The following is a 60,948-nucleotide window of genomic DNA, read 5'->3' on the forward strand; positions in this document are numbered from 1 at the left end:
TATGTAAAGACTTTTAGTTTAGTTTACTTTTTGGTGATGTCTGGAGGGAAATCTCAGGTTCAGTTTATACTTGAAAAAGAAGTCATACCCTGGCCGGATAGTTCAGTTGGTTAGAGCATCGTCCTGATGCACCAGGGTTGCTGGTTTGATCCCCAGCCAGGGCACAGACAAGAATCAACCAGTGAATGCATAACTAAGAGGAGCAATAGATGCTTCTCTCTCTCTCTCCCTCCTCCCACCTCCCTCCCTCCCTCCCTTTCTCTAAAATTAATTTAAAAAACAAGAAGTTATATTTTTGGAGGTATGTGGGATAGCAGGAGAGGGGTCTTTTTTTGTCTTGGAGGCGTCAGAACTGGGAGTCAGTTACAGTTTAGAAATCAATCATCTGCTTTTGGGTTGGGTGCGTCCTTCATGTTGAGGAGTTTTGTCACTTTCTCATGGGAAATCTTGGGTGAGTCACTTGATATCTCCGAGCCCAGTTTCTTGGTTTGTCAATGGGAAACAGAACAGTATTAGACTGCAAGGCTGTGAGGGCCAAATGGAATGATGCACAGGCAGTGCTGAGCACACGGTAAACGCTCAGCACATGGCAGCTCTCACCGTTTGGCAGCTCTTACTGTGGCATGACTTACATATAAGAAGCTGCCCATATTTAAAGCACCACTGTGATGCATTAATGGTAACTATGATAATTATTAGCTTGGGATCTTCCACTTTCTCTGTGTCCCTGGGGTCTGAGCCTCAGCTGTCCCTGCCAAGTGGGAGATCGGTGTTCGTCCTGACTTGCAGGATCGAATCAGACAGGACAGTGAATCAGAAAAAGCTCTGACTCAGTGGTATCAGGGCCCACACTGCCTCCTCCTAATCCCTCCTACCTTCCCTCCCTCCACCCCTTCCCAGGACTTTCCTGTGGGACTTCGGGATTCACATGGGCCCCAGTTCACAGTACCAGCCCCCCTCCTTGTTCCTGATTGTGACCACTTGACCCCCGACGTGGCTGCTGGCTTCTAGGTTGGAAACCTGTGGTCTGGAGAAGCCGCTGTCATTCCCAGGGTCAGTCTCTCCCGTCTCCCACTCTGTGTTCCACCCCCACCCAGTCACGGGCTCCAATCTGGAATCCCAGCAGCGGGTCCCTGAGTGTGCAGGACAGCCAAACTGTGGGAGTGGGCGGTCCTCCAGGAGGGCCCTGAGCGATGTGAATGGGGCAGAAGAGCGCCACGTGGCAGGGGACAGAGTGTCTCTTGGTCTTTACCTGTTAGCACGCCCCTTCTCTACTTTTGTTCCCACCGAAACACAGTTTGCCATTGAGTTTAAGTCTCAGGGGAACCTGGAGTTTTGAGAAACAGTACCTGAGGGCCTAGAGGCCCCGTGGGTTACATGCGGTTTTTTTCTTTTTCATTTTCCATCCAAGGAGGCAAACCCAGAGGCCAATGGCTGAGGCCCCTCCAAAGCCTGCTTACCTGCTGGCCAGTGTCCTGCAGGGCCTTGGCCGCCACCAAGCCTGACATGCCAGCCCCCACTACCACCAGGCGTTTGGCCAGTGGGGAGGTGTGGAGGCCCTCCTGGGCTGTGACAGGGAGGGACTCATATTCGGGGTCCTGGAAGCACTTGCCCAGGTCTCATGGTAGCTAAAGCAGCTGGGGATAACCAACAGGAACTCCAAGATCAGGATTCCTGGAGCAGTGAAAGGAGGGGGGCTGCTTTTCTGGGGCCCAGCTCGGTACCCCACCTTACCCAGGGTGGGCTTGGCTGTATTACCCAGCGGGGATGGTAAGATCAGGCAGCGTCTATCGAATGTGTGGTTGTAAACACGTGTATTTGTGATTGTGTCTCTGTGGGGAGGATTGTGTTGTGTGGGGTGTGAATGTGTGTGTGAACCGTGCTGATGTTAGTTGCGTGATAGTGATAGTGAGGGACTGCAAGTTCGTGTGTATGCGCGTGATTGGAAACTCATGAGTGTGTGCAGGCTCATATTAGACTATAGATATGCCAGCTTCTGCTGGTGAGTGTGTGTATGTAGGTGAGCTTGTCTGTGATATGTTGCTGTGATTGTGAGTTTGTGAGTGCTGCCCTGTATGACCGTGCATTGCCTGGGATCGTATGTGAGGGCTGTGCTTGTGGGGCAGAGAGAGTACCCGAGTAAACGTGTGCGTGAATCTGTATGGGGAAGTGAGGTGGGTTTCGTGTGTGCTGTTAGCCTGGGTTTGGAAGAAGGGGGGTGCTATGTGTGCATTTCCTTGTGTTGGGGAAAGAATATATGGTTTCTCGTGTTCCTGTGTTTGATTCTGTGTGTGCATTTGGGTGTGAGGCTGGGTAGGGGAGCCTGACGGTGTCTGTGTTCTTTGGGAATATATGCATTTGTGAGAGGATGTGTGTGTGTGTAAGTGAGAGTGTGTGAAGCAAAGTTCTCTGCAGGGGAAGGGAGTGGGGTAATTGCAACATTACTAGTGCCCCGGGGGACCTTGGCAATCCCATGCTCTTCTCCAGCCTCTCGGCATTTTTTCAAGGCCCTCCAGGAAGTGCGTGAGTCCTGAGTGACTTGGTTTTCTTCGCCACCATTAACGGCTCTGAGCACAGAGAAATTCACTGGGGACTCTGAGGCAAGAGGCCCTGTGGCTTCCTCAGTGTTGCCAGTTCTAAAAGGGAGAAGCCAGGAGCTGGGACACCTTGTTGCCCCCTTGCAATGGCTACAGTTTTTTTTTTTTTTTTTTTTGGCAGGTGAGAACCCCTTAGTCTAGTCTTTGTACAGGTAGAACAACTGAGGTTTGCAAAAGAAAAGGGACCCTCAGGCGCTCCCCTGGCGAAGAGGCAGGGCATGCAGCTGCTTCCCGGAGCAGGCCTTTCCCAGTGCCAAGAGAGCCTTCTGCAGGGTGACTCCTCAGAAAAGAGGAGGGAGGCAACCACGCCCATGGAGGGAGCCTCAAGCCTCAACCCCCTCCCCATCCCCCTGGCCCACTTCAACCTCCCTAATCCGTTCTCCACCCCTGACAAAGTTTCCCATCTTCCTGAATTACCATCATTCCTGTCTTAGACCCCACATCTTTCCTCTTGAATGGACCCAGGCCCCAGACTCACTCTCCAGCCCTACATCCATTCTCTTTACTCACTTCCAACACCTGGACCTGTGTGTAGCCCCTGATCTGGCCCCTGTCACATCTCTGCCCCGCCCTCCTTCCCCTTGCATGGCTCTATGCCTAGACTCCCCTTCAGGTCCATCTCCACGTCCCCAGCCCATTTCCACCCTTCACTCTAGCTCTTCTCCGTATCTCACTGTTCAAGACCTCCTTCCTCAGACCTAGAGAAGGGACCCCACTCACCCTCATCTTGGCCATGGACCTGCAGCTCACGCTGTGCCCTGGGCGACTCCCTCTCTTTATGAGGAGCCAATTCCACTGCAGCAGCCGCTGGCCTCATCCCACCAGCCTGCCCCAGGGCCCTACTGGCTGGCCTAGCAGGTAGAGAAACTGTGCCCTCAAGGCCTGTGCTGTTGGGTGACATGACCACAGTGACTCAGTCCCATGCCCAGCCTCATCTTCTGCACCTCACCTTCCTCCTGGCCTCACTCCCCTCCTAGAAAAATGAATTCTTCCAGCCAGACCCCAGCACCTGAGTTCAGAGGAAGGACCTCATTTTTTTTTTATCAGAAGAGAGGTGTGGGAGGGATCATAGAGGACCAAGTTCTTGCATTATTTGAAAATGCCTTCATTTTTAGCAGCATTTTTTGTTGTTAAGTTTCATCTTAAATTTTTATGGCTATTGATTTAAAAAAAGATTGCATTTATTTTTAGAGAGGGGGAAGGGAAGTAGAAAGAGAGAGAGAATTAAACCAGTGACTGGGAATTAAACCAGCGACTTTTTGGTTCACAGACCAGTGCTCAACCCACTGAGCCACACCAGCTAGAGCCTGTTGGTACTGCTTTGACCAAGTATAGAATTCCACAGTCAGACACCATTTTCACTAGGATCCTGGAAGGCATGTCTTCAATTTTTTTCTTTGGAATCCAATGTTCCTGATAAAGTCTGATGTTAATTCTGTTTCTTGTTCCTTTGCAAGTAATCTTTCATCTTCCCCATCACTTAGAGCATATGAAGATTTTCATTAGTTCATAGGAATTCTGAAATTACGTGAAGACATGTATGGATGTCGATTTTCTTCCAGTCATCTGGTTGGCAGACAGGAGCCCTTTGAGTCTAAAGACTTCAGCCTTCACTGGCTCAGGGAATTATCTTTCTATTTTATCAGTTATTTCTATTTTTTAAGAAATATTTTATTTGTTTATTTTTAGAGAAAAGGGAAAGGAAGAAGAAAGAGAGGGAAAAAACATTGATGTGAGAGAGAAACATCAATTAGTCTCAACCCGACTGAACCTAAAACCCAGGCATGTGCCCTGACCCCGAATCAAACTGGTGACCTTTTGCTCTGTGGGATGACACCCAAGCAACTGAGCCACACCAGTCAGGGCCGTTGTTTCTGTTCTTCTCCTAAAATTCCTAGTGGGTTGAACTGGAATCTTTATCTTTTCATCATTTATTTTTTCTTATAGTTTCCATTTCTTTATAATTTTGTCTATACTTTGAAAATGATCATTATATAAATTGTATCTTCCTGTGTGTATCTGCCACTTGCTTTTCTTTCCCTCAACCATATAATTATGAGCCTCCCGTGTGAACACATGAGCTTCTAATTCATTCACGTTAAATGTTCAATAAATATATAATGATTTATTTGCCTCTTTCTTTTTAATGGACATTCAGTTTATTTTCAGATCTGCTCCATCACAAACAATACTTCTATAGTATTCTTGCATGTTCTCCTCGTGTACAGGTGTGAGTTTTTCCAGGGAGTTTTTCTGATAATGGAATTGCTGGATTATAGGGCATTTGTCTTTCAGCTTCACTGGATAATGCTCAATTGTTCTCCGGGACAGTTGTGCCAATTTGTATTCCTACTGGCAGAGTATTGTACTTCTGATTTCTTCGCAGCCGAGTCAATACTTGGTATTGTCAGTTTCTTGATTTTTGCTAAATTGGCAGGGGTGAAATAATACTTCTTCATTGTTTATTTTGCATTTCCCTGACTATGAGTGAGGCTGGACACCTCTGTATATTTGACTGTTTGGGTTTCTTGTTTGTATCTTGCCTGTTTCTGTTCTCTATTTATTTTTCTATTGGATTTTGTCTTTTTCTAGTTGATGTGTAGAAGTTCTTTTTCAAAAAAGATTTTATTTATTTATTTTCAGAGAGAGGAAAGGGAGGGAGAAAGAGAGGGAGAGAAACATCAGTGTGTGGTTGCATCTCACACGCCCCCCACTGGGGACCTGGCCTGCAACCCAGGCATGTGCCCCCACCAGGAACCAAACCCATGACCTTTGGGTTTGTAGGCCAGCGCTCAATCCACTGAGCCACCCCACGCTGTGCATGATTTGTCAATTTCTTTATACTATATACTACAGATATTAATTTTTCATTATAAACATTGCAAACACTTCCCCTGGTCTAAAAGTTTGATTTTAACTTTATTTATGGTGTTCATTTTTACACATAACCACTTATTTAATGTTTCTATGATCATAAAAATAGTATCCCATATTATTATATTCATTCAATAAATGCTTGTCAAGCATCTATTAAGCCCCAGGCATTGTGCTAGGGCTTGGAGAATCAGCAGAAAACAGCACAGATAAAAATCCCTGTTCTCAGGAAGCCTCAAGGATACAGATAATAAGCCAAATAAGTAAGTAAAATATATGGCATGTTAGAAGATGACAATTGCTCCAGAGCTAAAGAAAACAATAGTGAAGGAAGGATAGGGAGTTCCAGCGATGGAGTGGTTGATTTAGAGTAGGGTGAGTTGGAAAGGCCTCCCTGAGAAGGTGACATTTGCAGGAGTGATATGAATGAAGTGAGGGAGGGAGACATGGGCCAATGCAGGGGAAGGAGCTCACTGGTCAGAGGGAGCAGTAAATGCAGCCTCTTCACTTCTCTGAGGAATGGGAGGAGCATGACTAGAGCAAAGTGAGTAAGGAGAGTAGTAGGAGTGGAGGTCAGAGAGGTGAGGAGGCGCCACATCATGCAGGGCTTTGCAGGTGATTGTATTGGCTTCAGTTCTTGCTCTGAGGGAGAGGGGGAACCATTGAAGGGGGTTGGCAGAGGACTGACACGATCTGAGTCATGCTGTGAAAGGACCACTCTGGCTGCCGCATAGAGAAAAGGGTGTCGAGGGGAAGGGTGGCAGCTGGGAGCCTGGTCAGGAGGCCTCTGCAGAGATCCAGGTGGTGATGGAGAGCCAGTGCTGTCTGGACCAGGGTGGCACTGGTAGAGGTTGTTGTGAGCAGTGGCTTCTGGTTGTGTTTCAAAGGCAGAGCTGATAGGGTTTGCTAAAGGTTTGTATGTGGAATGAGAGAAAACTAAAATTCCAAGAAAACTCCAGGGTTTCTGACCTGAGTGACTGAAGGATGAAGTTAATTGATGTAGGAAAGAGTTCAAGGTTTTGGGGAGAAGATGAGGAGCTAGGTTTTGTACAAGTTAAGTTGGAGACGTTGGTCAGGCAAAACAGAAGTCTGGAAGTGCAGTAGTTCTGGGTCAGTCAACTCAGAGATTCCACAGCATCACCAAAGCCGTTGGTTTCATCCAGCCTCGAAGCTGCCAACCTCAGAATGCTGGTGATCACACGGGACCTTTTGTGGTCTCCTGATGAATGAAGCAGTTCTGAGTACCATGTGCCAGCTTGACAACATCAAGCAAAAACGGGGCATTTTCCCCCTCACGTGTCTTTGTTTTGTAGGTGAGTAAAAACTTTTCCCAGAGGCCCCCAGCAACCTCCCCACAGTCTGACTGTTCAGGATCAGGTCACATGCCTGTTGAAACCAATTGGTGGCAAGAAGAAGAGTACTACCACCCGCATCAGACCAACCAGGATTCACACCTGGGGGCGAGGGAGACGGTCACTTCCTTGAGCACACGCCTGCCGAGATGACCAGAATCAGGGCCCTGTCCTTGAGGAAGAAGTGAGTGTGGAGGTTGTCCCACGGTGACGGTGCACTGGGGAAAAGGATGTATGCAGACTTTTCAGGAACTGCTGGACACTGGCTCTGAACTGACACTCATTCCTGGAGACTCGAAATGTCACTTGTCCACCAGTCACCATAGGAGCTGGTGGAGGTTAGGGGATCAGTGGAGTTTTAGCTCAGGTCTGGTTCACAGTTGGTGCACCTGGGTCTTTGAGCCCCCCCTGTGGTTGTGTCCCTGGCTCTGAAATGCACAACTGAAATAGACATAGTCAGGAGCCGGAAATCCCCACATTGACCGCTGACCTGTGATGTGGTAGGAAAGGCCAAGTAGAAGCCATTAGAACTTTAAATATAAAAATAGTAAACCAAAACCAATCCCATATTCCTGGAGGGATTGCAGATTAGTGCCACCATCAAGGACTTGGAGGATGCAGGGGTGATGATTCCACCTCATCCGCATTCAACGCACCTGTGCAGAAAACAGGTGCATCTTGGAGAATGACTGGATGATCACAGACTTAGCTAGGTGATGATTCCCACTGCAGCTGTGTTTCCAAATGTGGTTTCAATGCTTGAGCAAATGGACACATTTTCTGGCACCTGGTATCAATCTTGCAAATGCCCCCTTTTTTCAATATCTCTTAGTAAAGACCCCAGAGATAGTTTGCACTGAGCTGTCAAGGCCAGTAATACCCTTTTTATTATTCTACGTCAGGGATATATCCACAGTCCAGCCCTATGACATGATTTAGTCCTCAGGGACCTTGATTTCCTTTCGCTTCCACAAGATACCACACTGGTCCTTTACACTGATGACATCATGCTGCTTGGACTTGACAAACAGGAAGAAGCCACTGTGCCAGGCATAACGGTAAGATGCTTGCATGTCAGAGGATGGAAAATAACCCAACAAAGGTCCAGGGATCTCTCACTTCAGCAAAATGTCTAGGGGTCCAGGGGTGTGGGGCATGTTAAGATAGCCCCTCTACCACCAAGAAAAGACACACAATGCCCAGTGGGCCTCCTTGGATTTTGGAGGCAACATAGTCCTCCTTTGGGTGTGCCACTCTGGTTCGTTCCCTGAGTGACCTTCTGACGAGCCTCTTGTCTTGAGTGAAGCCCAGGACAAGAGAAGGTTCACCAGCAGGACCAAGCTGCTGTGCAAGCTGCCCTGCCATTTGGCCCATATGATCCCACGGGTGTGGTGACATTGGAAGTGTCAGCAGCAGATAGAGCTGTTGTTCGGAGCCCTGGACAGGCCCCTATTGGTGAATCACAGCATGCCCCTTACGGTTTGGGAGCAAAGCCCTGCTGTCCGAGGGGGGTAAGCACTCTCCTTTGGAGAAATATATATATATATATATATATATATATATATATATATATATATATATATATTTGGCTTTCTTTCTATCAGGCCTTAGTAGAGACCGAACACTTAACCAGGAATCACCAAATTAGCATGTGACCCGAACTCATTCACTTGATGTCGTCTGATTTGCCAAGTTGTAAATCTGGCTGGCACAGTAGCCCTACATCAGCAAATGGAAGTGGTGCGTATGGAACTGGGCTCTAGGAGCCCAGCGGGTACAAGGAGTTTGTAAGAGGAAGTGGTCCTAATGCCCCTCTCCTACTCTATTACCCTCCGTAGCCTGCACCCGTGGCCTCATGCTGACCTTGAAGGCCCCTTCTGACTCCGAGAGCAGTGAAGTGACCAAAACCAGTATCAGTGATTCCCTCAGGACTTGGTCCATGACAAGTGCTCAGTAAGTCTCTGTCATCATCCTTATCATCTGTAAAATGGGGGCTGTAACACCTGCCTCACAGGAGTGCTGGGAGGACCTGGAGAGAAAATATACATGGAAGTGCTTTGTAAGCCATAAAGTTCTGTGAGACTGTCTCAAAGGGGCACCGAGATGAACTTGATCATTAGCAGCAGCATCACCTCTTGCTATTCCCTTCTGCTCACTCCCCAGACACAAACACAGAAAACTTTCTGGGGCACCTGTCTCAGCAAATGAGAGCCAGTTCCCACAGGGCCCCTCCCAGAGGCCTTCTCAGCCTGGGGCCAATTAGAGAGTCCCAGGTTGTTAGAACTGCAGGCAGCCCTAGCTTTCCCCTTCTCGTGAGCCCACCCTCTTCTCCTTGAGGCCTTCAGGCCCAACCTGGCTCAGAATTTAGCATCAGGAGTCCAGTCATTCCTGCATGCCACCCCCTGGGCTAACCCCAACCCCACTGGTGATCATGGCCAGCTCTCAGGACAGCACGGTTCACTCAGGGATCAGGGCAGCCATCAGTTTAGAGTTAAGCACTGAACTACGTGGTATTATGGACAAAGCTCCAGCTCAAAAAGCAAGTGCCAGGGTTCTGGTACTGGGCTCCCATTGTCTAGCTGCATGTTCTTGGCCAAATCCCTCAGCACTTCTTGGTCACATTTTATTTTCTGAGAAATGGAGGGTGGAACCATGCTTGGTAGTCTTTAAGTAAATCTGTCACTGAAAACAATCAGGGTGGCCAGCATTGTATTCTGTCTATGATCCTAGACTGCTTCTGAACTTGGGCAAGCCGCTGTTCCTCCCTGGACCTGAGTTTTCTCATTCAACCAGTGGAGGGGTGGGTCCCTGCCTGGACAGGGCAGTCAGCTTCACCGACTGCTGCTAATAGTGGAGTGGATACCTCCTGCATTGGGTTGTCCCAAACTGTCTCAAGTCTTAAGACTCGGGATGGAAGCAGAGGTGTGCTGGTAAATGTTTAACAACCACTCCTGGGGCGGTGGGGAGGGCAGGTTCTGATTCATGTTTGCCGATTTCTGTGGTGTAAGTACATCCGCCATGGCCAATTTCATACTAACAGCATGATGTCACTGAACTCAGAGGTAGGGAGAGATGCACAGGGTAGAGTATTTTCACTGTACAAATCCAGAAGATGCACACGACTTCCAGAACACGGATAACAGGCAGCTACACTTTAGCAGTAGCATCATTAGGATGTGAAGAGCTTTGAGCATTTGTATTTAACCTTTTTTTTAAGTTTCATAAGCTGATTCCCCCCCCCCCCACATTATTGAGATATGACTGATAAAACATTGCATAAGTTTAAGGTGTACCATGTGATGATCTGATCCCTTAGATATTGTAAAACATCTTCACCCTTCCCACTTACAGTCTGTTTGCTGGAGGTGAAGATAATATTAAGAACTGGCTCTGAAGCCAGATTGCCCTGGTTCAAACCCCAGGTTCACCACATCGGCCGTATAATTGGGAACAAGTCACTCACTCTGTGCCTTAGTTTTCCATCTGTAGAATGGAGGTAATAGTACATACCTCAATGAATTGTTAGGATAAGATCAAGTTAGTGTAACAATGCCTGGCACATAGAAATTGCTCATTACATATTAGCTATTATTATTAATAAAGGAAGTTATAAACTCACCCATATAGCTATACTTCACCACAAATATTCCAACTCAGTTGGTGGGGATTGAGTTAGCAGAAAAGGGAGAAGATTTCCCTGAGATATTAGATTTCAAACTTTACGTCAGAACCCTCTAGGATGAAGAGGATTAAAAATCACCAGTCAGCAGAGAAATAGAGAAAGCATCTAGCCCTGGCTGGTGTGGCTCAGTGGACTGAATGCTGGCCTGAGAACCAAAAGGTCTCTCTGGCTTGATTCCCAGTCAGGGCACAAGCATGGGTTGCAGGCCAGGTCCCCTGTTGGGGGCGTGTGAGAGGCAACTGATCAAGGTATCTCTCACACACTGATGTTTATCTCCCTGTCTTTCTCTCCCCCTTCCCCCCTCTCAAAAAATTAATTTATTTATTTACTAATAAATAAATTATTTTAAAAAAAGAAAGCATCTAACTGAGGTCTGGGAGTGGGAGATGGTGGGATAGGCCCGGGAAGGCTTCCTGGTGGGATGACACCTGAGCCAAGTCCTAGCGTGGGAATAAGGGCTGAACACGGGACAGGGTGTATGAGGACAGTGGAGATGTGGGCACTGCTTCTCTTCCAGGCTGAAGGCCTATCAAGGGCCTGAATGTACGACAAGGGTAGAGAGAGGCGGGAAACTGGGCACGCTTGTATGGAGATCATGTCTGTATGGGAAGAGGGGAGATGGGGGAGAGAGTCAGATGCTAAGGCTGGGGGAGTCTGCAGCGGCCGGTCATTTAGAAAGGGCTCTGTGCATCTGTCTAGAGTGATGGGGCACTGGGGACTCTTACAGGGTGTTAGACAGGGGCGGACAGGCCCAGCGTTTATTTTGAACACCCACTTGCTGTAGTCCATGTGGAGAAAGCACTGAAGAAGAAGAGTTCAGAGGCAGGAAGACCAGGCAGGAGCTGGAGCAGGAAGGAAGGAGAGAAATGAGGGGCTTCTGATCCAGGGCAGAGGAAGGGCTGGCTCTGAGGGATGTGTAGGCGGTAGGCTGGTCAGGTGAGGGGTGTCGGCTGGGATGGTGAAGACTGAGAATGGCTTGAAGTCTCCTTCGAGTCAGTATTCCCACCAAAGGTAACCGCTGTAAGAACATACCATGATGTTTTTTTCCATTATACTGTTGGCTGAAACTTGGGTATTTTCTCATTTTTGGCTATTTTGACTAGTGTTTTGAAAACTTGTGCATGTCTTTTCTTGGACATATGTATGTGTAGAGAAGCATGTGGGGCTATAGTTAGGAATGGAATTCTGGGGTAACATGGTATGGCTATATGTCCATCTGTAGGAGATACCACTAAACAGTTTCCAGAGGGACTGGACCAATTTACCTTCCATTAGCAGTATGAGGAAGCTCTGTTACTCTTGCCGACACTAGGGGTTCTCTGTATTAGCCCTTCTGGTGGGTGTGACCTGGTGGATGTGTCCTGGTGTGGCCCTGAGCTCTTAGTTTTTGATGTTTGGAGGATTAATGATGTTGGGCATTGTTTCACTTGATTAAGGGTGAAATTTTTAAAAAGTAGTTTCCCATTATTCTATTGAGTACGTTCTTTTTGTCAATTTATAGTTCTTCATTTATTCTGGATAGAAGCCTTTTAAATTCTTCATGTTAATGTAATGTGGTTTATTATTTTTTCTCTATGGTTGATGCTTATTGTGTTCTGTAAGAAATTTCTGCCTGCTCCAAGGTGATACATTTTTGCATTCGATTCTAAAAATTTTATTTTTTACTTTAACCATTTCAATCTATAATACATCTGAAATATATTTTTGTGTGTCATGTGAGCTAGGTTTCAAAAAATATTTTTTTCTGTGCAGATATCCACATGATCCAGCAGAATTTATTGAAAAGACCATCCTTTCCCCACTGCATTACAGGTGAACTTTGTCATAAATCAGATGATCGTATATTCATGAGTCTCTTCTGGGGTCTATTCTGGGCTTGATTCAGTTCAGTTAATCTATTTGTTTATTCTGGTGCCAATTTCATACTCAAATGTTAGGGTTTTATGGTAAGACTTAATTTTTGGCAAGTCCTACATGTAAGTTTTATAACCAGGCTGTCAATTTCTGTAGGAAAACCCTGCTGGGGCGTTGACTGGGATTCCACTGAACCTACAGAGGTCAGTTTTAAATCTTTGTGGTGTTGGACTGTCCAACCCATGATCATGGCGTGTCCTCCATTTACTTAGGCCTCCCTTAATTTCTCTAAACAATGTTTTTCTACATATATTTCATTAGCGTTATTACTATGTATTTGCTTTTTTAAAATGTCCTTATAAATTGTTTTCTAGTTGCTCACATAAAGAAATGCATTGAATTTTTGTGCATTTCTTATTTTGGTTTGTCTTTGATTTCTTTCAAATTTTCTACCTACACACTCAGGTAGTCCGCAGGCAATCCCAGTTTTATTTCCTTATTTCCAGGCCATTGGCCCTTTATTTATCTCTCTTGACTTACTTCACTAGCCAGGATCACCAGTAAAATGGTTATTAGAAATGGTAATACTAAACATTTGTGTTTCATTGCCAATGTTAGGGAGCAAGATATTAATATTTCACTGTTCAGTACAACATTTGCTGTAAGTTGCCTCTTCTTTTATTGGAGATAATATTTATCACAGTAAGAAGGTTCACTTCTATTCCTAGTTTAATAAGGGGTTCATTTCTAATTTTAATTGATTCTTGATTTTTATCAAATGCTTTTGCTGTATCTATTGAGTTAATAAATCATTTTCTCCCTTAATTCTATTAATAAGATGAATTACATTGTTAGCTTGTCAAATGCTAAACCAACATTGAATTCTTAAAATAAGCACAATTTGATTGTGATGTATTATCATTTTTATGTCACTGAATTTAATTTACTAATATATTGTTTAGGAGTTTTCCCACAATGCTTATGAGAGATTGGCTTATAAGTTTTTCTTCTTGTAATGTGTTTATTATTTTTTGGTATTGAGTTTATTCTGATCTCATAAAATGAATCAGAAAAATTTAACTTTTTGTGTGCTTTGGAAGAGTTTGTTATGATTTATATTATTCTCTTAAATGTTGAAAGAATTCACTAGTAAATCTTGGAATTTTCTTTCTTGGAAAATTTTAAATTATAGATTCAATTTTGGGGGGAAAGATAGTGGGCTTTTGACTTTTTCTTATGTCAGTTTTGGTAATTTGTGTTTTTAAAGACATTTGTTCATTTCATTTAACTGTCAAGTTTATTGATATAAAGTTTTTTGTAATTTTAAAAATTCTCTTTTTAAAAGACTGTAGGATCTATAGTAATGCTCACCTTTTCATTCCTGATATTGGTAATTTGTGTTTTATTTCTCTTTATCTGTCTTGCTAAGGGTTTATGTATTAATTACCTCAAAGGATGAATTTTTGGTTTTGTTCATTTTTCTCCATTATAAATTTACCATTTCATTATTTTATGTTCTTATATTTATTATTTTATTCTTTCAACTTCTATTTGGATTTCATTTGTAGTTTTTTCCCTAGTTTCTTGAGATGGGAGGTTAGCTAATTAATTTTTAGCCTTTCTTCTCACATGCATTTTCATCATGAAAGATGGAAATAAATTCCCCCCAAGCACTGATAATGTTTTATTTTCATCATTATTTAGTTCAATATATACTAATTTCCATTTTTATTTTACTTTGTTTAATACATTATTTAGCAGTGTATGCTAATTTCAAAGTAGTTGGGTATTTCCCCATTGTACTTATTTCAAGATTGGTTTCTAGCCAATTTTACAGTAACCAGAGAATATAGTCTAAAGTATTTCCACTCTGGATGTTTTTGAGCTTGCATTTATGCTGCAGCATCTGATGAATTTTGACAAATGTCTTATGAAGCTACATCTTATTTTTTTTAGTTTGTGTGGCATATGCCTTTCATTCTTCCTGGTGAGTCTACTGTCCTCATATTAAGTCATGTTTCCTTTCCCTCAGATTTACTGAGATATAATTGACGCAACATTTTTTCAGTCTAAGGTATATAACATGTTGATTTGATATGTTTATATATTGCAAAATGATTAAGCAATATATATGGGTTTTTAAGGCAGTCTGAAAATATGTATTTTATTAAAATATTTAGTCCATTTGCATTTAATGTAATATCTACATGCTAAAGTTCATATTTACCAGCTTTCCATTTATTTTCGATTTTACCTACCTGTTTTTATTTAAAGTAACTTCTTCCTGCTCACATCATCGTGTCCCTCTGGCGCCCTCTATTGACAAAGTCTCACATTGTTAACTGGCAAAGGAGGAATGGGTGTGCTGACGGCGAGGCTTTGCAGCACGTCCAAACAAGGGGTCTCTAAGGCAGACAGGAACTCCACCTCTAAAGGTTTGGGAGTTGATGTGATGTGAACTGGTGGTTGTTAGATATGTGAGTGACTAGTTTGTTCTCTGTAGGGTGTGAAGTAAGACTGGGGAGATTGCATATGAGCAGTTTATGGTTATGTATTGTTTTAAGGAATTGTATTAGATGCTTCATATACTGTGCCTCTATAATTCATAAAATCCTGGAGAGATTAGTATTACTATTAGTATTAGTCACATTTTACAGATGAGGAGACGGAAGCTCAGAGAGGGTAAGTCACTTGCTCAACACAGCAGATGAGTAGTGGGGCCAGAATTTGCATCCTAGCTTGGTTGCCTCCGGGGCAACACTTTTGCTAGACCATCCTATGTTCGATGACATTTACACGAGTGTGATTCTCTTATAGACCCTGCCTTGTGGATGCCTCCAGTGCAGAACTAAAGTTGGGTTTCTGAATTTATCCTGCTTGGATCTTCCAGTGACCTCATGTCCAACAGGGTCCTCTTCATTGCCTTCCTTCTCCTCTACTTGAGCTCAGTCCTGGGCAATGGGCTCATTGTCATCCTGATCTGCCTGGACATACATCTTCACACTCCCATGTACTTCTTCCTCTGTATTCTCTCCCCGCTAGACATGGGCTACATCAGCACCATTGTACCCCAGATGGTAGTTCATCTTCTTCTCAGTCTCAGACCATTTCTTTTGCTGGCTGTTGGCTGCAGATGTTTGTGTTTGATGCTCTGGGCCTGACCGAGTGCATTTTCTTAGTCATCATGGCTTATGACCGATACAGAGCCATCTGCTACCCACTGCGTTATGTGTTCATCCTCAACTGGGGCCTGTGTGCACAGCTGGCAGCTGGGACCTGTACTTGTGGTTTCTTCCTCTCTCTGATCCATACTTTTTTCACCATGTGGCTGCCTTACCGTGGGCCCAATGTGGTCAACCACTACTTCTGTGAAAGCTCTTCAGTACGAAGTTTGGTTTGCATGGATACTCACCTCATTGAGATTGCGGTTCTGGTTACAGTGTGTTCAAGGCTGCTGTCCCACTCTCCCTCATTGTGGCCTCCTATTCCACATCGCCCAGTCCATTTTCAAGATTAAGTCTGTAAGGGGCCGCTGCTAGGCTTTCTCCACCTGTGCTTCCCACCTGACTGTGGTCTCACTCTTCTATGCTCCAGCCACTTACATCTACATGAGGCCCAACTCCAGCTATTCCCCAGAGCAAGACAAACAGATCTCATTCTTTTACAATGTCTTCACGGCCCTGCTCAACCCTGTGGTCTATAGTCTGAGGAACAAGGTTATCAGAGGGGCTTTTCTCAAAATGATGAGGTGGAGTAGGGTGGCCTGGTAAACTGGGAATCAGGAGGGGCTTGAGGTAGAATGTCCAGCAATGAGGAAAGGGACATTTATAATGTATGTGGCCAACACTGTGCATCTGAATCAACATAGTACTTGATCAGCAGGACAAATGTGGTACACGGAACTGACATGACTGTCTTAATCAAATTGCTACATTGTGGTACAGTGACAACTCCATAATTGCAGTTGCTTACAAAAGCTGATTTACTGTTCATGTTTCATGTCAGTTGTAGGTGAATTATAGCCTTTGCCTTTGAATTTTTGGATCCATCCTGAAGGAGGAAGCCCTATCTGTAATTTACCACTCTTAGGACAGAGAGAAAGGACCAAAGGCTGAAACACATCTCTTTGCTCACATCTTATTGGCCAAAGCAACTTAAATGGTCAAGCATTTTCTTCCCACAGAAAAGTAATGTAAATCATTTGGTAATGGATATGGATGTATAACCCTCTACAGTGAAAGCAGCCAATAATGGGGATAGTAATATAATCCACCACAATGGCACTGGGACCAATAGAATACATGTACATCCAATGTGTATGCATCTGAATGACATGGTACATGGACACAGTAGAGGGCCAAGATAATGTAAATGAAAATGACATGTAAGCAATAAATACAGACCACACTGAAAATAAAGCCAATGGTATAAGGAAGCTTGGTAGCCCATAGGCCTGACTTGATACATGAAACCTATGTTATTCACAGGGCTAATATGGTATACTGTGTATTACACTGTGGAAGGACAAAGAATTTAACACTGAGTGACTAGGGTTCTAGTCTCAAGCTCATTAACTTGTTTGGTGACTTTGGACTGTTTAATTCCTTTATCTGGATCTTTCTTTATTTACCTGTAAAATGAACACCATAAATTTAATGTTTCTGAAACGCTATGACCCAGTAGGTGGAGTGCATGAAACTCCAATGCAGTAAACTGTGAGTCTTCTGTGAGCCATAAGCTGAAGAAAGAAACCATAGAATAAAGATTTGCTACATGTGCGCTGCCCAGAGATAGCCCTGACTCATTCTTTCAAGGGATCTTGAGGCTCTCTGAGAACCCTGGCACAGAGCCTCAGAGGCAGCAGGGACATCCTGCTGTCTTCCGGGATGTATGGCCCAGAGGTCTTGGGGATGAATCAGTTCAGTTCCAGTTGCATCCATTCTGACCCAGCCAGTATCAGATACTGTAGAAACCAACTGAGACATGTGGAGAGACATACAGTCATGAAGTTAAAATCCACAAACCAGGAAGATGCCACAGGGATCTGTGGGGACCAAGGACCTCATAGGAGTGATGTTCCCTCAGTGGATGCCAGGCCAGAGGACCAGGTTACACCTCACCCCACTTCTATTCGCCACTGTGTCCCTCAGCACTTTGTAAGATCTCCAGAGGTTGAAGGAGACAGAAGCTCTGAGAACATTAATATTATTTTTTCCACCAGTGCAATGATAGGTCAAAGGAGAAATTAAGTTGAATTATTGAAAAATAAAGTTGCAGAACTCTGAGGAATTAAACAGTGTTCTGTAATAGAGGAAAATGGAAGAAGAAAACCTACTTACCAAACATTGACAAGTGGAACGTTATGAGGCATTAAAATTTAGCTGATACTGGAAGATTAGGAGTTACCCGTACAAATAGCCAGGAGAAGGGCATTTCAGGCAAGGGAACACCAGACACAAAGTTTCCAAGCCAAGAAAGGACTTTGCATTGTCCGGAGATGGAAGAATGGTCATGTGACCACCATAAAGTGAGCAGAAGAGGTAGAGATAGCATTGAGAGGTAGGCAAGGTAAAGTCCTAAACAGCCCTATATGAGATAAGAGTTTATGCTAAGTGAGGTGGGAATGTTTGGGTTCTTATTAAGGGAATGATGCAGTTTCAGGAATAATAGACTCCACTGTGAGTGGGAGTGGGACTTGAGGTGACTAGAAAGGAGGGGGGAGACAAAGTTATTGGGGATGAGAATGTCAGGGACTCACAGGCCAGGAATGAGAATAAAAAAAAATCACCCTTTTAAGAATGAAATCTTGGACTTATGACCAAGATGGAGGTCTAGGTAGATATGCTTTGTTTCATTGCACAACCGAAAGAAGGACAACAAATTTAAAAACAAAAACCACCAGAACTTCCAAAAAATCAAGCTATTTAGAAGTCCAACAACCAAGCAGTTAAAGAAGACACATTCATCCAGACTGGTAGGAAGGGCAGAGAGGGGCAGCCAGGATGGAGAGGATGCATGGCAAGGCAATGGATAGTGTGGGCAAGGCAGTGGCTGGTCGACCAGGTGGTCCCACATTTGTGTGCAGATAAACAGGGAGGAACAACTCCATGTTTATCTTCAGTGAGACAGACCACACAAACCAGGTTTCCAGCATGGGAAACTAAAGCCTCAAAACCTCTGGCTGTAAAAACCTGTGGGGGTTGCAGCAGCAGGAAAAACTCCCAGTTTCACAGGAGTGTTTATTGGAAAGGCCATGGGGTCCTAGAATGTACATAAATACACCCACCCAGGAATCAGCACCCAAGGACCCAATCTGCTTGTGGGTAGCAGGGGAAGTGACTGAAAGTGGGGCCACAGCCTAGGAAGTGGTATTGTTCCCTCTCTGATCCCTCCCCCACATACAGCACCACAACACAGCGATGTGGGTTTCCCCACCCTGGAAAATAACTAAGGCTTCACCCCTTACAATGTAACAGTGTGCCAAGACAAAGAAATATGACCCAAATGAAAGAACAGATCAAAACTCCAAAAAAAAAAAAAAAGAACTAAGTGATGAGGCGATAGCCAACCTATCAGATGCAGAGTCCAAAACACTGGTAATCAGGATGCTCACAGAAATGACTGAGTATGGATGCAAAATAGAGGAAGAATGAAGGCTAAGAAAAGTGAAATAAAGAAAAATATACAGGGAACCAACAGTGAAGGGAAGGAAACTGGAACTCAAATCAATGACTTGGAGCAGAGGAAAGAAATAAACATTCAACCAGAACAGAATGAAGAAACAAGAATTCAAAAAAATAAGGAAAGGCTTAGGAGCCTACTGAATGAATAGGACCTTCCTGGTTGGTGTGGCTCATTTGGTTGGAGAGTCATCCCATAGACCAAAGGGTCACTGGTTAAATTCATGGTCAGGACACATGCCCAGGTTGTGGGTTTGACCCGTGTCAGGGAGCATACAAGAGGGTTGTTGTGAGGATTAAATGAAATAATGAGTGGAAAGTGATTGACACAGTGCCTTGTTCATCAAGTTTTCTTTATTACTATTATTATTTATTAATTTGGTCATCTTCCCATACAACATGAATACTGTGTCATTCACCTAGCACATATTAGGCACTTAATGCTAGCTGAATAAATGTCTGCATGCACTGGAAAGAATAACTATTTTCTGAACCTGATAATCATCACTGAGGGGGGAAAAAAAAAGACAATTAGGCATTGCCCCTAACTTCAGGGAACTCAGAGAGCAGCAGGCAGGTGAGACATGCACAACAGTTACTACTGTATGAGGCCAGTGTAGTCTGAAAAGGTTGCACCTAGGTTGTATTTGAGTTTGGTTGTTAAATGGGGTAGTTCATGGATCTGAACCTACAGAAATGGTGTAGAACCAAGCCAGGCAAAAAGTAAACAGTTGAAGGCTTTATCATTGGAGTTAGTAGTGCATCAATTCCAACGCTTTTTTTTTTTGCTGAAAATGCACAAGTTTACTTAAGTCCAAAGCTCATTTTTACCCATTTCTTGATTTTTCTGAAATCAGGACTCACTTTTCAACCTTTCAGTTTGATGAAGTATTCCATTTTTTTCTTTCTCCTAAACATTGTTATTAATATGATTAGGCATCTTTGATAATGTCTCAGATCGAAGAAATATAACTTTTTAAAAATTTATTTTATTGTTGTTGTCTGCATTTATGTTGTTTGCATTTTCCCTTCACCACTCCACCTCTGAAGAAATACAACTAATTCCCCATTTTCCTACTTACCATCTGTGGTTCTATACATTTACACGTGAGCTCTAATAACCCATGATCTGTCCTAATTTATCACTTTTCTGAGGGCCAGACTTGATTATATCTACTGTGGGGATGGTGCCAGGAGACAGATCACTCAGCTACTGCATAAATCTAGAACACTGCCCAGCATCCACTTTTCACTGTGCTTCTGTTGTTGTTTCCCAGTGGTTGGCATGTGCCCTCTTCTTTTTTGTGGAAGAGTTGTATTTTTGGGGCATAACAGACAGTGAAGGGCAGTCTGAGTTTTCACTCCATAGAAACATTTGTGAGTGTGGGGATTTAAAGAGCTTTCAGATCAGAGTTCAGTGGCTGCTGTTTGTGCCCCTCAGTTGTACAAATATTCCACTTAGCAAAGGCTCAGACCTGCCTGTTTGGGGAGGTGAGGTGGCAGTTAACAACTTGGCAGTTAGAAAATATGCAGATTCTTGAGAAGCTTGAAAATTAGTAAGGACTTCAGGGCTCTGACTCCAGGAGTGAAAACACGCATCAGGGCCTCGATCTGTGCCCCAGTTGAACTAGGTTTCCACCAGTGTTACATCCTGATCATGCAGGGATGCACCTTGTCCTTATATCTGGCTCCTCTGTGACAGTGAGAGAGTGTAGCCATGAGGTTAGTGAGCCATGTGCTCTTGTCTTGAAAACCACAGTGGCCTGGTGTCTGGCTCAGAGTAGGCACCTAGTCCATAACAACAGATTCGTCAGGCTAACATTTACCATGCCAGCCATGCTACAAGGCACACTCACAATTATATTTTGAGTTTTATTTTTTTGTGTATACACTACTTGCATTGTTCCTTTGGTTGTTACTCTGGAGCAAAGGTGGCCCTATTCCACGGCATGAATGAGCAAATCTTATATTTTTACAAGGTTGTAAAAAAGGAAGAAGAAAAATAGGAGACTGAGCCCATAGATGGCCTTCAAAGCCTAAAATATTTGCTATATGGTTCTTTATATAAAAGTGTGCCAACTCCTGCTCTAGAAAATAAAGTCTGCATTGCTGAACTTACAAAACTCTTACCTCAATGAGTACTCTAGCAATTGCCAAACAATGCAGGAAATTTTACAGTGGTTTAAGTCCATTTTCTCCTCCTATTCTTTGCACAATTTTAGTGTCCATTCCCACCACACACACAACTATGGAGTCAGAATCTGCATTGTAACAAAAGTCCCTATTTGATTCCTCTGCATTTTCAACAGAGAAGCAGTGATTTAGCAAACGCTGCTAGAACAACATGACACACCTGTGGCAGTGGACCCTTAGTATAAACTTCAGTACTTTTATCAAAAGCATAGCAGTAAATAAAGCTTTTAGATAAATCAAGAGTAGATAACTCAACTTCCTTGGCACAGGTGTGGCTCCAGGGTTCCAGCTAAGACTGACATCCATCTGCCTGTCCTGTGGCCTCATTGGCCAGTTGACATTTTTTTTTATTCTTGTTTATTCTATTACAGTTGTCCCAATTTTTCCCCTTTGACCTCCTCTTCCCAGCCCATTCCCTGGTCCCACAGTCAATCCCCATACCATCGTCCATGTCCATGGGTCATTCATACATGTTCTTTAACTATCCCTTCCCTTTCTTTCCACCATTCCCTCCTCCCCTCTTTCCTCTGGCAGCTATCAGTTTGTTCCATGTTTCCATGTCTCTGGTTCTGTTTTGCAGGTTAGTTTATTTTGTTCATTAGATTACTCTTATAAGTGAGATCACATGGTATTTGTCTTTCACTGACTGGCCTATTTCACATGGCAGAATAGTCTTCAGTTCCATCCATGCTGTTGTGAAGGGTAGGAATTCCTCCTTTCTTTCTACTGCATAGTATTCCATTCTGTAAATATTCTAATTTTTTAATCCTTTCATCTATGGATGGGAACAGGCTGTTTAGCATTCTATAAAATAGCACTATAACCTCACAGGATGTTTTCTCCCATATGGCACAATAACTAAGACTTCAGTAGGCAATTCCTCTATTCTGTCAAGCTCAGATGTCTGGGTGTTCAGGCACAATGGGAGGCTACTGAGTTCTGTGAGTGAGACAACAGTCATGCTTTTTTTCTCTAAGATAAAGTATGTCTAACAGAGATGATGCTGCATGGAATATTATGGTAATGGATAAGATACTCTGTAAAATCATTAATTTGGGGGTGAGTCTACCTAAAGGTTTGTCAGTTTTGTTTACCTTTCAGAGAACCAGTTGTTCATCCCATTGACCTCTTCTATTGTTTTTCTAGTCTCTATTTTATTTGTTTCTGCAGTGATTTTTGTTATATCCTTTCTTCTACTAACTTTGGGCTTTGTTTGTTCTTCTTTTTCTAGTTCCTTGAGGTGTAAAGTTAGGTTGTTTATTTGAGATTATTTTTTTGTTTCTTGAGGTAAGTACTTATTGCTGTGAACTACTCTTAGAGTTGTTTTGCTACATCCAGTACATTTTGGTGTGTTGTATTTCCATTTTTATTTGTCTTGAAGTAGTTTTTGTTAATCTTCATCAGAGGATATACTTAGAGAGGAAGACAGACAGATGGACAGACAGACAGATAGACATTGGTGTGAGAGAAACACATTGATTGGCTGCCTCCCACACATGCCCTGAATGGGGATTGAAGCCACAACCCAGGCACATACCTTGACTGGGAATCAAACTCTCAACATTTTGGTGGATGGGACAATGGCTCCAACCAACTGAGCCACTCAGCCAGGGCTCAGTGTAGCTTTTTCTTTTTTTAACTTCACTTTTGATTTTTTCATTGACTCATTGGATGCTTAATAACACGTTATTTAATCTCCACATATTTGTGAATTTTCTGGGTTTTTTTTTTCATGTAATTGATTTCTAGTATCATACCATTGTGGTTAAAAAAGATGTTGGATGTGATTTCAAACTTCTTAAAATTTGCTAAAACTGTTTTTGTGGCCTAACATATAATCTGTCCTGGAGAATGTTTCAAATGCACTTGAGAAGAATGTGTACTCAGTTACTTTTTGATAGAATGTTCTGTATATATCTAGTAGTCCAACTGGTTCAATGTGTCATGTAAGGCTGACATTTCCTTATTGATTTTCTGTCTGGATGATCTATCCATTGATGTAAGCAGTGTATTAAAGTTCCCTACTATCATTGTTTTACTGTCTATTTTCCCTTTAGGTCTATTAATATTTGCTTCATATATTTAGGTTCTCCTGTGTTGGGTGCATAAATATTTACAAATGTTATAGCCTCTTGTTGAATTGACACTTTTATCATTATGTAATGTCCTTCTTTGTCTCTTATTACAGCCTTTGTTTTAAAGTCTACTTTGTCTGATATAAGTATTTCTACCACAGCTTTTGGTTTCCATTTGTATGGAATATCTTTTTCCTCCATTCACTTTCTGTCTGTGTATGTCCTTATATCTGAAGTGAGTCTCTTGTAGGCAGTGTCTACGTGAGTCTTGTTTTTATTTTTTAATCTATTCAACATTCTATGTCTTTTGACTGAAGAATTTAGTTCATTTACATTTAAATAAATTATTTATAGATATGTACTTATTGACATTTCATTCATTATTTTCCTCTGGTCATTTCTTCTTCTCTTTCTCTTTTCCTTTGTGGTTGGATGACTCTCCCTTAACAGCATGCTTAGATTCTTTTCTCATTATCTTTTGTGTTTCTACTATAGGTTTTTGCTTGGTGGTTACTAATACCTCAGCTTCTTCATCTGCTTCAAAAGAAAAATGACATTTACCTCTAGAGTTGTTATAAAAGTTAAAATAGTAAGTACATATCAAGCACTTAGTGATGCCATATAGAAAGAGAAAAATATAGTTATTATTACTTATGCACAATGAATATTGTGTAATACATTCTACAGATATGGAAATTAAATCCCAGAGAAATGAGGTGACTTTTCCAAAGACATAGAAGGTCAATTGTGTATTTCAGCCTTGAACATAGTTCTCTTTCAGTCCTTTCCTAATGTTTCCAGTAGTCAAATTAATACACAAGTTGTTTTTTCCTAGATATCTCCCTGGGCTCCTCATTCAGCCCAGTAACTTCAATGACAGTGTGGGTGATGTAGACAGAGGCCAGAGGCACTGCAGATAGGCCTCACCCCTGGTTTATTGAGTGTCCTCACTCATTCTGATTAACTTGAGGAAAACTTTCTTTACACCCTTATTCTGGAGATTGTAGATGATATAAGGTTGAGAAAGGTAGGGCAACCCTCTTGTTATCCTCTGGGGAGTCTTCAGAGTCAGGTCTCATGTACATAATCATGCATAGAATACAGAACATGGAGATGTGTGAGGAACAGGTGGAGAGGGCCTTGATTCATCCCTGGAGTGAATCTTTAGAATAGCCATGAAGATGCAAACCTGTGAGACCAGGATGAGGAATAATGGGATCAGGAACAAGATGAAGCTCAACATAAAGTCCACTCAGGGATGGACATGGTCATTAAGGGGTGTATCTGCACAGGCCAACTTCAAGACAGTAGGAATTTCACAAAAGAAGTGGTTGATCTCATTGGGACCACAGTGCAGCAGATTTATGGCAAAGACTGTGTAGACAAGGGCACAGGTGAGACCACAAAGGGTAGATCTGGCTGCCAGAAAAACACACAGAAGGTGGCTCATCTTGGCCCCATACTGGAGTGGATAGCACGTGGCAACATATCTGTCAAAGGCCATAAATGCAAAAATCCAGGTCTTTGTGATGCCCAAGTTCATAAAAAGATAATCTGGACTAGTACCCAACATAGAAGGTGGTTTTATTTTTCCTCACTAGATGAACCAACATCTGGGGCACTATGGTGGTGAGCATATTAAGAAGTACGTGGGCTAAGGAAAAAGTACATGAGTGGGGGGATGTGTGTGCATCTACTCTGATCAAGATAATAATATGCCCATTGTCAGGACTGTAAACAAGCAGATGAAGAGGAAGAAAAGGATCTAGTTGGTCCTGGGATTTCTAGAGAAGCCCAGGAGAATAAACTCAATTACTCCATTGAGCTGCAATTTCTCCAGTCTTGCTACGCATGGCCTTCCTTCTGAAGAAAGAAGAGGAAAAATTCCTGAGTTCTTTGAATTCTCAATGCAAAAACACCATGTGAAATCCACAGGAACAAGGACTGACAGCATCTCAGAGCTAAACAATCAAACCAAGATACTTACCTCCAAGCTCAGGAAACATTCTATCCAAATTGGCCTAACATTGCTCCAGGAACTTAGGGACTCTATAAGTATTTGTTGGTTTTTTTAACTAACTAGACCTGATATAATTCCAAGGATCCTGTGAAAGCAATTGTACACAATAGAAGGCTTATTTTGAAGAACACACACACATACCCATAAACTAAAGCAAGGAGGCTAGGGAAATAAAAAATCTTGTATAACAACCCAAAAACTTCTAGAGCTTTCTCTCTGTAGCTCCCAAAGTTATTCTTTCAAATATCAAGATTAATAAGTGTTACAAAGTTTAGTGTTAAAGTGAAAAAAAAAACACCCTAGCCTCTCCTCTTGGTCTTCTTTCTCTCTGATGCTGCACCTTGGAAAACCCACACACCATAAATTTTCAGGAAGAAAGGGGAGTTTCAAATAAACTTTTTGTAGAAGAGAAATCTTCCTTTTAGAATTTTTATCCCCTCACCCACTTTTCCACCCCTACCTTCAGTGGTTACAATTATAAAAAGCAAATTGACAGTGAAGATGACCAGAGGCTCAAGAATGGAAACCTAGAGCAAACTACTGTGTCACTGGTATTCCTCAAGAAAATGAAGTGTATTTACCTGGAAATTTGGTGCCTGTGTGTCTGGAAGCTTTTCTTAAACACTAGTAAGGACTCTTTCACAGCTCACAGGAGAGTTGAATGATGCGTGGAAATTAATCTTCACTTTGATCTGGACTCAGCCCTTGAAACTACCTTGTCAGGCCTGAACAACAGAATGTAACTGACCAATTCTCTCATCTTAATTCTTTTGCTGCTCCCTAAATTATTGCAACAGAATGCTAACAGATGGATATGCACCTTTACAGACCTAAAAGAAGGAAGTGGTCATTTATAAAATGACACCCTACAAAATGTATTAATATATGTGATCTCATCAGATCATCATCATAGACTTTAAGGCCAGTATCCCTATTTTCACTTCATAATATCAGCTATCTGAAGCCAGACAGAGAGTAGGTGATAGAGTCAAGACTCAAATCCCAAGTCCCATGCTCTTCCACCACATTAAGCTGAAATGCGTCTCTTACACCATCAGATTTCAGGGAGACTTTAACAAGTCACCATACACAAACTAGGTCTCTTTAGGTGACATTGTGAGAGAAAACTAACTTGGGTATTAACACTTTCAGAGGGCAGAAAATGCATATCGTGTGGCATTGAAAATTGTCAGGGTTTTTTTTTTTCATAAAGAATCTCAAGATCTTGAATCAGAATCTTAATATCTGAGATATTGCACTGATAATGAAAAGACAGATAGCTATCTATTTGTATTAAAATCACACCACATAAAGGCATGGACAGGGCTCAGGCTCAAATCGATGAGAAAATGATATTATTTCATCATTACTCATGTTGTAAGCAGTATGCAATATATGGCAGTTAGCAGAATCTGAATTTGGGTACAATTTAGGCTATACATACTAGCGCATACTGATAAATTTGAACTATATCTCCATCCTAGATTTCTTTTTTAAAAAATTTATTTATTTACTTTTAGAGATAGGGGAAAGGAGGGAGAAAGAGAGGGAAAAAACCATGGATGTGTGAGAGAGATGTCAATCAGTTGCCCCTCACCCACCTCCAACTGGGGACCCGGCCTGCAACCCAGGCATGTGCCCTGACTGGGAATTGAACTAGTGACCTCTCAGCTCATAGGCTGACACTCAGTCCACTGAGGCATACCAGCCAGAGCTCCATCCTGATTTCTTAATTCATCTATCTAATTTCCTACCTGACACCTATCTTCATTTGAACATCTAACAGGAATATTAAAATTAATGATTTCTAAAAGCAAATTTCCAATCCCTCTATACCTGCTCCTCTCACAGTTTTCCTCAGCTCAATTAATCGCAGGTCCATCTTTTGATGTGGCTAAGGTTGAAAAGAAAACCTCAAAGTCTTTCTAATTTTCCTCTCTCCCACATCCAGCACACAAATATTGCTGGTTTCCTCTAGAAGGTATATCCCCCAAAAGATCCCTTCTCATCTACACCATTACTACTCTTGTTCAAATCATTATCTTCTCTTACCAGGAATATTACAATATCCCTAACTAGTTTCATGGCTTCCATTCCCTTCCTCCATAGTCTATTCTTAGCACACTAATTAGAATTATTCTATTACAATTTAAACAGTATGCAAATCTTCTTATCAAAACATGCCAGTGGTCCTTCCAGTGCTCAAAAGAAAAGTCAAAGTACTGATGAGGGCTCAAAGGTCCCCCCTCACCTCCCTGGCCTTGTATTCTCCTACTTCTCACCTCTCACTGCTCACTCCAGCTATACAGTCTTCTGCTGCTCTGTGTTCAAGGCATGTCTGCCTCAGAGATTTTCACTTACCGTTCCCACTTCTAGAAAATCTCTTTCCCCAGATATCTTGGTGGTTCACACCCTTACCTCCTTCAAGTATCTGCTTAAATGTCATTTCTCAGGGAAGAGTTGAGTTTTTCCTGACTACCTTGTTTAAAACCAAAATATCTTCATACTACATATCCCTATCATATGCTTTATCTTTCTGCAAGGTAGCTAGCATCTTCTAATATACTACATAATTTTTCCAATTATCCCTCTAATAATGCAGGAATTTTAATCTTTTTTGTTCATTGTATATCACTAGATTCTAGAACAATGTCTGGCATATAGTAGGCATTATAAATGTTAGACGAATGAATGAACGGAATCGGAGCTGGGCCTCTGAGGAGTAAGCCATTGGTTTTAGTTAAGGTGGAACTATCCGTGGTGCTGAACTTTGCTTCCTATGGAGTTAACTATTCTGCTGACTAATTCTGGAGCTTTCCCCTGGATTTACAAAGTTCTCCACAGATTTCGACACTGAGAGTGATCCAGACCACTTACAATACATTAACTACAGGGTCCAACAGAAGTAACACCTGCTTGAGTGTGGGTGGTAGGGTAATAATATGGGTGTAATAATTTATAGTTTTAACTTGAACATTTCACCTAAAATGTCATATGGTGTGCTTGAATGTGATATTGTTGTTACAGAATTTTATGCTTATGATTTTGTAATAAAAGATTTTGTAGTAAAAAGGGGGCCTGTATAATTACCCTGCAATGGTGCCAGAAAATCAATACCTACAATTAACTGCATCTCACAACTGAGAAATCAGATATTTATCAAAGTTAAGCAATGAGCCCAGAGGCTGCCCAGAACACCATTTTTAATTCTTAAACCTGTGATTTAAAAGGAAAAATGACAAAATAGGGCTTGTCTATATGAGAAAATATATTATCAGTAAAAGACCCGTGAAACCATGTTATTTAAGGAACAGTGGGAGAGATTTAAAAAGTATAGCTTGAAGACTTATTAAGAACTTGAGAGATCTCATTAAATATTTCAACAGTTGTCATGCCAAAAGCGGTGAAAATGTGTATGGTGTGTTTGTAAAAGAAAAAATAAATAATTGGTGGAGCAAACTTTAAGCTCAATTTTCAAAAAAAAAAATTACCTGTAGTGATCAATACTATTTTCAATAATGAAAAGGGGGAGTGTTGTTGGGTGGGAGTAAAATAGTGGCTCTCCATTTTTAGAAGTATTTAAGCCAAAGCTACAAGGTTCTATCATTAAGGAACACTGTTACTGCTTTGGTTAATAAGTTAGAATGGACAACTGTAAAAGTCTTTTACTACAAACATCTAAGGTTCTAAAGCTCAATGACACCAAGATTCAGAGAATCTGTAACTTTAAGCATGACCTCTCACCATGTGCCCAACCTTATAACAGAATCTAGAGTCAAAACAAAGTCATGTGGTAATGATGAGAATCAAGAAAGACTAAAAGTGGGAATACAGTATTACTCAACTATAACATGAAATTTTAAGATAATTTAAAGTTTCTACTATCTTATTTTTGCAAATATGGAGCTCCCTTGGGGGCTGTGCTTGGTGCCTGGGAGAAGTTACCCTCTTGCCTCCTGAGCAGGCCCCACATAGACTCCAGCCAGGAAGGAGAAGGGAGAGCCCTAGAAAAGTGGCAGGCTAGAAGTTGAAGGGGACAGCACTGTTACAAGCCATGCTTTAAACTTTCTTATGCTTTCCAGTTTAAAATTCCTTATTCTTGCCTCCTTTGAGGCAATGTTCTAAAACTCACATCAGAGTAATTACAGACTATTTAAAATGTTGTTAAGTAGCAATTATATTTAAAGCACAACATCCCTGAAGAGTGTCACTGAAGAACAAAAGCTTCTTTCCTGATCTTTCTTGTTCTAATCTCTCTTCCATCCAATTCACTCTAGACACTGCCAGAGTGATTGTTCAAAAGGCAGAGCTGACCATGGTGTTTCTCTGCTTAAAAGGCCTTTGAAAATTCCCATTGTCTTTGAGCTAATGCTTAAACACCTTAGCACAGTGCTCAATGCCCTTTTTAATCTGATCCATACCTACTTGGCATTCTAGGTTTATTTCCTTACTTTCTCTTAACCCTCAGGCTTTTATATGACTTGCTAGTTAGGAATGGTTTTTGCATTTTATTATGGTTGAAAAAAATCATTCATTTCTGTCTGTGGTTGCTTTTGCCCTACAGTAAGAGTTGAGAAGTTGTGACACACTGTCTGTGTTCCACAAAACCTAAAACATTGACTATCTGGCCCTTTACAGGAAAGGTTTGCTGACCCCAGCTCAAGACACCTAATTCATCTTTCTCCAAGTAGTCCAGGGCCTTTCACCAGGCAGTTCTCCATGAGGTAGTATCTACCAAGTAGGCAGGAGAGGCTCTGGGATCAAGGAAGATTAGGTTTGAGTCCAGCTCTGCCACTTACCAATAACGCAATGCTGAGAAAGTCATTAACCTAATTTTATCTCCATTTCATCATCTGTAAAACTGAGGGAATAGCATACACCTTAAAGGTTTTATAAAGGTTAAATGGTATTTTAGGTATATGTAACATTATAGCAATAAACATCAGTTGTTATTATTACTACTATTATTAAATTACTCCCCAGTTGAAATGCCCTTCTCTGTATTTTTCCCTTGGTAAGGTACTAATCATGGAAGTCTTCTGTGATTCCCACCAGATTTCTGCCTTTGGGCTCAGATAACACATTGCATGTGCCTCTATTATTCCCCATATCTGTAGTGTACTGGTACACTAGTTTGTGGAATTCCTTAAAGATGAAGAAATGTCTTACTTTTCTAGCTCTGATTCTTAGCACAGGGTATGGAGTATGGGTTAATAAATACTGGATTAATGACTTTATGAAGTTATGCCAGTAGTATAAGGGTGAAGAATGAGTGTGTTGCAAACTTTGGACCTCAGTGGAAAAAAGAAGGTCTGTTTCCAGCAGCCAATGATTTAACTGGGCATGCCTGTGTAAGGACAACTCCATAATAATACCAAAAGGACATGGTTTGGAGAACTTCCAGACTGGTAAAACCGTGAAGATCCAGGGAGAGTGGCACATTGAGAGAGCATGGAAGCTCTGCACCGTTTCTGTATACCTTGCCCTATACATCTCTTCCTGAGTTATATTCTTTTATAATAAACTGATGACCTAGTAAGAAAAAAATAGTGAGGGTATTGCAAGAATGGGTTCCCAGTTCGATGGCTTCTATATCACTTTCTCTTTCAAAACAGCTATCATTTTAAGAAGTCTTCTTCCCTGAGGACTTCTCTCCAGTTTATCTGCTCCCAATACAATGAAAATCCTCTCCTTAGAAAAAAATGTTTAACTGGAATGAACAAAGTTAAAGTGAAAGCAGGAGAAATGAAGTCAGAAACACATGAACTGTCTTTGTATTATCTTCCTCAGCTGTGTTTCCTGAAACAGAAACAAAATTGGGGGGGGGGGTGCATTTACTATGGACCAGTTACTTTACATTCAAGATAATGGTTAAGAACATGGGCACTAGAATCAGACCTGGGTTCTAATCCTGACTCCATTACTAATTAGCAGAGTAACCTTGGGAAAGTTACCTAAACTTTGTGTGTCCACATCTTCTTCTAGAAACCAGTAATAGTAACAGTACTTACCTCAATGAATTGTCCTAATGATCAATTGAAGTGTAAAGCTCCTGAACACTGTGCCTGAACAATAGTTAGTGCTCAAAGAAGAGTAGTTATACCATTTATCCTCACAAGTCTTTTGAAAATAATTCTAAATTTTTAGAAAAAAGGAACTTGAGACATGAGAGACTAACTCGCTTGATGTTGCACAGTGTTAAAGGACACAACTCAGGTTTGGCCTTTTCCAAGGACTTCTCTTCACTGGGTTCTGCTGCTTCTGCACCATCCACAGATGACATTGCCAAAGCTATGTCTGACAGCAACCTGATGGGAGTAGTCTTCCCAGGCTCCTGGTCTTGTGTTTCATGCCCATTTTTCTTTTCATGCCCTGATCCAAGGTCTAGAACACACCCCTTCTTCACACACATGTCCCATGCTGCCTTGGGAAGATCCAGCATCCATATATTTGTGTATAGGAGGCTCCTAATTCAGCCACTCGCTGGAAGCCTCCACACCTCAGCAGCTCCTTGGGGGATACCTGTTTGGTGTATTAATGAGACCCATGGGTATCAGAGGTGAAGGAGTCCATAAGGATACAGCCAAATAGAGCCCAAGTGTCACCTCAGGACATTTCTAGTCCTGAGGGATCCCATTACTCAGGAAAATGTTCAGCAATTAGAGAACAATCAGGATAGACAAAAGGGCTGTATGTGCCTCCAAATGAAATGTAAAACTTTGGGGAACTAGAACTACATTGGGTGGTGGGCAGTAGTCCTTTAACTCAAGCCTCCCTTTTGGAGACCCTAAGTGAGTGCAGTAAGGAGGTCAAAACCAGGAGCCAAGTTTTAGTTCTTTGCTGGTCTTACTTGAACTTTACTTAGGTCCTTCATAGGAAAAAAATGTCGGAATTAGAAAGCTCTTAGGTATTGATTCCCAAATTTACACTTTAGAGGTGCATAAACTGAGCCCTAGTGTCTTGAAATAACTGTTAAAAGACACAGGCAAAACTAAGACCAAGTCAGATATCCCAATCCCATCATGTAATGCCTCACCTTGGCAGTGAATGGTGTGTCCTGCTGAAGGCTGAGCTGCTGGCAAACCTGCCTTTGGCCTCTTCTCATTTCTATGCCAGCCCCACCCACTTTCAGCTCTCCTTTCTGGAGTCCAGGAGAATGAATCTCTTCCCATCTTTGGGACAGGCTGACAGTGACCAGACGGGAGAGAAGAGGGAATTTCAGGGGAGAATGGGAAGGGTTTACAGGAACAAATTTAAAGGACACATGGACAAAAGCTAGGGGGAGGGTGGTAATGGGATGGAAGTGGGGAGGGTTGGGTGGGTGGGTTGGAATGGGAGTAAAAGGGGGAAAACTGTACTTGAACAATGATTAAAATAAAACTTAAAAAAAAAAGAAAAGAATCTCTTCCCATCTTTGCTCTTACTGACTAGAGCACAAAGTAAGTATTTGAGCAAAGTATTGAATAGGAGTGGGGTCAGCAAAAGATGGGAGATGAAGCTGGAGAAATTATCAGGACCAGATCACTGAGGGTCTTGTAGGCCATCCTGAAGGGTTTATAGTATATCCTGAGGGCATCAAAGATTTATTGAAATTTATTATTCATGATTTAGTGGCATTTTGGAGCTGACTTATGAGAGCCAATTATGCTTATCTCTTTCCATCTCTGTGTTCAGTGATATCACATCAGAACTGGAAACCAATCATGGTGGGAGTATTTACACCAAAGACATTGGCAAAGTACAATGAATTGGGGCCTTTTATTTTCCCCAAAGCTGATTGTTAAATATTTAACAACATACCATTGGATGGTCATTTCAGTGTTTTTGAAAGATTGGTAGCCAGTTTGGCTCATAAGACTGGAAGGAAGAAAGCCCGTTGGAGTCTTTAAAAATCCAAGAAAGAGATCACTAGGTATTGGTTAGGTATAAAGGGGATGGGAAGAAGGGGACAGGTTGAAGATAATTAATGGGGCTTCGTGGTAACTAATTGGATGTGGAGCATTAGTTGCTTTGGTCTGTTGGATGAATGGTAGTGCCATTTAATGAAATGGAACACTTATGAAGGAAAAAGATTTGAAGTGAATGGTGATAAGTTTCCTTTTGGACATGTTAAGTTTGAGCCTCTGAGATAGTAAGTTGAAATATCTTTCAAACAGATGAATACAAATGTATGTTCATTCATTTTAACATTATAAAGAACTAATATTTACTATACCAAATCCCAATATTCAAATGAAATTGAAATAAACTTTGCTTAATGGCATAGGACTTTAGAATTTCCATGTATATCTCCTCACCCCCATTACACATATTCCTTTTCTTTGATGTTGCACATCAATCTAGAAATCCCCACTCTATCTCCAAGGCTTCAGTTACTCTTTAGTGAGTAATTTTTGTTTATATCCAGATGTGCAAGATCTTTGATCTGACTTGCGTCATCAGTGACTCCGAGCAGCCACTGATGCTTGAAGACTTGAATGTAACAGAACAAATTCGGGTTCAGGTGAGTGACCTGGAGAGTACAGTGGCCATGGCCTTCACACCCACCATTCCTCTCTGTAGCATGGCTACACTTATTGGCCTGTACATCAAAGTCAAGCTTCTTTGATCTCTTCCCCAGTGCTTCAAGATGGACGTGCACATTATACCAGGGACCCTTGCCTCAGAGTATGCAGTGAACCAGCAACTTGCAGACAAGGAGCAGGTGGCAGCTGCTCTGGAGAACACCAACTTGCTGGAGATTGTGAACCAGTGCCTGTCAGTGCACTCCTGAGCCTAGCTTTTCTTTTCTTTTTAAAGACTTTGTCTATTTACTCTTAGAGACAGGAGAAAGGAGGGAGAAGAAGAGGGAGAGAAACATGAGTGTGTGAGAGAAATATAGATTGGTTGCCTCTTGAGCACCCCCAAGATGGACCTGGCCCACAACCCAGGCATGTGCCCTGACTAGGAATTGAACAGGCGACCCCTCGGTTTGCAGGCTAGTGCTCAACCCACTGAGCCGCAGCAGCCAGGGCACTGAGCCTAGCTTTTCATTCCTAGCCTCACCCAGGGCTCATGGCATTGTTTCCTTGAACCACTGACAATGAGAAACTAACACTTTGCATTTTGTAATAAACCTTTAATTTATATTTTTAAAAAAGCAAATCATACTACATCAGAAAGCTCTCCCACCAATTAAAGGCATTTGGTGTTATATCTCTGCCCACACAACAAATCATTCTTAGGTCTTGATATTAATTTTTGTAATAGGCTAAGGAAAATCTCAAATATCAAATTGAAGCAGTCTTTAGACAATTTTATTTTTATTTCAGTCATCTCCCAAATCATATTTTTCATAGGTTTTCTTTTCTGTGCCACTGCTTTTGGCCCTGAGTCCTATCTATATTATTTTAAGTATTAGTGAAATGAGATTTCCATGCAATGAAACACACATATCTGATGCATATAATATAATTGTACATGTGCCTAATACATGAAGCAAAAACTGACAGAATTAAAGTGGAAACTGGACAATTCCAATCATAGTGGCAACTATAACACTCTTCTCATAATATTTGATAGGATAATTAGACAAAGATGATTAAAAGAAAGATCTGAACAACAATGTCAATCTTCTTGATTTAACTGATATTTATTAATCATTATAGGCAATAACAGCATCATTTCAAGTGTATATGGAATGCTCACCAGTATAGGCTGTATACTGAGCCAAAAAACTTCAAAAGACTGAAATCTCAGAGCATGTCATTTGAATACAATACAATTAAATTCAGAATCAACAAAAAAAAGAAATCTGGAAAAGCGCCAAGTATCAGAAGTTAAACAACACATTTTTAATTAACACATATATTAAAGAGGAAATCATAAAGGAAATAAAAATATTTTTAACTGATAACATATTAAACCATTTGAATGTAGCTAAGACAGTGCTTAGGAGGAAATTTATAGCTTTAAGTAGTTATATTTGGAGAAAAGAAAGGTCATTTTAAAGTATTTTCACCTAAGTAAACTAAAAAATCAACTAGATGGAAATGGACAAACAATAAAGAAAAATCAATGAAACCAAAGCTAATCTTGGAAAGGTTTGGTAAAACTGGCAAATCTCCAGCTGGTTGATGAAGAAAAATGAGAGAAAACACAGATTATCAATATCAGGAGGAAATAGGAGATATCATATAAGTCTTACAGATTTTAAAAGAATAATGAAGGTATATTATGACCAAATTTATGCCAATAAATTCAACAGATAAGATGAGCATATTCCTTGAAAAATACAATATACCAAAATAGACATGAGAATAAATAATCTGAATAATCCTATGTGTATTGCAGAAATTTAATCCATAACATACTTTTTCACAAAATAAAAAGTTAACAAATTGGATTCCATCAGAATTTCAATATTTTACTCATCAAAAACACAATTAAAAATGAAAAGACAAGTCTGACATAAAATGTTCAAAAATATAAAAATGTAGCAAAAGACTTTTATCCAGAATAATAAAGAATTTCTACAAATGATTTCCACATACCTTCCATATTATCTTTTTTTAAGATTTTTATTATTTATTTATTTATTATTAGAGAGGGGAAGGGAGGGAGAAAGAGAGAGAGAGAAACATCAATGTGTGGTTGCCTCTCACATGGCCCCCACTGGGGACCTGGCCCGCAACCCAGGCATGTGCCCTGACTGGGAATCGAACCTGCGATGCTTTGGTTTGCAGCCTGAGCTGAATCCACTGAGCTACGCCAGCCAGGGTCATATTATCTTAAATAAGTCCTTCATTGTTCTGAACTTCAGTTTCCTAATAAGACTAATAATTCAATCTCTTTCATAAGGCTGTTGTGAGAATTAAGTGAGTTTTGAGGTAATTATACAAAGCTTTTAGCACAGGGCATGGAATATAATAGCAGCTCCATGAATGTTAGCTAATATTGTTATAGCCATCATAATTGTTACTGAAAGGGATTTGGAAAACCCAGGAAGGATGGCCACTGAGTTCTGGGACCATGATCCCAGCTACCAGCATGCCATGAGGCTCCCTGTGCGTGGGGTGCAAGTGGTGCATGCCCGAGACTCCTAGAACACAGCACGGGTTGCTTGCAAGTGTCCTTAAAAAAGCCTTTCTAGATAGTCAGAATTTATTAAATTTTCTCAACTAGGAAAACCTGATGTGAAGGTTTCTAGGAGCTCAGCCCTGGAAATCTCTAGCCCTCTCTAATCTCTGATGTCTGCATTTTCTTCTCTAATCCAACTAAAACTGTCATCTCTTGTTTGCATCATAAACTTGGTCTGTTAACTGGTTCTTTCTAATCTCTGTGTGCTTCATAATGACCTTTTAAAATGTAGAATGAATCATTTTTTAATGTTCTACTTGCTTTGTGGAAGAAATTAGGCACTGAGACAGTGAAAATATTCTCCTCCTAAGAATCAATCCACTGTGGATTGCTTATTTGTTTCCTGCCCTCCAACCCCCCCATTCATATGTTGAAACCTAAATCCCCAATGTGATGGTATTTGGAGTTGAGACCCAAGAGGTGATGAGATCTGCTTAAACTGTCTGCCTTCTGGCAAAAGTAAATCTACTTAAAGGAATCCAGACTTATCTGGAACCTCAAATTATCTCTCCAAGTTTTGTATACACAGTGTCTGGAATTAAAAAAAATTACTAGGCAAACAAAAATAAAAATTTACTGAAAATTAAGAGAAAAAAGAGGCAATAAAATGGACCTATAGAAAATCTAGATATTGGAGCTATCAGACATGGACTTTAAAATAACTGTGATAAATAATAAGATGGAGACTTGGAAACTAAAAAAGAATAAAATTCACATTTTAGAGCCAAATATATAATAATTAAAATTAATAATTTATTTCTGGATTTCACAGCAGATTAAACACAACTGAATGAAAACTTAGTAAGCTGGAAATCAGGTCAAAAGGAAGTATACAAACTGAAGCACAGTGCAATAAAATTATAGAAAATGTAGGTGTGCAAGAGACATAGAGGTCACATGAAAGGCTGTAGAACAGTATTAATACATGATATCAATATGTCAAATGGTACATAGGGATAAACCATGTACAAAGATATTAAGAATGACTAACTGAGAGAAGTGATATTTGAGGTATACTTGAGCCACTTCATATTTTTATTTCTCCCCTCAAATCCATTCATGCATGCCATTGCCCTTCTTAAAATACATTTTTAGAAAATATTAGTTTCTTCCATTAATTAATATTGAAGGAAGACAGGGTTCTGTGTTCCAACAAGTTTTGGTAAATATTGTGTTAAACAGAATTAGCATAGGTATTTTCCTTGTTTCTACTTGTTCATTTATCTATTTGCTTATTACTCTTGGACTTCTCAGAGTCTTTAACATACTACTGTTCACTGAGAAGCATGAAGAGATTGGTGTTTCTGGACAAGGAATGTTTTCATCACAGAATGTTTCAAAAAACTGGAATTTGTAACACTTGTTGGAAAATAATTGTTTAGAGGGGGAAACCCTATTCTCTTTAACACAGTGTGCCACCCCCTACCTGTCACATCCCGCTCCCCTGCCTGGGTCTATGTCCCAGTCATCCGGCTCATTCTAAGGAATCTCGAGGGCCCTTGGCTTTCAACATCCATTTCCTCTGTCCGAAATCCTTCCACACCTCACCTCCGCTCTCTGCCATTTTTTCCAATTATCAAACTTATACTCATTATTCCAACACCCAGCAGAAATATGGACTCATCTGTGAAGCCAGGCCAACCACACCATCACTCCTTCAGTGTGCTTCCAGCAGCATGCTTAGTATCCTAGGCATCCTTGTCTTAGTTCTCATCTCTCACCCACTACACTGAGACATGGGTTATCCATGCCTGCATCCACGGGACCTAGCATTCAGCCTGCCATACAGAAAGCATCAATGAACATTTGCATTGGTGATTGCTAATACCATGTATGCCATTATAAGATGGTAATGAACCTTTCTCAAGATTCAGACACAGAACATACCCCAAAACCCATTCCCTGTGTCTCAATAAAATATCTTAATGGCTCTTCTTTTGTTAACTACTAAGTTGACAAAAATGTCCCCTCTTTTGTTAACTACAAAGATTCTAGAAAAAAAGCATACTGGAACACTGATGTGCCTAGAAGACATTTCATGGTATTAATCTGTCGGCCAAATCATGGGCTGTCTCCCAAGGACCAGTGTAGTGTTGAGATTGGAGCTGAGCGGAGGAGGTGTGTACCAGTGCTACTGAGTATGTGAATGAGTATAGGTGCATTGAGTGTGCATCATGAGTCTTGTTTCTCTGTACCCCAGCTATCCTTCCAGGGCCTCATTTTGGGGCTCTGCCCCAGCCTGTCACCTTGAGGAATGCCCCCTTCACATCTTTATTTCGGAGGCTATAGATGATGGGGTTGAGGAAAGCAGAGATGACATTGTAGAACAGGGCCAACTTTTTGTCTTCCTCTGGGGAGGCCTCAGAGCCAGGCCTCATGTACATGAGCAAGACTGGCACACAAAACATGGTGACCACAGTGATATGGGAGGCACATGTGGAGAAGGCTTTCAGCCGCCCCTGGGCTGAACGGATCCTCAAGATGGCAACTAAGATATTGACATAAATGACAAGGATAAGGAAAAGTGGAACCAGGACCGAAATAAAGCCAAGAATGAAGTCTACTCGGTCATTGACTGAGGTGTCTGCACAAGCCAGTTTTAAGATTGCTGGGACTTCACAGAAGAAGTGGTTGATCTTGTTGGGGCCACAGTAGGGCAGACGCATGGAAAACACAGTGTAAAGAAGAGCAGAGATGACACCCCAGAGTCCACAGAAAAAGACCATTACCCCACAAAACAGAGGGCTCATGATGACCTTGTACCTAAGTGGGTGGCAAATGGCCATGTACCTGTCTATAGACATGACGGCAAAAAGCCAGGACTCAGTGATGCCTAGCACCAAGAAAATGTACATTTGGGCCACACAGCTGGCAAAAGAGATGGTCTTCTTCAGGCTGGCCATATGTGCCAACATCTGGGGCACAGTTGTAGTGGTGTAGCACAGATCCAACAGGGAAAGGATGCCAATAAAGAAGTACATGGGTGTGTGGAGGCGCGAATCCAGGCAGATGAGGATACTGATAGTGCTGTTGCCCAGAATAGTCAACAGATAGATCATCAGGAAGGCTGAGAAGAGCAGAGGCATGGTCCTGGGACTGAAGGAGAAGCCCAGAAGGATGAATTCAGTCACGTAGGATTGGTTAGGCTCCTGCATTGCGTTCCACTTCTAAATGAAAAAGAAAGACACCAATTCTGACAGAGGACTAGCTAAACTATGCAACAGAGTGAGGGTTACTGATGGGGTTGTGGTGGTGGTCAGTGTCCAGTTTTGATGAAACACCATGCTCCCCCTCAACATGACAGCCCATTTCACCTGCTCTTGTGTACTGCCACCACTCCCAGGGATTTTAGGAGGAGGAAGGGGCTTTCACATGTGGTCCAGGCTCTGCCTCTGACCCACCAGTAATTACCCATCCCAGCCTCAGTTTCCCCAGCTGTGAAATAAAAACACTGGACTAGCTGATCTCCACTTTGGCTTAGCATCTTCCTCTGAGTCAAACCACCAAGTGTTTAGAGGTAAATATTGGTGTACATACTTCATGAGGTTCAGCAAATTTTAGTGAGAGAAGCTCCTTCTTCTTGTTGAAGACATCAGTTTATGTTCCACTCTAATTTTACCCTCAGTGTGCCCCAGCTCAGGACAGCTCTCTGACCACCCACCCACCCCATCACACATCATGGTGTGTTAGAAGGAATGCTGAGTTCTGAGTCTTGGCTCTGTAATTGACTGAGTAAATGACCTTGAGCAAGCCCTTTACCTGGCTGTCTAACCCTTGGAGACTACTTCCTCAAGTACACAATGAGAATAATTGTCACTTTGTTATAAGTTTGCTGCAAAGACTGGGTGATGTTTTGGCATGAAAAGCATGACACAGAAGGTCTAATATGTGGCAGATATCTAATAAATGTCAATTGGATTTCTGAGTGGTTCTCCATACACAGGACTGAGATTCGGGTCCAAGGTATGCCAGTTAAGATCCCGGGAAATACCACATCATATATGAAGCTCAAGTTTTCACTCTTCCAGATGCCCACATTCTGATGCTCATCCCAGCAATTTATTTACACTTTTAACCTCTTACTGACCTTTAGCTCTTTCTCAACTGAAGCTCCCCGAGATTTCTTTCTTCTAGAAAAAGAGGGAGAGGACAGCCTTACTGGAGAGATGTCATGTGCATCATGGGTATTTAGGGAATGGGAGTGATCTTGATGCTGTCTGTATTATTTCTCCTCCTGGCACCAATTTTCCTGACCCAAACTACTTGTTCTGCAGTCTGCTTGTTCTCCTTTGCAACAGCATGAATGAGTCTTCACAAGAATCCGTGCTTATATTTACCTATTATTTTTTAATCTTCACATGAGGATATATTTACTGATGAGAGAGAGAGAGAGAGAGAAACACTGAGGTGAAAAATATTGATTGGTTGCCTCCCATACATGCCCTGAACTGGGGATCAAACCTACAACCTAGGTATGTGCCCTGACTGGGAACTGAACCTGGGACATTTTGTTACATGGGACAATGCTCCAACCAAGTGAGCCATTTGGCCAGGCAAACATGTGTTTACATTTAATACACCAGATGATTTCTTGAGTTTGGCCAAAGGACTAAACACACTTTGAACCTCGTCTATGCCAGGTATTTGTCTAGAACCTTCTCAGAGATTACCCCACAACTTTCAGCTAGCTGGCAGATAACTGTTTTTAGTAAATTCCTACTTTTCACCAAGGGGCTTTTGTAGGTTTCATTGTCTCCCTAGGCTGACCTTCATTTCTGCATAAAATACAGTGGTGTTTGGGCCAGGTGGTCTCAAAGGGAGAGGAAGCACATGGCAGCATGGAAGGGCATGGGGTTTGGAGAAAGTAGGTTCTGCTGGAGTCCTGGCTCTGGTTTCACCTGCTATGTTAACTTGTGCTATTAGCACGCTTTTTAGACCACAGATTCCTCACCCATAGAACGGAAATAAAATCACCTACCTTGCAAGCCACATTCTTCTTGAGAAGAATAATTTCAAAGATGTGAGAATCTCCTACCTGGGGGCCAAGAGTCAGAAATCATGCTGCCACTTGTAATTTCTCATTTTTTTTACATACAGCCAATGGATGGGTTTGCTCTTTAAGAGTCTGGTGTTAATGGATATTTAACCTGACTAAACCACATGTGAAGGCTGAGGGCAGGTGGAACAAACTTTCTATAAAGCAGCAACATGTGCCTAAGGATGCTGTTCTGCAACCAAGACCTCTGGTGAGAAACTTGGGCTCCCTGAACTCCTGGGTCCCTATCATCCTTTCCCTAACACTCCTGTGGGTAAAATACTCTTCACTAGGAAGAAATTTCCTGACTCTCAGGGCTAGAAACCAGAGAGACCACATGTGAGGGAAAACAATGGGCAACCTCATTACCCACCATGGTGAGCCTGGCCTCTGTGCCTCCATTTGGGTTAAAAATATGGAAATCAACATTTGGCCTGTACCCTAGAACATACTTTGACATTAATTCCCTCACTGAATCTTGTGAGGGCTCTGTGAGAAGTATAGGGTGGGGATCATTGTCTTCATTATAGATGGAGAAACTGAGGCTCAGAGAATATGTGGGAGAGATAGAATCTCACTCATTCTGCACCTGCAGTAAGGTTTCCCATGAGCAGCAAAACCATATCTAACCAGAACTCAACCAATATGAATCCACAATTTACTGAAATGTTTTCTAGCCTTGATTCCTAAAAGAGAAAGGGAAATCACAAGGGCAAAGAATCTTGGTTTGGCAGAAATTGATGGCATCTCTAAGATCAGGTAGTCATGCCATCAGACTTGGGAAAATTTCCTCATCTCCTTTCTCATTTCCCTGTATCCTATCTGTCCCCAGGTTCCATTGCCACCACCCCCACAGTGCCTCTCACACCCTTCTCCATCCCCCTCCAATTCCACTGCCACTGTCTAGTTCAGACACTGGTATCTTTTCCTCACTTGGATTTCATGTCAGTCCTCCAGTTGGATCTTTGCTCAGCCCATTTTATGCACTGGTGTGCAGAGCACCCTTTCTAAAACAAAAATTGGATGGGGCCACTGCTTCAATCCTGCAATGTCTCCCTTAACTAAAGGGAAAAGGCTAAAAGTGTTAGACCAAATCCCTGGCTTTGCTCCTTAAAGCCAGACCCAGTTTTGGTCATCAGACTCCAGGGCAGATCAGACACTTTAGAGAAATCTTTGGCTGCTGCAGGAGCTGACAAAGAAAGCATTATAGTGACCCAAGGGGCCATGTACAGAGAGGTGATGTAGGAAGAAGATGGATCCCAGGTCACCATGGGAGTTCATCCCAGAGTTGAGATTGGGACCCAGACGCTAGGCTACCAGCTGCTCAGCTCCTTGGACTCTGTCTTAGCTCAAGGCAGCAGGCCCACATTAACTTGAAAATTCCACAAGTCCAACACATCCCCACTGAGCAGCTTGGCTTCAGCATACATGATGTTATTGTTTCCCATTACTTAATACAGAGCCTGGCACACAGTAAGACCCAATAAATGCATCCTGAATGAGCTACAGGCCAGGAGAAAGGAGAAAGGAAAAAGAAAAGAGGATAGACATTGTCTCCCTACACTTTTGCTTCCTGTTCCTCCAATATCTGGAGAAAATTACGTGTGTCTGGAGATCTGGAGGCCTCTGGAGAAATCAGGGCACAAGCTGGTTGAGGGAGGAGGATTCAGAGAGTTGGTACCAAGTACAGTGAGTCTCTCTAGCATTTCTTTCTACTCCTATGCAAGCTGATAAGTAATAATATAAAATATTATTTTCAATAATACAGAAATTCAACAATTTCATAATAAATTATATAATTCTATCTAGTAATATAAATACTTTAGTGATTTAATATATGATATTGTTGCAACAGCTTCCTCTGTGCCAACCACAATGACATGTGCTTTACCTGCATTATTTTATTTTATCCCCATAACTGGGGTGATATTTGAAAGATTGAACAGTAATTGTGGGCACCTTCCAATCAGAACAGACACCTGTCACAGGAGAGAGGAGAAGCTGTACCAGAACGCCTGCACACTGAACATGCATCCTGCACAGAGTCACCATGAGGTGGGCATTACTGCTGTACCCATTTTACAGATAAGGAAAGCAGTGACACAACCTGCCCAGGGACACACCCACAGCCAACTGCAGAGCCTGTGCTCATAACCACCAGGTGCCACTGAGCATCCATGACAAGAATGTGGTTGGACTGGCCTGCCTGAAAACAGGTCCTCCTTCTTCCCCCACCACTTACTTGCTCACTTGCTCTCTCATTTCCTGCCTCCTCCAGGGTAGAATCTGAAATGAAGAGCAGGAGAAGGAGAAGCAGAAATCATGGCCAAAATCCAATGTGAATGGAGCTGGGGCAGGCAACTGAACCAAACAGGTGCAAGGGGGCAGTGATGCCAGTCTGTTGGTGCCCACTCTGTACACATAGACACAACCATATGCTGACCCTCCCTGAGGCCTCATGTTCCCCCTGCCCTCTGCACTATGGCCTCCTTCCTAGCAAGCTGCATGAGGGAAGAGTCAGAAGCCAGGTGGATGCTGCCAGAGCTGGCTCTTCCCCATGTCCTCCTCCTACTTGTCCCACAACCCTGGAACCCTCAGTGCTGCCAATGAAGAAGAGAGAGCTCTGGCTCTGGGCATGAGGGTACCCACAGGTACCCTCCTCTGAGGCCCAGGGGTCTGCCAGGCTGGGGGGCCAATTTGTGGCTGGGGAGCCACAAAAATCCAGGGGATCTGGAGATCCTGAGAGAGGAAGACAAAGCAGGTGTAACCAGGATCTGAGGTGGCAGATCCCCATCTATGGGCAGCAAAGATGCACTAGAGTACAGACCAGAGACACAGGCTGGGCAGAATAGAGACACAGAGTCACAGCAGGAAGAATCAACATACATAGATGGGCAGACAAGGAGACACAGAGGACCAGAGAGGCAGGAAACAGTGCCAGTAGCCTGGAAAGGGCTGGAAACTGAAGACAGAATCCTCAGGTCAGAGAGGAGCCTGGAGCCTGGCCACAGGGAGCAGGTGTTGGCCCTCAGGGGTCCCTGGTGGGTGAGCTGGGACAGCTGTCACCTTCACTCACCCACTCCTTCCCCAGCACACTTTACATGGGTACCTGAAAGTGCAAGCTCCCTAGTCCCTGCAGACAGAGGCTGCTTCAGAGTAGGAGTCTGCCCCAGCCCTGCACCCAACCCTGGTATTCTCCTCCCAGCCTTTCTTGTACTGAACTAAAAAAAGCAAATATTTGTCCCTTCTGACACCAGTGGTGTGCCCTATAAAGCAACCCTCTGTTCTATATTTGCCTCTCTACCCTTCCATCTCTAACCACACTCTCTTCTCTCCCCCAGAACCCCCAGGCTGTATTACAAAGCAGTAGCCCTCACCTGCCCTACTTTTCCTCATGAGGGTCTGGGTTTATCTGAGTCACCGAGTCTCCTCCTGATAAGCCCTCCTGCCCTGCTTCCATCCATCTTGCCCAGGCTGGACCCCCCCTCATCCAGTATCTTTAATGCCAGGCTGCAGCCCCAGCAGGCACCTTCCCCTGACAGCAGAGGCACAGCCCTGCCCTTTGTTCAGCAAGAGCAACCTCTGGGGAAGCAACTGTGCACAGGGAACCCAGCCACGTGTCATCAGACAGACAGATAGTCACTGTAACCTGGTGAAGTCACTTAACTTCCTGGAGCTTCAGGTGCCTCACTGTAAAAGGGGGCTGTGTTCCCCATGTCATAGTAATACTTATCATTGGGCTTGTTGGGTTTTTTTAGTAGTCATTATAGACCAGATATTTATACTAAATCCTTATAGCAATATTATCCCTGTTTTATTTTGTCTTTATAATTATTTTATTGTTCAATTACAGTTGTCTTGTGTTTATTTCCCACCATTTCCCCCACGATCCCAGCCAAACCCACCTCCCTCTTTTGCTTCCATCCCTCTTGGTTTTGACTATGTGTCCTTTATAGATGTTCCTGAAAGCCCTTCCTCTCTTCCCACCATTATCCCCTCCCACCTCCTCTCTGGTTACTGTCAGATTGTCCTTAATTTCAATGTCTCTGGTTATATTCAGCTTGCTTTTTTCTTTTGTTGATTAGGTTCCAGTTAAAGGTGAGATCATATGGTATTTATCCTTCACCGCCTGGCTTATTTCACTTAGGATAATGCTCTCCAGTTCCATCCATGCTATCACAAAGGGTTGGAGCTCCTTCTTTCTCTCTGCTGCAGAGAATTCCATTGCATAAAATGCCTTGTAGATTTTTGATCCATTAATTTACTGTTGGGCACTTAGGTTGTTTCCAGCACTTGGCTATCATAGGTTGTGCTGCTATGAACATTGGGGTGCATAGGTTCTTTTGGATTGGTGTTTCAGGGTCCTTAGATTATAATCCAAACACAGCAATTGCCAGGTCAAAAGGCAGTTCCATTTTTAGTTTTCTGAGGAAATTCCATACTGTTTCCACAGTGGCTGCACCAGTCTGCATTCCCACCCACAGTGCACTAAGGTTCCCTTTTCTTCACATCTTCTCTAACTCTTGTGTGTTGATTTGTTTATGATTGCCATTCTCACTGGTATGAAGTGGTATCTTTTTTGTGGTTTTCCATTGCATCTCTCTGATGGCTAGTGATGCTGAGCATCTTTTCATATAACTCTGGGCCTTCTGTATGTCCTGCTTGGAGAAGTGTCTGTTCAAGTCTTTTGGCCATTTTTTAATTGTTTTTTTGTCTTCCTGGAGTGGAGTCATGTGAGTTCTTTATATATTATGGAGACCAAATTTTGTGCAAGGTATCATTGGCAAATATGTTTTCCCATATAGTTGGTTCTCTTTTCATTTTAATGCCGTTTTCTTTAGCCATAAAGAAGCCTTTTGATTTGACGAGATCCCATGTGTTGATTATTCCCTTTATGTCCCTTGCTTTAGGGGACATATCAGTGAAGATGTTGCTGTGTAGAATGTCTGAGATTTTCCTGCTGATGTTTTCCTCTAGGACTTCTATGGTATCATGACTTATATTTAAGTCTTTTATCCACCTTGAGTTGGTTTTTGTGTATGATATAAGTTGGTGGTCAAGTTTCATTTTTTTTTGCATGTAGCTATCCATATCTCCCAACACCATTTGTTGAAGGGGCTATTTTTGATCTATTTTATGCTTCTTTCCTCTTTGTCAAATATTAATTGACCATAGAGACTTGGGTTCTTTATCCCTATTTTATAGATATAGAAATGGAAGCTTGGAGCCTTAAGCAGGCTGTGCAGAGCTAGGATCCTGAACACGGTTTTGCCTGGCCACACAGGCTATGCTTCTGACCAGTGCTGAACCCAGTACATAATCCAGCACAGTCCAGAACAGAGGCAGGCAGCCTCTCAGGCAGGAAGAATAGAGCCACTGAGGAGGGGGAGGTGGTGGCTTACACATTTAGACCCAAGAGCATAACTGTTGAGGGAAGTGGACTCTTCTGGGGATTTGGCTACATACACATTCTTCCAGGGATAAGAAAGGAAAAGGGGAAAGGGACCAACATTTATTGTGCACCTTCTATGTGCCCAGCAGAGGCATCAAGTCATTTAATTCTCCAACTACTCTGTGAAAGAAGCACATTATTTCCACTTTATATGTGAGGACATTGATGTTCAGAGGTAAAAGACTTGTCTAAGGTCACACAGCTGCTTCAGGCAACTGAGATCCCAGTCTAGGCCTGCCTGGCTGTGAAGTGCCTCTAACACACTCCATTTGTGGTGGGGGTGGTGACAAGCTAGCACCACCCAAGTCTCTAGCCTGGGGATCGGGGCCCCCCTCAACTTTTCTGGCCCCCTCAAGTTGGACTCCAGCCTTTCTGGGAGTTGAGTTGTTCATGAGGCCTCTGTCTCAACTTTGGGGTGGTAGAGTCTGAGAGACACAGAGAACCCTGACTCTCAGTCTGGAGGCCATTCCAATGTGGGTTCTTTGATACACAGGGCAATTCCTGATAGATCATGCCATGGTTTCTAAGTGAAGTCATCCGTGTTCATCAGAGAATATTTGTAAAGATAGGAAGGAAGGAAGAAGAGTGTAGTTACTCTGTAGTTCCTTCCATAGAACAAAGAAAACTTCGTTCCATTTCTTTCTAATTTTTTCTATACCTAAATGAAAGTGATGCCTTCCCTCACTTCACTGATGTTATACTTTACATACAAGTTTAATGTGACGCGTACTAGTTGGGTGACTATTCATTTCCCCCTTCTTTGGTGATAATACCATGTTCCTGCTGAATACGTTTGTTTGGGGGCCGGTGACACTGAACTGTCTTAGTCCAAATGACACTTCCATGTCTCTCTTACTCAGAATCCTTTCCAGCTAAGCCAGTTGTGGAAACCTGTCAAAATGAAACCTCATTCCATGAGACAAAATGAAACCTCAACTGAAGAGTTTTTGCAAAAATATTTATTTTCTTAACAAAGGGAAAGAGTGACTGTGATAAAACCTCTTCTTCCAAGTCCCCTTTCTCTTAGCACAAATACAGATGTCATGGCTGGAATTGAGCAAGCCATCTTGAGGCCCTGAAGAGAACACTGAAGAGAAGCACAGGGGTTCTCTCATTCACATAATCCAGCTATGAGCTAACCCAAGTAGCTGCTTGTCTCAGGACTGCTTGTGATGCGAAAAACATTAATGTCTACATATGTAAACTACTGTTAGTTAGGTTTTCTGTTCTAGACAGGAAAATCCTAATGGATTAAGTCTTCTGTCTTTTCAAAAACTTGATATTCTATAAGCTTTTTATGCTCATCTCAGACTTCCATCTTCCAAAACTATGTGAAATAAATGTTTGTTGTTTAAACCGCCTGGTCTATGGTATTCTGTTTCAGCAACCAATTTTGATGGAGGCCAAGGGGGCTGATGTGCACAAAGCAAAGCAGTGGAAAGAAGCACTGCACAGAGTGGGAGAGCCCTGGAGATTTGAGAAGGTCCACCCAGGTTTGCACTGAGCACTGATTGCTGGTGCATGTGTGTGAGGAAACCACCAGAGGATGGGGGTGGAAGGGGTTATCAGAAGGATAATAGAGGATTTTAAAATAACTTTGTTCCAAAAAATCAGATAACTTGATAAAACATTCAAATTCATTTTAAAAAACGTCACTTTAAAAAGAAAGAGGTTATTTGACTAGCCATATATTTATTTTCAAAATGAATGTGAAATTAGAACCTTTTCACAAAGAAAACTTCAGGGGATGGTGCACTGGGTAGAGGAGAGCAAAGGGGGAAAAATGGAACAACTGCAATAGAATAGCAATAAAATATTTGAAAAGAGAAACCTCCAGATCTAGATGGATTCACTTGTGAATTCTAGCAATCCTGTGGGGAAGAACTGCTTGCAAGTCTGTACTAACTCTCCTAAAAGATTTAAGCAGAGGGAGTACCTCCCACCTCATTCTGGGAGGCCTGCACCCCTCTGACAGGAAAACTGAAGATATTATGAGCAAAGGAAATTGCAGACCCATGTCCCTCATGAACGCAAATGTAAAAATTCTCAAAGAAATTTTAAAAATTGAATCCAGCTACATATATGAAGGTTAATATAGCACATGTAACTGTTACATGAACATAAGCTGAGCCGAGAAGCAGAGAGGCCTTCTGGGATGAAAACAGGCTTCAGAGGGACACAGTCTGGGCTCTAGTCCCACCTGGACCACTTTCCAGCTGTGTGACCTCAGAGGGTGGTGATGACAATAATCAAGGTGATGATTTCTTCTATTTCTTGAACACATGCTATGTTCATGGTGTCATGTGCTTAAATACTTCACCTCCCTTACTCCTCAGAACAATCATGTGAAGTTCTTATTATTGTCCAAATTTTACAGTTTAAGAAACTGAGGGAGAATGGCTGGCCATCTGAGCCAGATGTCAGTGCTCCCAGAGCCCTATACCATGCCCTGAAATGGACACTGGGACATCTTGCCCTCTCATTGCACCTGTTGCAGGTGACAGATGGCAGTGAGGTAGGTGGGAGTGAAGTCCACTTCCACCTGCACACAGGGGAAACACCTAGCTGATCTTCTCAGAAACAGAAGGAAAAGCCAACAGTACCCCAGCATATATGAAGATTGGAGACCAAATTTTGTAGAGGATATTAAAAATCAGATGAGTAGGTGGAAGCTCTGAACACCAGGATACCTGCTGGAAGAGGAAACCCATCAAAAAACGAACCACCAACAGATAAAAACAAAAGAAGGCAAAGAAGGGAGTGGAAGTCACACTAACTCAACCAAGAATCTATTTGGAAATACAACTGAATGGTGAAGAAATTACTCAGAAGAAACAACTAAAAAAGAGCAAGAGAGAATCCTCAAAATCTTGTACACAGGGAACAAGCAGCTTCAACACAACCTGCCCACAAATGCACAACAGAATACAAGAGGTGGGGGTGGGGTGACCAGCACTAAACCAGTTTGAGTGAGGGACCCACCAAAAAAGACCCAACAACAAACAAAACCCAAAGATATACAGAGAACCAACATAAATGACAGCTCAAGACCCGTGAGCTCAGGAGATGGGGAAGCCTGCACCACTGAATCTCACAGGTCTTCTACCATAGAAGTTCATACCATAAACTCAGGGAGTCAGAACAGATCAATTTCAGAAGCAGAGGCTAACAAGAAGAGTCTCACAAACAATGGGAACACAAAGAAACAGTCCCCACATGAAAGGAAAGGAGGAAGCCTCAGAAAGAATGCTAAATGAAATGGAGGCAGGTCAACTATAAGATACTGAGTTCAAAGCAATGGTTATAAGGAAGCTCAATGAGCTCACAGAGAATTACCAAAAACTACAGGAAAACTACAATGAACTCACTGAAAACTACATCAACATGAAAAAGAAAATAGAAATTATCAACAAGGGCCAAGAGAAAATGAAGAATACAATTTCTGAAGTGAAGAACACAGTAGAAGGAATCAAAAACAGGCTAGGTGAAACAGAGGATTGCATCAGTGAGCTGGAGAACAAGGTAGAGAAAAACACCCAGAATGAGCAAGAAAAGGAAAAGAGCCTCAGAAAGAATGAAGAGGGGTTAAGGGAAATGCAGGACAACATAAAATGTAATAATATCCATTTAATAGGGATAGTAGGAGGAGAAGAAGAAGAGCAAGGGATGGAAAACCTGTTTGAAAAAGTAATGATGGAAAACTTCCCTAATCTGATGAGAGAAAAAGTCACACAAATCCAGGAAACACAAAGAGTCCCAATCAAGAGGAACCCAAAGAGGCCCACTGCAAGAAAAATCATAAATTAAAATGGCAAAAGTCCAAGACAAGGAGAGAATCTTAAAGGCAGCAGGGGAGAAGCAGGATGTAACATACATGGGAGCCCCAATAAGATCAGCAGTTGACTTCTCAATGGAAACACTCCAAGCCAGAAGGAAACGGCAAGAAATAATTCAAGTAATGAGAACCAGAGGCTTGCAACCAAGACTACTTTATCCAGCAAGGCTCTCAATTAAAGTGAAAAACCAAATAAGAAGCTTTAAGACAAAAGAAGCATCAAAGAATATATCCCCTCCAAGTCAGCTCTGCAAGAGATGATAAAGGGTTTGCTTGAAGAACTGGAAGAAAAACAGTGAAAGAGAGAAACAGAGGTATGAAAAAATGGCAATGAGTAAGTACCTATCAATAATAACCTTAAACATAAAAGGACTAAATACCTCAATCAAAAGACACAGAATAGCCAAGTGGATAACAAAACATGATCCACACATATGCTGCCTATGAGAGACTCACCTCAAAACAAAAGACCTACAGATACTGAAAGTGAAGGGCTGGAAACAAATATTCCAAGCTAATGGACAGAAAAAAAAAAAGCCGGGGTAGCAATACTCATATCACACAAAATAGACTTGAAAAATAGAGCCATAAAAAGAGACCCAGAAGGTCACTTCATAATACTCAAGGGAAGAATCCATCAAGAAGACATAAACATTGTAAATAGATATGCACCTAACAAAGGAGCACCCACACACATGAAGAAAATCTTAGAGGACTTCAAGAAACATATTGACAGCAACACAATTATAGTAGGGGATTTTAACACCCCACTTGGAAGATCTGTCAAAAATGGACAGATCTTCCAAACAAAATATCAACTAAGATATTGTGGCATTGGACAATGCCCTAGATAAAATAGACTTAACTGACATATATAGAGCCTTTCATCCCAAAGAAGCTAAATGCACATTCCTTTCAAATGCACATGGAACAGTTTCAAAGATAGACCATATGATAGGACATGAAACAAGCCTCAACAAATTCTAGAAAATTGAAATTATATCAAGAATTTTCTCTGACCACAAGGGACTGAAACTAGAAATGAACCTCAAGGAAAAAACCCCAAAACACTCAAACTCATGGAAATTGAATAGCATGCTATTAACCAATAAATGGCTCAAGAATGAGATTAGGGAAGAAATCAAAAAGTTTCTGGAAGCAAATGAAAATGAACTCACAACAACCCTAAACGTATTGAACACAGTGAAGGCAGTTATTAGAGAGAAATTCATAGCAATACAGGCCTACCTAAGAAAGACAGAAACATTTCAAATAAACAACCTAACTCTATGCCTACAAGAACTCAAGGAACAACAACAAAGACACAGCAGAGCAAGTAGAAGGAAGGAAATAACCAAGATCTGAGCAGAATTAAGTGACATAGAGACTAAACGCACAATTGTAAGGATCAATGAATCCAGGAGCTGGTTCTTTGAAAAGATAAACAAAATCAACAAAATCAAAGGTTCAAAATCAAAATGAACCTTTAAGTAGATTCATCAAGAAAAAAAGAGAGAGGACCCAGATGAACACAATCAGAAATGAAAGAGGAGAAATTACAACTGATACCACATAAATGCAAAGGATTGTAAGAAATTACTACAAAGAAGTATATGCCAAGAAACTTGAAACCCTAGGTGAAATGGAAAAATTTTTAGAAAAATATAATCTTCCAAAACTCAATGAACAAGAAGTAGAAAGCCTGAACAGACCAATAACACCTGATGAAATTGAAGCAGTAATCAAAAAGCTTTAGACACACAAAAGCCCTGGACCAGATGGTTTCACAGGAGAATTCTACAAAGCATTTAAGGGAGAGCTCAACGCCATCCTTCACAGATTATTCCAAAATGTTCAAGAAGATGGAAGACTCCCAAACTCTGTTTATGAAGCCAGCATCTTCCTAATCCCAAACCCACAGAAAGACAAAACGAAGAAAGAAAACTTCAGGTCAATATTTCTGGTAAACATAGATGCTAAAATCCTCAACAAAATATTGGCAAACAGCATCCAGCAATATGTTAAAAACATCATACACCATGATCAAGTGGATTCTTCCCAGGGATGCACAGATGGACCAATATTCACAAATCAATAAACATAATACACCATATAAACAAAATGAAAGACAAAAATCACATGATCATATCAATAGATGTGGGAAATCATTTGATAAGGTACAGCACCCATCTATGATAAAAACACTCAGCAAAGTGGGAATAGAGGGAGTATTCTTCAACATAATAAAGGCCATATATGAGAGACCTACAGCCAACATCATACTCAATGGGAAAAAACTTAAAGCTTTCCCACTAAGATCACGGCCAAGACAAGGAGGCCCATTTTCATCACTGCTATTCCACATAGTACTGGAAGTCCTAGCCACAGACATCAGACAAGAAAAAGAAATTAATGGCATCCAAATTGGAAATGAGGAAATAAAATTGTCATTGTTTTAAGATGACATGACAGTGTACATAGAAAATCCTATAGACTCCACCAAAAAACTGCTCGACTTAATAAGTGAATTTGGCAAAGCAGCTGGATCCAAAGTCAATACTCAGAAATCAAAAGCATTTCTGTACACCAACAATGAAATATTAGAAACAGAAATCAGGGGAAAAAATCCCATTTGATATAGTAACAAGAAAAATAAAGTAGCTAGGAATAAACGTAGCCAAAGAGGTAAAAGACCCATACTCAGAAGACTATACAACACTGAAGAAAGAAATTTTAAAAAGCCACAAACAAATAGAAGCATGTATCATTCTCATGGATTGCAAGAATTAACATCATCAAAATGACCATACTACCCAAAGCGATTCATAGATTTAATGCAATCCCTATTAAAGTACCAAAGACATATTTCACAGATATAAAACAAACATTTCAGAAATTTATATGGAACCATAAACAACCCTGAATAGCTGCAGCAATTTTGAGAAAGAAGAACAAACCAGGAGGGATCACAATAAGTGATATCAAACTGTATTACAAGGCTACTGTAATCAAAACAGCCTGGTACTGGCATAAAAACAGACACATAGACCAATAGAACAGAATGGAGAGCCCAGAAAAAACCCCCAAGTATCTACAGTCAATTAATATTTGACAAAGGGAGAAGAAGGATAAAATGGAGTAAAAATAGCATCTTCAACAAATGGTGTTGGGAGATATGCACAGCTACATGCAAAAGAAAATGAACCTTGATCACCAAATTACACTATACACAAAAATCAACTCAAGGTAGATAAAAGACTTAAATATAAGTCATGATACCATAGAAGTCCTAGAAGAAAACATCAGCAGGAAAATCTCAGACATTCCACCCAGCAACAACTTCACTGATATGTCCCCTAAGGCAAGGGACATAAAGGGAATAATCAACACATGGGATCCCGTCAAATCAAAAGGCTTCTTCATGGCTAAAGAAAACAGCATTAAAATGAAAAGAGAACCAACTATATGGGAAAACATATTTGTCAATGATACCTTGCACAAGGGTTTGATCTCCATAATATGGAAAGAACTCACATGACTCCACTTCAGGAAGACAAAAAAACCCAATTAAAAAATGGCCAAAAGACTTGAACAGACACTTCTCCAATGAAGACATACAGAGGACCCAGAGATATATGAAAAGATGCTCAGCATCACTAGTCATCAGAGAGATACAAATTAAAGCCACAATTAGATACCACCTCACATGGGTCAGAATGGCCATCATAAACAAATCAACACACAAGTGTTGGAGAGGATGTATAGAAAAGGGAACCTTATACACTTCCTTGCCCTCTTTATTTATTTATAGGTGTGCAGTTTCCTCCTGAACATGAAATTTCTGCTTCAGATCCCAAGGAGGCCACATTCAGAGGGTCACTCTTTTTTAGGATGTTCTCTCTCACTTCTCTGAGACATGTGTGACTGGGAAGGAGCCCTCCACTGTGGATCCAGGTATCGGGGCTCCAGTCTCTGCTATACAGTGTTCTCTCTCCCTCCCCATCCCAGAGGAGAACTAGACTCACCCTAAACACTGCTCACTTATTCCTGTCAGTATAGGGCCTAACACTGACTGAGCCCCCTTCCACCACAGATAGCAGGACGTGTGCTAAGCACCTCACATGCACCTTCTTCACCTTCAAAGCATTGTTTTCTGTTCTAAGTATGAAAGTTAGGCTCAGAGAGGGAAAGTCATTTGCTAAGGTCATAGAGCGAGGAGGTAGTTAGAATGCGCATTCAACCACCAGTCTGTCTGGCCTCTTCTTTTTCTTTTCTGCATTGCCCAAACAATAGTGGCTCTGTGTCTTGAGGGTTTCAGAACCGAAACCTGGGGAGGGGAAAGATGCAGAGAACCAACAAAGTCACGACAGAAAACACATCAAAATCCATAATTAGACTGTGCAACATCTACCTCCTGTGCCCTGGGTAGGGCTGCCCTGGTCAGGTAGTTACTCAGCTCACAGCCCCCATTACCAGAAGACCATATAATGTCCAAACTCAGACACATTTTGAGACTGAAGGGGAGTGTTTAAAATAATTAGAGCAATTAATTAATCTGCAACAGGAACAAAGCAGAACAGTTCCAAGAGAAGTAGGATATGAGATCACCCTACCCAATTCCATCCTTGGCTGTCCTACTGTCTCCCCACAGGTGGGCCAGTCACTGTGGCTGATACTTGTCACACCTGAAAATCTGAGTTTCCTGAGTGAATGTGCTACATCTCCAGGGACCTGGGCAGTCACAGTCCCATGCTCTGGAACAGCATCCAGTCCTGCTCAGGTGCTGGCTCGTTCAACTTCATGCTCCTGCTACACCAACAGGACTTCTTTGGACTTTGCCTTGAGTACCTGTCCTTTAAGATGACTTCCTGTTTCCAGGACCTATCTCAGTTACTAAGACTAATCCAGTTCTGCCCCTGAGGGCCCATCTGGTGGTCCAAGCTCTATTCCTGCACACAGACACCCTTTGACCCATAAGTATCACTTGACTTAGATTTCTCATCACTGACCTCTACCAAGGTAAACACTTTCCCCATGGGTCTTAAGTCTCCCAGGGAACTTCACCTTACCCTGAATTTGGCCTTTGTCACCACACCTTCAGAAATTAAATTCTTCTTTACTGGACTGGACTGTCTCTCTTAGTGGGCCAGTGCCTCCCACCCATGAGGCAGGCTCTACCCAGTGAGCTCTGCCCAGCTGCACTTAATGAGGCTGAGCCAGTCTCCTGCCTTTCTCTCTTTGAATTCCAGAAGAACTCAAGGGAGTACTTAGTTGAGGAGAATGTCCTCCAAATGGGTCTGAGGACAACTGTACATCTGCGTACCTTTCCATTTGTCCACGTGCCTCCCACACCCAGCCTTATAGACATTCCTCATACTGATTGTCCCCACCCTATAAACCAGTGCTACACCCTGGACACAGAGATGCTACAGTAGAATGATTTGTAACCTGACAGATCTAGGTTCAAATTCAGATGACACAATCCACTGGTAAGTGGTGTGAAAGAGCCACTGAATTCTCTGAAGCACTCTGTGCCTCCTGATCCATCAGATTCTTTACTGACCTTGTTGTGAAGTTAATTCCATTCTGAGTAGTGTCTGGCATAGCATCTGATATGAGTAATTGTTCAATAGTAGGTAGTTACTGCTGTAGTGATAGGTTTGGTAGTTTATACCACAGTGAGGTGTGTGACCTTGGATAATAGGTTTCCATAAATGGTAGTTCTGAGGACACTGGTAAGTACTGGCAGCATTTATATCATCTATAGTCAGACCCTAGTTTTACCGACTCAGTGTACAGACTTGGATAAAATGTTTAAGGACACCAGCAACACACACAAGTGCTTTGACAGGAAACAAAGCACATCTTAGTGTTATCACTATGTCACACAGAGATGGCAGATCAGACGTAGGACTTCTCCTTCATATGTGTCACAGTATGAAGAAACTTCAGTCCCCAAATGGAAACTTCACAAGGATGCCCAGCTCATTTGCTCCAGGGGCCACACCTGAAATATCTTGGGGGCATTAATTTCCTGGCTGTGCCTTTCATCTTCCCAGAGGCACTGTGCTGCATTTAGCAGCATGGACAGGGAATCCTCAGGGCTTTTCAGGCATTAGAAATCCACTCTCCAACACCATTCTGACAGAAGAGGATCCATGTTCTGCCAGCTGGAAAACCCTCCTTCCAGGGCCACTCTTAGGAGAGGAGCACATCTTCCCTGCAGGGCCACTGTGCTAAGGAGCAGGGGCGTGCTGCTTTCCACTGCATTGCCCAAGACCACCAGAAACCAGGCGGATGCTGCTTGCAGGAGTAAATGAGGTGAGTCGAGGAGAACAGGGTGCTGGTCATTTGTAGGTGGAACTGAGGGAAGGGCTGGGGGAGTTTTCTTCCCTGGCCTCCCCAAGAATGGATGAAGAACCCCCACATTAGTCTCTCCCACTCACTGGTGAGGGGAGAAGGGTGCATCTCTTTTCACTGAACAGGACTGGGATCTCCAGCACCCTTCCCAGACACCCTTCTCAGGAGTGCCAACCCACCCCTGCAGGGCCCTGTTGAGGCATCTGCTCCCTTCCTCTCTACTAGAATTAGAGAGGCTGAGAAGGGACAGTGAGGTCAGGGCTGATGGAGAGAGGAGGGTGGATGTATGAATATGGCATTTTCCTGGTGCGAGATTTCGACTTAAATTTTTTTTCAACGGTGCCTAAATCAGACAAAACTAGCACTGGACCACAGCTCCACAAGCAGCCCGGAAATCGCCACAAGATCCTATGGAGAGATTTAAATGAGACAGTCTCTACATACCCTGTGGCTGGGATAGTAACACACGACATCTACAAGACTGTGCGGGTGGGTAAGGCAGAAACCTCAAGCTGCATGCCTTGAAGATACTGGGATGAACAGAAGCAGAGGGATTATGGAGGGTGTTTGAGCAGATAAATCCTTATGGGAAGGGAGGTGGAGATACTGAGTGGCAGATACTGAGAGTCAGGCACCTTGGAAGGTCTTCTACTCAGAGAAGAAGCCAGCCCTGATACCCAGACGGGGATCTTTCTGTGATTGTGCTGTTAGCATCATGGCTCAGCAGTCTCAGAGGTCCTGGGGAGACCCACAGACTTGAAAAGTTGTTAGAAATGCCTTCAATTCCAGTCTGAGGAGGCATGGGAAAGGGCATGAGAGATGAAACAGTACCTGCTGATGGGTGCACCAGGGAGGGAGGCCACTGAAAAAGTCCAGGGTGGGGGTGTGAACCGGTGGATGGGACGCAATGCCTCCCTTTTCTTCTCTACTGCTTCAGCTCCCCTGAGATTTTGATCTACCACTGCACCAGTTCTGGCTTGAAATATCTCAGGCACCTACAGCCAACTCACATAGTCTTTTAGTGTCACCATTTTAAATTCTAAGCAGGAGGGTCCTTCACTTTGGGATAAGTGTCCAACCTTGGTGCAATTTGACAGGGGCCAGGGTTGGCTGGGTGCCCTGTTACAAACATGGCTACCAGATGCCTTGCCTTCTCTGGGTGAGAATAGTGTTCAGAAAAGGGCCTGTGGGCCACCAGATAGCCTATATTCTATTACAGGTGTCACTCCAGATCTCCTGACTTACTCCCCAGCGCCAGAGCTGCCCTAGTTTCCTTTCCATTTTCATCCAACTCAACAAAGGTTTGTTCACATCTGTGCAACTTTCTGTCAAGGTGCTGTGTGTGTGACTCAGCTTCTGTCAATTGTGTCCTCCCTCCCACAAGGCCAAGGACAGAACAAGGAAGTCCTGTTTGTCTTTAATAAGCACATCACCATGCAGAGCCTTGGCAAGAAGAATCACAGCTCTGTGTCTGAGTTCCTTCTGCTAGGCTTCTCCAGTGAGTCTCAGGTCAGAACGTCCCTGTTCACTTTCTTCCTCCTCCTCTAAATCAATGCCCTCACCCTTCTTAGCAATGAACTCATCATCACCCTGATCTACCTGGATTCACAACTCCACACACCCATGTCCTTCTTCCTCAGCATCCTCTCCTTGATGGACATGAACTATGTCACCACCACTGTGTCCCAGATATTGGTTAATATGGTGTGTCCAAGGAGGATGATCTCCTGGGGAGCTTGTGTAGCCCAGATGTTCATTTTCTTGGTCCTGGGCATTGCTGAGTGTTGCTCTATGCTTTTATGGCCTACAACAGGTATGTGGCCATTTGCTTCCCCCTCCACTATACCCTACTCATGAGCCGTGCCATCTGTATCAAGATGGTCAGTCTGTTGGCTCATTAGCACAGCTGGGGCTTGTATCTACACTGTCTTCACCATGCGCCTGCCTTATTGTGGTCCCTACAAGATAAACCACTTCTTCTGTGAGGTCCCGGCTGTCCTGATGCTGGCCTGTGCAGATACCTCCTTCAATGACCAGTTGGATTTGGTCGTCTTGGGTTTCATCCTTCTTTTGGTGCCACTGTCCCTCATCCTGGCCTCTTATGTCCGCATCTTTGCCTCCATCTTGAGGATCCGTTCATCCCAGGGGAGGTTCAAGCCCTTCTCCACCTGTATTTCCCATGTCACTGTGGTCATCATGTTCTATGGGCCGGCCATGATCATGTACATTTGGCCTGGCTCCTGGTTCAACCCAGAGTGGGACAAGAAGTTAGCCCTGTTCTACAATGTTGTCTCTACCTTCCTCAATCCCATCATCTACAGCCTCTGGAACAAGGATGTAAAGGGAGCCTTTCTGAAGGTATTTGGTGGCAGAGGGAAAGCTCAGTGACCCAGGATGTTTCAGAGTTGTCCTGAGTCCTGAGCAGACTTAATGGGTCTCATGTGGTTTCATAAAAACACATCAGTTTGCATCAACTTGAGGCTTCCTGGGGTTGTGAGCCAGTGAGAGAGGGTGTGGCCACCCCTAAACTGAAGGTCTGTCCATTGGTTGGAGAATTTTCTGCTGCTACAACCCAGTGACTCAGTTAAGTATTGAAAACAAAGTAATTTTACTGTAAAAACTATATCCTTCCTTTTGGCTCAAGGTCATTGCTTTATTGCTTTTCCTGGGTTCTTCCTTCTCTTTTGTAAGTTCATGTCAGTGCAATGTCATCACAGCCAAATGTTTAACATGTACACTTTCTTTTCCACAGTGTAAAGCATTTAGGGATGCAAGTGACATAAAGAGTATGTGGGTTATGCAGAAAGACAGCCATGCACTTACAAATAGTATTTAGCATTGCCCTTTGCATTAGATGCTCTGAAGTCTAAGCTACAATTATTTTAGAAATAGCTATATAACAGTATAGCTAATAATTAATCTGGTCTGGAATCAACTTGTGAAACTGGCTATGTCCTGGTTTTACATTTTAAACTTCACTTTGATTTTGAGAAAATAAATATATATTTCATAAAGTAAAAATATATGTGTTTATATATATACCCTTATATCATTATATATATATATATATATATATATATATATATATATATATCTGTATGCATATATCTCTCTCTCCACAGAAGAGACAGGCACATAGAGATTATAGAAAATAATATAACTGACTCCATTTTTCCATCCAAAATGAACACTTATTAATATTCTGCTATATTTAGTCTTTTTAAAGGATTAAATCATTACAGAGAAAATTGAAATGTTCTTTGAACATTCTCTACTCCCCTGAATCAATCACTGATTAATCTGAAGTTCATTCAGTGTATTTTTCAGTTTTTACTACACACAATCATACAGATGAACAATATATAGAATTGCTCTTGTATAAATTTAATTTTTTAATGCTAGTATGGTGTCAACATCCAATTTCTGACATCTACCTACTTGAGAATGATAGGCCTAGCGTGTTCCCTTTGACAGGCATTAAATACACCACATTTCACTTATCTGCTATTGAGCATTCGTTTATTCCCAATTCTTCAGTATTTAAATAATTCTGCAATGTCGTCTTTGGACATTTCTCTGTATAGAAGTATTTCTCCAGGATTTATGGATATGTGGACTTTACATATTATAAAACCAAAGTATTTAAATCTACCAGATAGTCCTAAGTTGTTCCTCCAAGTAGTTCTACCCTCTACACCTTTCATTCCCATCAACACTTGATGTTGTTCATGTGTCTCAAACATCTTAATGTTCTTAGGTATTGCACAGATGGAAAGTGGCAACATTGCTTTTTGTTTTATTAGTAATTCCCTACTTGCTAG

General features: G+C 42.1%; 1 protein-coding gene and 4 pseudogenes across 1 annotated transcript; 2 read left to right on the plus strand and 3 right to left on the minus strand.

Annotated features, from left to right (window-relative positions):
* The window catches only part of LOC114496911, a 6,405-nt pseudogene extending 3,073 nt beyond the window's left edge, over nt 1-3,332 (minus strand).
* An 11,858-nt stretch (nt 3,333-15,190) lies between these two features.
* LOC114496912 lies at nt 15,191-16,993 on the plus strand (annotated as a pseudogene).
* Nucleotides 16,994-24,296: 7,303 nt separating this feature from the next.
* On the minus strand, nt 24,297-31,610 carry LOC114496913 (annotated as a pseudogene).
* Nucleotides 31,611-36,877: 5,267 nt separating this feature from the next.
* LOC114497985 (olfactory receptor 1030-like) lies at nt 36,878-39,905 on the minus strand. The gene has a single exon (XM_036025882.1). It carries the CDS (start codon nt 39,598-39,600, stop codon nt 38,662-38,664), a length of 939 nt encoding a protein of 312 aa, XP_035881775.1. The 5' UTR covers nt 39,601-39,905; the 3' UTR covers nt 36,878-38,661.
* Nucleotides 39,906-58,561: 18,656 nt separating this feature from the next.
* On the plus strand, nt 58,562-59,955 carry LOC114497991 (annotated as a pseudogene).
* Nucleotides 59,956-60,948: the final 993 nt, after the last annotated feature.

The sequence above is a fragment of the Phyllostomus discolor genome, chromosome 5, assembly GCF_004126475.2.
Source record: "Phyllostomus discolor isolate MPI-MPIP mPhyDis1 chromosome 5, mPhyDis1.pri.v3, whole genome shotgun sequence".
Taxonomy (NCBI): Eukaryota; Metazoa; Chordata; class Mammalia; order Chiroptera; family Phyllostomidae; genus Phyllostomus; species Phyllostomus discolor.

What these genes read in the sequence shown, in the direction of transcription:
- LOC114497985 (XM_036025882.1), bottom strand. Translation starts at nt 39,600, where the DNA reads ATGCAGGAGCCTAACCAATCCTACGTGACTGAATTCATCCTTCTGGGC.